The 72,089-nt window shown below is 44.0% G+C and overlaps 1 non-coding gene across 1 annotated transcript; it reads right to left on the reverse strand.

Moving 5' to 3' along the window:
* Nucleotides 1-39,115: 39,115 nt before the first annotated feature.
* On the reverse strand, nt 39,116-39,190 carry Trnat-ugu. The gene has a single exon. It is a non-coding gene; the product is annotated as a tRNA-Thr (tRNA).
* Nucleotides 39,191-72,089: the final 32,899 nt, after the last annotated feature.

The following is a 72,089-nucleotide window of genomic DNA, read 5'->3' on the forward strand; positions in this document are numbered from 1 at the left end:
TGTGCTCAGTACACTGTTTTCCTGGCTATTTTTGCTGACTTTCCAGAGTTTGGAGCAGCTACTTTTCAATCAAGTGGCTCCTTAATGGCCATCAAGAGGCTGAGTGCTTCTCGTACCAGTCCTCCCACAGAGGAAATACCCCTGGTAATATTGGGAATCGAACCTTGGTCCTCCACATAGCACTCTTCTATGCTGACCACTTAGCGGACACCATTTTAGAATATTTCTCCTTAATATTCCGGTGGTCTATCGAAGTCTACTTTTTCGCACATAGTGCACACAGCATCTAAATTGTGCCCCATTTGCATAAAATTATATTTTTATGTATATCCTTCAGAAAATAGCCAAGAAATTATCGATACCAGTTGTGTTTTCATAACAAACTAGACGCTACTGTTCGAAGAAAATTCTAATATTAAAAATAATCTTCCGTTATAAACGTTTTTAATTCCTGAAGTTGAGAAATTACATCACTAGGCTGGTGCCATCACTAGCTTCCGTGTCGATATTAAACCACTCTACCATCTATAAGGCGACCTAAAATTCGATTCTTGAGCTATGAAAGGCCCAGTACTTATTGAAAGATACTAGCATTTAATAAAAAGCCTTCTCAGAGTAAAATATAATGTTACGCGGCACTCACAGGTTGTCAAATGTTTCTTCGGACGCTATTCTGCCTAAGAATTCCCTAATGTGTAAGTAATCGACGTCGATTACGCGTAAGCCGAGATATGCAAGAACGTGCCCAACTCATTAACTTTGCAGAAGAAGAGGAAGGAGGGGAAGTGAGAAGATAGAGGCAACAAGGAGGAAGTTTTCTATTTGCACCTGACGTTCTTCGGAAAAACGTTAAGCTTCATTTGTTCTTTTACTGCAAAGTTGAATCTCGGCTCGATTTATATGCAGGCTACAAATTAGAAACGCCGAAACATATTAGGCGGCTTTTAAGCGGGGCGCTGCTCTTAGAGCGCTGTATTAATTTCCATTAATGGAGGCGCGCCCACCTGCTCCTTGCTGTAATGCCTCTGGGAGGGAGGGAGCAAAGCTGTAGCCGCCGAGACCCAGCACTCCTGCACTGTCGCTAATCGAGACCTGCTCCAGCTCGTCTCAGACGTCGCCCCGTCAACAGTCGCTTGCCCAACATTGCTACAACAAAAGTGTTCTGTTTATAGTAGTAGCAGTAGTAGGTTTTTTTCGTCCGTAAATCTCTTTTACAAGGAATAAATTCATGTATACAGATATTTACAGAGTTGCAGGTCAAAAATGGCAGGGATGCGAAAGGTACACTATTGGCCATAAAAATTGCTACACCAAGAAGAAATGCAGATCATAAACGGGTATTCATTGGACAAATATATTATACTGGAACTGTCATGTGATTACATTTTCATGTAATTTGGGTGCATAGATCCTGAGAGATCAGTACCCAGAACAACCTCCTCTGGCCGTAATAACGGCCTTGATACGCCTGGGCATTGACTGAAACAGAGCTTGGATGGCGTGTACAGGCACAGATGCCCCTGCAGCTTCAACAAGATACCACAGTTCATCAAGAGTAGCGACTGGCGTATTGCGACGAGTCAGTTGCTCGGCCACCATTAACCAGACGTTTTAATTGGCGAGAGATCTGGAGAATGTGCTGGCCACGGCAGCAGTCGAACATTTTCAGTATTCAGAAAGGCCCGTACAGGACCTGGGACATGCTGTCGTGCATTATCCTGCTGAAATAAAAAGGGTTTCGCAGGGATCGAATGAAGGGTAGAGCCACGGGTCGTAACACATCTGAAATGTAACGTCCAATGTTCAAAGTGCCGTCAATCCGAAGAAGAGGTGACCGAGACGTGTAACCAGTGGCACCACATACCATCACGCCGGGTGATAAGCCAGTATGGCGATGACGAATACACGCTTTCAAATGTGCGTTCACCGCGATGTCGCCAAACACGGATGCAATCGTCATGATGGTATAAAAAGAACCTGTTCATCCGAAAAAATGACGTTTTGCCATTCGTGCATCCAGCTTCGTCGGTGAGTACACCATCGCAGGCGCTCCTGTCTGTGATGCAGCGTCAAGGGTAACCGCAGCCATGGTCTCCAAGCTGATAGTCCATGCTGCTGCAAACGACGTCGAACTGTTCGTGCAGATGGTTGTTGTCTTGCAACCGTCCCTATCTGTTGCCTCAGGGATCGAGACGTGGCTGCACGATCCGTCACAGCCATGCGGATAAGATGCCTGTCATCTTGACTGCTAGTGTTACGAGGCCGTTGGGATCCAGCACGGCGTTCCGTATTACCGTCCTGAACCTACCGATTCCATATTCTGCTAACAGTCATTGGATCTCGACCAACGCGAGCAGCAATGTCGTGATACGATACACCGTAATCGCGACAGGCTACAATCCGACCTTTATCAAAGTCGGAAACGTGATGGTACGCATTCCTCCTCCTTACACGAGGCATCACAACAACGTTTCACCAGGCAACGCCGGTCAACTGCTGTTTGTGTATGAGAAATCGGTTGGAAACTTTCCTCCTGTCAGCACGTTGTAGGTGTCGCCTACGGCGCCAACCTTGTGTGAATGTCCTGAAAAGCTAATCATTTCACAGCATCTTCTTCCTGTCGGTTAAATTTGGCGTCTGTAGCACATCATCTTCATGGTGTAGCAATTTTAATGGCCAGGTGAGTAGTTGGCTGTGGCCTTATGGCAGGAGCCATTCCGGAAATTGTCGGAAATAATTTAGGGGAATCAAGGGAAACCTAAATCAGGATGGCCGGATGAAGAATGTAGCCTCCACCCTCCAGAATTTTACCCCTAGTGTACAATAGTGTTTTACAAATAGGTTATTTAATAATGATAAAAGAATAATGCCACACTGTTCATTCATTTCTCATTCCCTGTCACTGCACACACTGCACACACTATACGCACATTGTTTCAGAACACTATGCACACTATCACCCGATGTCAGGACCGTTTTGTGCACCACAATTTCCCATTTTATAGCATGAAAAACTGAGTCAGCAACTCTCTTTAAGGAGTGAGATGTTGAGCCCAGAAAGAGGATACGGTGTAAGTAATATACATTGCATAGCTTTGGTAGTACGTTTTCGCAGAAAAGGAAAAAAGAAAAAAGAATATAGCACGAAAGTGCTATCTGCAGTGTTAGGTGTTTTATTATCGTTATTATTATTACTATTTGTGCTACATTTTTTTCCAAGCTCCTGTTCTGCGTTCTCTAAGTAGTTACCAATGTTATTTTAGATGTATAAAACTATTTGGTGAATTTACTCATACAGTCCAGTTAAAATCCTCATAGTTTAGAACAGAGCTTCACAGTCAGCTCGACTAATACTTTTTGATATTATTATTATGGCCCTTTTCTGCAGTTTTAAAATTGTGTTCATATTTTGTGCATTTCATCCCCAGAAAAGAATGCTATTGCTAAGAATCATATGTACACTACTGGGCATTAAAACTGCTAGACCAAGAAGAAACGCAGATGATGAACGGGTATTCATTGGACAGATATATTATAGTAGAACTGACATGTGATTACATTTTCACGCAATTTGGGTGCATAGATGGTGAGAAATCAGTATCCCGAACAACCACCTCCGGCCGTAATAACGGCCTTGATACGCCTGGGCATTGAGTCAAACAGAGCTTGGATGGCGTGTACAGGTACAGCTGCCCATGCAGCTTCACCACGATACCACAGTTCACCAAAAGTAGTGACTGGGGTATTGTGACGAGCCAGTTGCTTGACCGCCATTGACCAAACGTTTTCAATTGGTGAGAGAAGGGGAGAATGTGCTGGCCAGAGCAGCAGTCGAACATTTTCTGTATCCAGAAAGGCCCGTACAGGACCTGCAACATGCGGTTGGGCATTATCCTGCTGAAATGTAGGGTTTCGCAGGGATCGAATGAAGGGTAGAGCCATGCGTCGTAACACATCTGAAATGTAACGTCCACTGTTCAAAGTGCCGTCAATCCGAAGAAGAGGTGACCGAGACGTGTAACCAATGGCACCCCATACCATCACGATGGCGTCAGTATGGCGATGACGAATACACGCTACCAATGTGCGTTCACCGCGATGTCGCCAAACACGGATGCGACCATCATGATGCTGTAAACAGAATCTGGATTTATCCGAAAAAATGACGTTTTGCCATTCGTGCACCCAGGATCGTCGTTGAGCACACCATCGCAGGCGCTCCTGTCTGTGATGCAGCGTCAAGGGTAACCGCAGCCATGGTCTCCAAGCTGCTAGTCCATGCTGCTGCAAACGTCGTTGAACTGTTGGTGCAGACGGTTGTTGTCTTGCAAACGTCCCCTTCTGTTGACTCAGGGATCGAGACGAGGCTACACGATCCGTTACAGCCACGCTGATAAGACGCCTCTCATCTCGACTGCTAGTGATACGAGGCCGTTGGGATCCAGCACGGCGTTCCGTATTACCCTCCTGAACCCACCGATTCCATATTCTGCTAACAGTCATTGGATCTCGACCAACGCGAGTAGCAATGTCGCGATACGATAAACCGCAATCGCGATAGGCTACAATTCGACCTTTATCAAAGTCGGAAACGTGATGGTACACATTTCTCCTCCTTATACGAGGCATCACAACAACGTTTCGCCAGGCAACGCCGGTCAAATGCTGTTTGTGTACGAGAAATCGGTTGGAAACTTTCCTCATGTCAGCACATTGTAAGTGTCGCCATCAGCGCCAACCTTGTGTGAATGCTCAGAAAAGCTAATCATTTGCGTATCACAGCATCTTCTTCCTGCCGGTTAAATTTGGCGTCTGTAGCACGTCATCTTCGTGGTGTAGCAATTTTAATGGCCAGTAGTGTATAAGTGTATAGTATGTAGCAGAAGACACTTGCTGTTACACACTGATGGCAGGACTCTACGGGTATAAGATGCTGATGACATTCTGGCTTCAAGTATCTTTCTGTGTTCACACCACTTCAACTGAGAATTCATACCTAGAATTTTTGGATTTGGTACACTGTCTATAAAGATACCCTTTACATATAATTTAGTAGTGTTATTGTCCCCTTTCAAACTGCAATTCATTGCATTTGTTTTATTTATGCTCAATGTCACTTTATTGGTTCTTGGCCATTTGTAAACTTCTATGACTGTTTCGTTTGCTTTTCTGCAAGGAGTTCTCTTGTTTCTTTAGTGACTATTGTATTGAGAATATATGAAAGGGATACATTGCTACTTACTGTGAAGATGACATGCTGAGTTGCTGATAGGCACAACGAAAAAGACTGTTACACATTGAGCTTTAGAGCAAAATCCTCTTCAGAATGGAAAACAACACACATTCACACAAGCAAGCACACCTCACGCACTCATGACGCTATCTCCAGCTTTTCCGACCACAATCAGTTTGAAAATTGTCTTCATACTTTGTGAATTTGGTCCCCAGAAAAGAATGTCTCAGCTAAGAACTGATTGTACATATAAATATTATGTAACTGAAGATACCGACTGTTGCACACTGATGACAGGATACTGGCCTTAGTAACCGGAGGCAACAGTCATGTGCGAATGAGGCGTGCATGCTTGTGTGAATGTATGTGTGTTTTCCTTTCTGATGAAGGCTTTGGCGAAATTCTCAGTGTGTAACAATCCTTTCGTTGTAACCTTCACGGTGAGTAGCAATCTATCCTTTTCATAATATTGTTGATATTTCAACCTGGACTGTCAATTGTTTGACTGTAATATTGTTGTCAGCAAAAACAATTTTTTTCTGCACCACTAACAATAGGGGGATAGTCATTGACGAATATCAGGAGCAGTGTTGGTCCTAAAATGCTATCCTGAAGAGCTCCTACGTTAACGCATTTTAGCTCTGGCAAGGGTTTAGCTAAAATCATAGACTTATTTGAGTGTGTATTATCTCTACTCTTTGTACTTTACCCTCTAGGTATGATTGGAACGGCACCAAAAGCCTCAGAGAGCGCTAAAAGTATGCCTGTAACACGCTCATCTTTGTCAAGAGCATCAATTGCTGCTTTTGTGAACTCAGCTCTGGCTGATTCCGCACTTCTACCACTTCGGTAACCAAACTGTGGTTCGCCTGAAAGGTTGTATTTATTCAAGTAAATCATCAAACTGTCTTTCATAATTGACTCTATTATTTTTGAGAATGGTGACACCAGGAAAATGGGCCAGTAATTTTCTGTGTCTTCAGCATTACCTTTCTTACGCAAAAGTTCAACTCTTCCCGATTTTAAATACTCAGGAAATTTACCTGATGTGAAAGATTCGTTAATTATTTTTGTTAAGGGTGTTTGTACACATTCTATGCATGGTTTCAGCACACACAGGGCTGGCCTTAGGCATGTGCAAATGGTGCAACATCACAGTGCACCACGCTTCTAGGCGTCCCGCACTTCTAGGACCCCCGCGCAAACGTTAGAAGGTAATTTGAAAACCATCACCTGTAATTTTGTTATTACAGATAAATTGAAAAAATAAAGTAAGGTGTCTCTGACACTACTTTTAATGTAATGTAATTCAATTCAATTATATACCCATTGTGACACGACTAAGGCCACTGGAGTATTTCTCAGAAAATTATGCCTGCATCGGGATCGAGGGAACCAGGGACTATGATACCCATGCGCTATAGTAATGTCTGTTATCAACACATGACTATTGCTCATGCGTAAATTAAGAGATACGAGATTCATTGTTTCTCAGCGCCTCTCCGCGCCCGTTCTGCTCATTGCTGTGGCTAACGATCGAGCATTACAATCTTCCGCCAGCAGATGTTTCCGAAAGAATAATTTGTTCATTGTCATCAGTTTAAACGCACGTTGCTTTTCCAGTTCACGTCATTTCACATGTTGCGTGTGCTCTCTGTGTGGAGATACAGTGCCTTTGCCTGTCCTGTGAAGTTCAAGTGCCAACAGGGAAATGTCTCGTGAAAAGGAAAGATTTAGAAAATACGATTCAAGTGCTCAAAAGATCAAGAAAAAGCTACAATATGAACAGTTTCTGAACTCACAAAAAGGCGCTTTCGAAAAATCTCTTCGACCAACGACTTCAGACTGTGAGATTACAGTGTGCTTAAAGGACGATGACATTAGCAGTTGCCTCTCATCATGTGGTGCTTTAGATACAAGTGAACATGAAGCACTGGAATGTGGTCCTCCTGCTATCCCAGGTTCAGGTTGGCATAGTTATAACAATTGTGCAGTAATCACAAATTCGGACCCAGGCACTTGACCTAATGCGTTAACGTCGTCCATTGTAAATAAAACTTTACAGAAAGGCTCCACTAAAATTCTTAATTCTGAGTATCCCTGAAATGAGAACAGAAGAAAATTTTCATTTTTGCTGAAGAACTATACCAAATGGAGGAAAACGGGATCGTAAATGGCTTGTGTATTCGAAATCTACCACCAAAGTTTATTTGTTGGTTTTGGATCCCCTTCAAACAAACTGTCAAGCGAGGGACTCTGTGGTGGGCTTCATTTAGGAATTCGGCTTCAAGAGAATGAACAACCATTTAACCACATAAACTGTACATAAAAGGATAGAATCTGAGATACGTTTGAAACAAAAAAGTGGTCTTGATTAAATTGACCTTGAGCTACTGGAAAAAGAGAAAAAAACATCGACGTCAGTTTCTAAAAGGAACTATTCTCACCGTCAGGTACCTAGTTCAACATAATATATCCTTAAGGGGAGCCAGCGACAATCTCTATCAAGAAAAAAATAGTAATTTTCTTGGTTTGACCCAAACGATAGCAGAATTTGACCCTATTTTGCAGGAACATTAAAGGCGCGCAAAACTCTAGAAATTCGTGACCGTTATTTGGGGAAAAACATTAAAAATGAACTCATAAATTTGCTTACCAACAAAGTGAAAATCAGCATTGTTAATTTTGTAATAGGAAGTAAATATTCTTCTGTCATACTTGATTGTACTCCTGGTACAAGCCACAATGAACAAATGACATTGATTGTTAGGTTTGTAAATTTATCAGAGGACGCAGTGACTCTAGAAGAACACTTCCTCGACTTTCTGAACGCCACTTCAACAACAGGGGAAAGTTTGACTGAAACCCTTCTGTCGGAACTAGATCAACTAGGACTCGACATCCATAACTGTAGAGGCCAAAATTACTATAATGGTGCCAATATGAAAGGTTATCTAAATGGTGTTCAAGCCAGTCTCTTAAAGCGCAATCCAAGATTATTTTATAGGCCATGTGCCAGCCACAGTCATAATCTTGTGTTACCAGATGCGGCAAAATCTACAGCAAAACCACTCAATTCAAAGAATATACATTGTTTTCGGTGCGACACTTAGAGATGGGAAATTTGATTGAACAGGGTACCAACTTCAACAGTGAAGAAGCTATCAGATACTCGATGGGAAAATAGGGCGGAGAGTGTCAAAGCTAGAAGATACCAGACAAGAGGAGTCAGAAATGCTCTTCTTGAGGTGAGAAACAGCACTGTTCAATCGAAAACAAATAGCGAAGCACAATCGCTTACTGTGCATGAATTAGAAAGCTTCGAGTTTATTGTAGGCGTTGTCATATGCTCTGACCTCTTTACCAAGTAAGGCACTTCAAGCAGAAAACATGGACGTGAAAGTAGCAACTAAATGCGTCGAAAGTCTAGAGAAGTTTATTGAGAATTTCCGTGAAGGAGGTTTTGTTAAAACTCAGATTTCTTGTAAATATAGAGCACAGTCAAGTGATGAAAACATTTAAGTGTGTACCCGGAACAATACTTGTGATCCTTATTTGATTTCGAATTTCATTAAATTGGGAGGATTCCCATACCTAAGTTAGCTTTTATTATTACCGTTTTAGTTATTACCATACCTATTATGATTCCTTCTCCGATTAGTTATTTTCCTATCACAACAGTATGTCTGCTAGAGTAACAGTATTTTGACATATTGGTAGTATATCAATGACGAAACTTAGAATTCTTTTGAACGTGACGAAGGTGTATAGCCTAGTTGGTGGAGGGGCGGGGAGGGGGCGTATGTGGGAGAGCCCGGCGTGGAAGTTTTACACATGGCCCCGTGCCAGCTAAGACCGACCCTCAGTACACACATTTTTGTTTCATCTAAGCCTACAGATTTTTTATGTTTTAGTTTTTGTACAGCGTCACTGACTTCATGATCTGTGGTTGGTAGCAACATCATTGTATTTAGAGCATAATTATTTACAGGGAATTTTCACTTTAATTTCTCAGCAATACTTGAAAATGCTCATTCACATTGTTTGCTAGGTTGTGTGTATTATTTATTCCTTAATTCCCTCCGCCCTTATCAGTATGCTGTTATACTTTTATTTGTACCTGCCTGTTTCCTTTTTTATGACATACCACACTACTTCGCTTTTATTCTCTGGATTGTTTGTTTTTTGTCAGTAAATGACTTTTTCTTAGCATTCAGCACCTTACTATTATTCTTTTTGTACCTATTCACGAACTCTGGCTCATTGCGACACTTTTTCATGGAACTGGCGTAAAAGGTTTGAGAGGATTATCTGCTGTTATCCATTTATTTTTGTGAGACATTGATACTATTGTGCTTACTGTTGGAAATGTCTTTCCAAAGTTCAATTTAAATAATGTTGAGAATTTAGAAAATATCACATTTACATTTGTTTCTCTATACACTTCATCCCAGCGTTGCTTTGCAAGTTCTGTTGAAAAATCTTATAATTTGATTTAAACAGATTTCTTTTGTAAGTTTACAGTTTAGGGAATTTTTACATATCCGATTTTACTGTTACTGTTTGGCAGAAATGATCTGATAATCCAGGATGTTTTACAGCTATATCACACTTTTCCCTGTCCATATTTGTGGCCACGTGCCTACCTATCGAATCGACTACATCACTGGACAAGATAAGATTCTGAGCTGGTCGTGGCAATGACATACAATGAGAACCAAAAACATAAAAATATCTTGGAGATAGTGTAGTTAAAACATTAAGTTTTCACATTAAGTTGAACAGTTCCGCTGGGTAACTTCAGATAAAACATAACCTCGTCAAGAAGCTTACGAGAACCTCATGGAGTGGAAACACCTGTACTTTGAAGTGTTGCAAACTGCTAACATTCACCAAAATGATATGCAGCTAATCGAGGCTATAAGGACAATCAGTGAAAGCATTCGATAAACTCCCATCAGTTCAGTACTCCAAAATATTTGCACAACATTCTTCTGCCATAAAATTCTGAACCGTAACGAGTGGGGTGGGAGGTTCAAATGGTTCAAATGGCTCTGAGCACTATGGGACTCAACTGCTGTGGTCATCAGTCCCCTAGAACTTAGAACTACTTAAACCTAACTAACCTAAGGACATCACACACATCCATGCCCGAGGCAGGATTCGAACCTGCGACCGTAGCAGTCGCACGGTTCCGGACTGCGCGCCTAGAACCGCGAGACCACCGCGGCCGGCTGGGGTGGGAGGATTATGAAGAATAAAGACATTCCCATATGTACAGACCTTCATTCTCTGCCACCAAAGAGAGTGAAGTTGAGGAGACTAGCAAATGAAAAAGGCATATTGTTACTGCAAGGTATATTTGAAGAGAGGATGTACTAGGTGTGAGAATGTAAAGTGGTTAAATTTCGTAATCATCGACTTGACCCAAATCCAACATCTGATCTGTTTGTATAAGGTTTGAGCATAACTACGTAGCGTTTTTGTTTTGCATGTTGGTATTTTGGCTACTATGGGTTTATTTATCGACTGTCGTTGTCTATTTGTAGTTCACAGTTTTCATTTGAGGCTTTGGACGTTAGGAAATGGACTGCCAAGTGGAGAAATCTGAAGATTTCTGACATACTCTTCTTTTCGAGTCCTATAGAGGAGTGAAAGCAGCAGAGGTAGCCAGAAAGATTTGCGCCATGTGTAGGGATAATGCCATTATACAGAGCACGGCGGGAAACTGGTTTTTTCTCTGACTCGTGATGACTGGGTGTTGTGTGACGTCCTTAGGTTAGTTAGGTTTAAGTAGTTCTAAGTTCTAGGGGAGTGATGACCATAGATGGTAAGTCCCATAGTGCTCAGAGCCATTTGAACCATTTTTGAAACTGGTTTTCTCGTTTCAAGGAAGATTGTTTTGACATTAGTGACTGTCCACGTTCAGGATGACCTGCAGGGTTTGATGATGATCATTTAAACTCATTAATCCACAATGATCCACGTCAGTATACTCGAGAACTGGCATATGTGATGAACTGTGATTATTCCACCATACCCCAGACATTTGAAAGCAATTGGGAAGGTTCAAAAGTCGGATGTATTGGTATCGCATGCTCTAAGTCAAAACCACAAAAAAATCAATGGGTGGCCAAATGTGCACTTTGCTTGCTAGTCGTCAATTTGCTCGTAAACAACACTGACAATTTCTGTCCTGTATCGTTACTAGTGACGAGAAATTGCGTCTTTATGCTAACACAAGGAAAAGAAATGAATGGCTGAGCGCAAAAAAAGCAGCAATTGCCCGTACAAAGACTTGCTCGCATCCACAAAAGATAATGCTATGCTTCTGGTGGAACAGAGACGGTTGGCGTACTACAATTTGCTTTCCCGAAATGTCTTGCAGAATCAATCCAAAAACAACGACCAGGGAGACTGCGTGAAATGACGCTACTTTGCAACGCCCGCCCGCATTCTGCTACACTGGAAAAAAAAAAGCAAGTAACACCATACAAGAGTTGATTTGGGAAGACATTCAGCACCCATGTTATTCACCTGATTTTGCACCCTGAGATTTTCACTTTTTTCTTTCTCTAATGATCAGCCTTCAGGGAACTTCCTATTCGGATGATTTCTACTCTCGCGAAATCGAAAAGTTACCTCATTGTTGAAAGTGTGAAGGAGAATATAATATTGATGACTAAACTCTCTATAATGTGTATCTGTTGTGCTTATTAAACTTAAGGAAAAACGCTACCAGTATGCGCCAACCCAGTACCATAGTTAATCCTCATTTATACTTATGATGCATACGATAATAGTAATAAAAAATATTACTGATTTTCTATTATCGTACGATTTTTTCGGTAGTATAGTTGTGTGCATGTCACTGGACTTCATTAGACATTCAGCTTCTTCAAATTTCCTACGGGTATGTAAGACATCTATTTCTTATGCAGTCACGGTCTATCAATAAGAGATTTCTGTATGAGTGTGCGCTTTCGCGGCTAGCGGCAAAAATTATTCAGTGTATGTGACTAAACCGAGTGAAATACTGTACAATTTCGCTCGTTATTGAAGACTGTATTACAACACCTATGTCAGAAATACAAATGGTATGTCCTGAGCTTATGGGATATCCAAAGAGACAACTCACAAAAAACGAAAACAAATGGCATGAAACTAATGGCAGGAAGGTCACACAGTCAATACACGTATGTAGTGTTTGCCAAACCATACCTGCAGTTCCAGTCGACAAACGTGCAAGGCTCAGTTGACGAATGGGACTGCACGATCACTTGAAAATACAGAACACCGAATGCAGAATTCTTCAGTGACGAAGTCATTAGCTTCAACAAAGACGAAGTCAACTTCATCTTCGGAGACTTCAACGGCCACGGGAGCCTGTGAGCATGCTCTGATGACAGCAGAGCTGAGGAGGGTGCAATTCAGTATACTCAAACGAACAATTTAGAGCTAATCTACGAATACAAACTAACTTTGTCCTTTAATATCAGGAGATCACTAAAAGGATACAAACCAAACTTTCTTTTAACTGGGAACGAAGGACAATGTACTGTTAAATTGCTAATACTTCTCACCCTATCAGAACAGATAACCTACGCAGGGTAACTACCAAGGGAAAATGAAGGAAGGCTACAGGGTTACAAGATATCCTAGTAGAAAAAATTAATCATTTGGAAGATAAAACAAAATAACGGCTATTAAAACTCAGTACATTCCAGCCGACCCCTCAGCCCTCAGTTCAGATCTAAAGGTCCCAGCCTCAGTACCCGATATGGCGGTTCTACCAGTATCTGCAGATTGATAAGATTTAGGTGCAGGGCAATGGTGTCACAATAGAAGAAGGCGTTACGCTAAATTTAAGGTACACAAGATGGCGCTGGCAGGAAATAGAAAAATTTTACCAGTCATATAAATGAAAGAGCTAATCACAGCCCATTACTTTACGGGGCAATAACACAAAACAGGTAATCAGTACTGCACCATGTTCAAAAATATCTGAATGATCTGAATTATTTATCAAAAATATATACAGTATATCGTCAGTCTGAGTTTGTGTACTGTTCATAAGTACCCGAATAATCTGACTTTCTTTGCTATGTTCAAAAGTATCTGAAGAACCTTAATTATTTACCAAAAACATACAAGGAAGCACACACGCACACACGCACGCACACACACACACACACACACACACACACACACACATATATGCACATATTTTGATTTCCTGATCACTACGGAGTATTTTACCAGCTATTAAAACGGAACAGCCAATCAGAGTGCAGCATTTTACTGGCCATTAAAACCAAACAGTGACTCAGTATGTAACTGCCATGTTCAAAAGTATTCGAACGATCTGACCTGCGTAAATTGAAGTCATATTCAGAAGTATAAATGATCTGAATTTTGCGTAAATTAGCGCCATGTGCAAAAGTATACGAACGACCTGAAATCAGCGTAAATTGGCGCCATGTTCGAAAGTATCTGAATGATCTGAATTTTGCTTAAATTGGCGTGATGTTCAAAAGCACCCGAATGGCCTGAATTGAGCAATAAAAACAGCCATCCCAAAGCCGCTGTTTTGCTCAAAAGCTGAATTGTGTATACGAAACAGCCAGCTAACGCTGTTGGGTGGAGGCAAGGAGAGCAGCGTGATGCTTAGTCAGCAGCTTTGTCAAGTCTGGGCTTATCTGACTTCACAGAAACCTAGCGTAATGTCTCCACGTGTTTGTCTGCATACAGGTCAGTCCTGACTCTGAAAGCTGTTGTGTGATATAATATAGGCAATGCGTGAAGGAGACAGAATATTCTGTCTGTTATACAAGTTCAAACGGGGCTCGACAGTTACAGATCACAAGAAAAACACTGAGATATCTACATCTGCATCTACGTGATTAGTCTGCAGTTCACAGTTAAATGCTTGGCAGAGAGTCATCGAACCACATTCAAGCTATTTCTCGAACAGCGCACGGGAAAAACGAATACTTCAATCTTTCCATGCGAGCTCCAATTTCTCTTATTTTATTATGATGGCCATTCCTCCTTACACAGGTAGGCGCCAACGAAATATTGTCACACTCTGAGGAGAAAGTTAGTGATCGATCCCGCACCATAGGAAAAAAGCCTTTGTCTGAATGACTGCTACCCAAAATTGCGGATCATACCCGTGGGACTCTCTCCCCTATTTCGCGTTAGTACAAAACGAGCTGCCCTTCTTTGAACTTTATCGATGTCCCCTATCTGAAGCGAATCGCACATCACACAGCAGTACTCCAGAAGAGGGTAAGCAGACTTTTTAAGTAGTCCTTTTGCATTTTGTAAGTGTTCTGCCAATGAATCACAATCTTTGGTTTGCCTTACCCACAACATTATCTATGTGATCATTCGAACTAAAGTTATCTCTAACTGTAATCCCTCAGTATTTAGTTGAATTTACAGCCTTTAGACTTGGGTGATTTGTCGTGTAACCGAAATTGAGCAGATTCCTTTTAGTACCCAGATGAAAAAATGGTTCAAATGGCTCTGAGCACTATGGGACTTAACATCTGAGGTCATCAGTCCCCTAGAACGTAGAACTACTTAAACCAAACTAACCTAAGGACATCACACACATCCATGCCCGAGGCAGGATTCGAACCTGCGACCGTAGCAGTCGCGTGGTTCCGGACTGCAGCGCCTAGAACCTAGTGGAGTACCCAGATGACTTCACACTTTTCATTACGTAGAGTCAATTGCCACTATAATGCTCTTGAGGTTGAAGCTTTTTGTCCGTGTTTGCTTTAACAATAGATATGTTTTTGGGTGGGGTCCGCCTTTAGATCCCTAACATGTTTCACCGCAGTTGCAGTATCATCAGTGAGATTTTATTTTATGGCTGTTAAACATAAAGAATGTTCTTTACTGTTTGTACACATGTAAATATTAGTTCTTAATATCGTAATTACAAACTTTTGAAGAACACATTACGCAATTTTATGTGTTCTACCACGTGGATTGGTAAAAAAATATGAATACATACCACATGATGTGGTAAAAGGATATGAACACATAATTTTATGTGTTCTTCGAAAAATTGTAATTACGATATTAAAAATTAATATTTACATATGTACAAACAGTGAAGAAGATTCCTTATGTTTAACAGCCATAAAACAGAAACCCATTGATGATACTGCAACTGCAGCGAAACATATTTGGGATAAAGAACAAAATTGTGTTTTCCTCAAGGCGGACTCCATCCAAAAACATATGTATTATCAATTGCCACTTTTCGCACCATACAGATATATTGTCTAAATAGTTTCGAAATTTGTTTTGATAATCCGATGACTTTATGAAACGGTCAATGAGAGCATCATCTGGAAACAGTCTAAGAGAACTGCTCAGATTGTCTCCTAAACCGTTTATGTCGATCAGGAACAGCAGAGAGCCTGTAACACTTCATTGGGGAACGCCAGTTATTACTTCTGTTTTACTCGATGACATTCCAGTCGCACAGGGAGACGATACTCCATAGACATGCAATTTGACTGGAAGTCTCTCGTGAGGAACGGTGTCAAAATATTTCTGGAAATGTAAAAACATGGGCTCAATTTGACATCCGCTGTCAGCAGCACTCATTACTATGTGAAAATAAAGAGCTGGTTGTGTTTCACAGGAAAGACGTTTTCTGAATCCGTGTTGGCTGTGTCAAAGAATCGTTTCCTTTGAGATGACTCATAAAATTAGAACACAGTATATGTTCCCAAATCCAGCTGCAAATCGACGTTGTGGGTCTGTAACCTAATGGATTCCTTGTATTTCCCGTCTTCTACTTTCCAGTCTTTAGGTACGGATATTACGACGAGCAAGCACTTGTATATGATTGATAAATATGGAGCTATTACTTTAGCATACTCTGAAAGGAACTTGACTGGTATACAATCTGGACAGAGGCCTTGCCTTTATTAAGGGATTTACGTTACTTTGCTGCCACAAGGATATCTACTTCTGAGTTACTCATGCTGGCAGTTGTTCTCGATTCGAATTCTGGAATATGTACTTCGTCTTCTTTGGTGAAAGAATTTCGGAAAACCGTATTTGGCAATGCTGCTTTTGTGGCGCTGTCATCGGAAACATCACAATGTCGCACAGTGAAGGTACTGACTGAGTCATTCCACTAGTGTACTTTACATATGAACATCTGCCAGATTTCGAAACAGAATGTTGTTTTGGAAAGTATTAAAAGCATCTCGCATTGAAATTTCGAGGTTCTGTAAAAATTTGCCAGTCTTGGAGTTATGGGTTCTTTTAAATTTGGCATACTTCTTTCGTTGCTTCTGCAACAGTGTTCTCTCCTGTTTTGCGTACATTGTGGGATTAGAACCATTTCATATCAGTTTATTTGTAGTATGTATCTCAATTGCATTAGATAATATTTCTCTTAATTTAAACCACATCTGATTTACACTTACACAATCAAAATGGAACGAGTGGAGACTATGTCTTAGGAACGTATCAAGCGAATTTTTATCTGCTTGTTTAAGTAGATGTATTCTGCGTTTACTTTTGGTGGGTTTGGATGTTACGGTATTCAGTCTCGCTACAACAACCCTGTGATCACTAATCCCCGTATCCATCATGATTTGCTGAGGATTATTTGTTGCTAAGAGGTCAAGTATGTTTTCGCAATCATTTCCACTTCGAATGGGATTCTGAAGTAATTGTTACAAATAATTTTCTTGCATTCAGAACGATTTCGGAAGACGTTTTATGCCTTCCACCGACTTCAAACATGTATTTTCGCTAACATATCGCGGGTAGATTGAAGTCACCACCTACTATAATTCTCTGAGTGTGGTACCTATTTGAAATGAGATTCAAGTTTTCTTTGAACTGTTCAGAAACTGTATCACCTGAGACGGGGATCGGCAAAAGGAACCAATTACTAATTTATTATGGTTGTAAAATATAACCTCTACCAATACTAACTCACAGGAACTATACACTCCAAACTACTTCTGACAGCAATAAGCACTCCACGACCGCCTGTTTTTAATCTAGGCTTTCTGAATACCTTTTGTAAAAATTTCAGATGAACTTATTTCCGGGTTTAGCCATCTTTCCATGTCCATAACGATTTGAGCTTAAGTGTTGTCTATTAGAGCTTGGAGCTCTGGCTTTTTTTTTCAGCACATCTACAACACTTTACAACTACAATACTGACTGTTGCTAGGTCTTCTTTCCTGTGTTTGTTCTGCATCCTTTTAGACTGACGCTCTTTCTGTAGTTTCCTGAGACCGTCTAACCTAAAAAATCATCCAGTTCCCTCCACACAGCCACCGCTACCCATGTATCCGCATTCTGTGTCTACTGGACCTCTGGCCTATTAAGTTGAACCCTGAAACCCATCACCCTATTGCGCAAGTCGAGGAATATGCAGCCTACACGGCCGCAGAACCATCTGAGCCTCTGATTCGGAGCCTCCACTCGGCTCTATGCTGAAGGACCACAGTAGGTTCCATCGACGATGCTACAAATAGTGAGCTCCGCTTTCATATCACAAGCTAGACTGGCAGTCTTTACCACTTCAGCTAGCTGCCCGAAACCAGAGAGAATCTCTTCAGATTCGAAGTGACACATGTCATTAGTTCCGACATGAGGCACCATGTGCTCTTCATGGTATCATGAAGCAGCCATTCCACGTCTGGAATGGGTTGTCCTAGCATACACACAGAGTGCAAACTGGATTCCTTCTCTCCTTTGGCAGCCATAAACCTAGGGGGGCCATTACGTGCCTAACCCTGGAGCTCCCACCTACCAGTAAACTCATCCTCTGTGAACACCCAGACCTTGCGAGCCGAGGGGATTCCTCTGGAACAAGGTGAGCGTCTGCATTTGGCTCGTTGACTTCGTCAGCTACAGATAGGGCCCGAATCCTGTTCGTCAGACGAACTGGGGAAGCCCTCTGATTGGCCCCCCAGAAAGTCATTCGCTTTCTGCCACTCCTTGGAGTGACGTACGACTCGACTACGGGTGACAGGTTAGGGTTGGCCGGTGCTGGGGATGGCCACAGCAGTGCACCGATCAGGTGCATCAGGTGCACGTTCCCCGGATCCCCACGTCTGGGCCCCCACAGTGACACCAATTGGCAATATCCTCAAGCTGTGTGACGAATAAAACCGCCTGGACCTGTGTCCGAAGGGTCACCAATGCAGCTCGCATCTGAACACAGCAATCACAGTCTCTATCCATACCAAAGACGGAAAAACTGTATACTACACAGTTATTAGAACACTAGATTATGCCTAGTGAGTACTAAAACAGGCAAGAAATTAAAAAAAAAACTGGACTAGTATCCACGCAGATTAGTGAAAGTAGCCGGCCGGTGTGACCGAGCGGTTCTAGGCGCTTCAGTCTGGTACCGAGCCACCGCTACGGTCGCATGTTCGAATCCTGCCTCGGGCGTGGATGTGTGTGATGTCCTTAGGTTAGTTAGGTTGAAGTAGTTCTAAGTTCTAGGGGACTGATGACATCAGATGTTAAGTCCCAAAGTGCTCAGAGCCATTTGAACCATTACTGAAAGTAAGTCGCTTCTGTTTGAAGCTCATAAATATAATTCTAAAACAAACGACGTATTCGCCTTATCTGCAGCAGCAACGGAAGGTCCCGCCTTTCTGACTACTGACTAACCGACACTGATATATAGCACATAATATGTCAATAAGAATAGTTAGATCTTTGTACCGAAGTAAACAATGTTATTCCCACATCTGAATTGTCTGCATTATTGGTCAAAAACTAGTCTTAGTTCAGTTAAAGCCGATATCAAGTCAGTCAAATATATCAGTGACTCATCTTGAGGTTGAAGCTCTTTTGTCTGTGCTTGCTTTAACAATAACATATGTTTTTGGGTGGGATCCACTTTTAGCAAAACACAATTTTGTTTGTGTTACGTTTTTACAGTGTCAGTTTTTCTTTACAGTTTGTCATCTGAAACTATATACAACTTGATGTAGGCTAAATATTTACGCAAAAATTACGTTTTCTGAACTGTTATGGCTATGCCTCAAGCTAATAAGATTGTGTGTGTGTGTGTGTGTGTGTGTGTGTGTGTGTGTGTGTGAAAAAGAGAGAGCGGAAGAGAGAGAGAGGGAGAGAGAGAGAGAGAGAGAGAAAGAGAGAAAGAGAGTAAGTTTTGTGGATTAGTCATTATTATTATAATTATATATGTTTATTTATTTATTTTTAGTTTTATGTTTGTGTATGTATGTATGTGTCTGTGTGTGTGTGGGTGGGGGGGGGGGGGGGAGGGGGAGCGGATGTTCTTTAGGTTGGTGTTATCTAATAATTCTTTGAGGGCAGAGAACAGAATTCCATTGCAGAGAGCTGTGTATTCATTTATTACTTGCTTTCCTTCAACTATGCCTTTTTGTATTTGATAATTTTCTTCAATTATTAGATTTTGTGGAGGGCTGTTGCTGCATTTGAGAATTTTCAATTCGGTGTTGATGTCTGTTGGGCTATGTTTATTGTCCATAAGGTGTTCGGCAATTGTGGAATAACAGCTGTTAATTTTTAATGCTCTTCTGTGTTCTGTGTACCTGATATTAAAGTTTCTGCTTGTCTGTCCTATCTAAACTGATCTGCAGTACTGACACGTTAGTTGGTAAATACCAGATGTGGTTAACGGGGCGTATCGGAATGTCCTCAATGTGGAGCTTTAGTAGGCTGCTCAGTGTGGGTGCTTGGGGAGGCACTCATTACGAGATCAGACAACGACAACACCATGATAATAACAAAACAGGATGAGTACAAAGACAAAACCTTAAAATTCCTGGAAGACAACAACATAAGAAAGCTAACGAGCGACTCAACACAAAGATATCAGAAAAACACACAAACGCTTCTAAAAAATATCTCACACATATTCACAAAACAGAAAGCGAAATGGCTGAAACAAAACAATCCCCAAGCTCCCACACTGAACAGCCTACTAAAGCTCCACAACGAGGGCATTCCGATACGCCCCGTTGTCAGTTTCAGAAGTGCACCCACATATCACTTAGCCAGAGAAATGCGCACATACTTACAGAAACATTACATATACACAAATAACAGAAGCATAGGCAACACCGAAGAGCTGATACAAAAAAACAAAGACATCAATGTACCCAAAACAGCCACACTCACGTCATTTGACATCACATCCATGTACACCAATATTCCCACCACAGAAACCATCAACATCATCAAACAACAATTAGAGGAACAGGCAGAAATTCCCAAACTCCGCATAAAAGAAATAGCTAGCATTCTAGAGCAAATCACAGAGCAAAACTATTTCTAATTTGACAATCAGTTCTACTCACAAGAAGATGGGCTTCCAATGGGGTCACCAGTCAGTGGGTTTATAGCCAGCATTTCTTAAACACATTGAAAATAAAATATTTGAGACAGTAGTATGACCCAAACAATACAATACTGGTATCGTTTTGTATATGACATCATATGCCTTCTAGGTGGAACACCCAGTCGCATCCAACAATTCCATAGCGATATGAGCAAAGTCCACCCAAAAATAAAATTCACCATAGAAATAGAAAACAACAAAATGTTAAATTTCCTTGATTTCACAATATACAGTCACAACAACCAACAACAATTCTCCATATTCAGAAAAGTAACCACCACCAGCACAGCCATTCACAAACATTCTAATCATGCAATTGTACACAAACTAGCCGGTTTCCAATATATGCTACACAGACTGAACAAAACTCCACTCACTATAACAGTGAATTACAGACAATCAGGCAAATAACTGTAGATAATGGATATGATACAAACACTATAGATAAACTGAACCACAAAATTTAAACAAAATTAAAAAAAACACCTAACACACAAAAACAAAAGCCTTCACACCAACTTACAAACACACAGACAAAACAAACGAGCACACATGAACAAGAAACACCCACAACAACAAACAAGTGGTTCGCTCTCACCTACAAAAACAAAGCAGCCCACAGAATTGACAACATACTCAACAAGAGCTAAAAGTAGCCTACAGGACAGAAAACTCAACACAGAGGATACTAAGGACAACCAACACAAGCACAGACAAACGCAACACATCTGGTATTCACCAACTAACGTGTCAGGACTGTAAATCACTTTATAAAGGAACTTTTATACCAGGTACACAGAACACGGATGAGCATTAAAAAGTAACAGCTGTTATTCCACGTTTGCTGAAGGCTTATGGACAATAAACATAGCCCAACAGACATCGACACTGATTTGAAAATTCTCAAATGCAGCAACTGCCCCTCACCAAAACTAATAACTGAAGAAAATTATCAAATACAAAAAGCCATGGTTGAAGGAAAGCAAGTAGTAAATGAAAGCACAGCTCTTTGCAATAGAACTCTGTTCTCTACCCTCAAAGAATTATTACAAGGTGTACAACTTTGCTTCCGCCGTTTGCCGATAGGTGGCGACAACGGTAAGTAGCGGTCGAAAGAAACAGATCGCAGACGTCAGGCAGTTAGCTTGGACCTCGGTCAGCATAACCTCATTCAAACATTAGTCGATTTTTGGCTGCATCATAAAGTTGTTCTTGATCGAAAATGTCAGTTTACAAGCCTAATTCTCGTCATTTTTGGGATGTGTTACTGTTTTGTTTCAGTATGAAGAAAACAGCGGTTGAGTCTCATCGAATGCTCTCAAGTATCTATGGTAAGGACGCTATTACTGAAAGAACGTATCGTGAGTGGTTTCAACGCTTCAAGAACGGTGATTTTAACGTCGTAGACCGGCATAGTGGTGGAAGAGAGAATGTTTTCGAAGATACAGAATTGGAGACATTGCTGAGTGAAGACTCGCGTCAAACTCAAGAAGAATTGGCACTATTAGTGGGAGTGAGACAGCAAGCCATTTCAAAACGTCTCAAGGCTATGGGCATGATTCAGAAAAAAGGAACTTGGGTCCCGTGTGAGCTGAAACCAAGAGACGTTGAACGGCGTTTGTGTGTTTGTGAACAGTTGCTTCAAAGGCAAAAACGGAAGGGATTTCTTCATCTCATTGTGACCGGAGACGAAAAATGGGTCATTACGATAACCGTAAACGCAAAAAATCATGGGGATATCCCGGCCATGCTTCCACGTCGACGGCCAAACCAAATATTCACGGCTCCAAGTTCATGCTCTGCATTTGGTGGGACCAGCTAGGTGTCGTGTACTATGAAGTGCTAAAACCAAGTGAAACAATCACAGGTGCTCGTTATCGAATGTAATTAATGCGTTTGAGCAGAGCATTAAAAGACAAACGGCCGCAATACGGCGAGAGGCACGATAAAGTGGTTTTGCAACGCGACAACGCTCGACCTCACGTTGCAAAAGAGGTTAAAACGTATTTGAAAACCTTAAAATGGCAAGTCCTACCCCCCACGCCGTATTCTCCCTCTGATTAACACCTGTTTAGATCAATGGCGGAATGCCAGGCTGTCCAACATTTCCGATCTCAAGAAGAAGTCACAAATTGGATCGATTCGTGGATCGTTTTAAAAGATGAACAATTTTTTCGACGCGGGATTCGTACACTGCCCGAAGATGCGAGAAAGTAGTGGCCAGCGTGGGAAAATATTTTGAATGATACATGTGTAACCAATTTGTTTCATTAAAGCCTCAAATGTTGGGGAAAAAACGGCGGAAGCAAACTTGTACACCTTGTGGATAACACCAAAGCCCCCCCCCCCCCCCCCCCCCCCCCACACACACAGACACGTACATACACATAAAACTAAAAATAAATAAATAAACATAATAATAATAATGATGATGATAAATCCTCAAACCTACTCTCTCTCTCTCTCTCTCTCTCTTTCTCTCTCTCTCTCTCTCTCCTCCCCCCCCCCCTCCATCTCTCTCTCTCTCTCTCACCCTCTCTCTCTGTTTTTTTTTTTCATACACACACACACACACACACACACACACACACACACACACACAACCATATTAGTTTCAGGCATAGCCATAACAGTTTAGAAATCACAATTTTTGCTTAATTATTTTGCCTACATTAAGTTATATATAGTTGCACATGACAAACTGTAAAGAAAAGCTGGCAGTGTAAAAACGTAACACAAACAAAATTGTGTTTTGCTAAAGGCGGACCCCACCCAAAAACATATGTTATAACAGTGGCTCTCGTGTCTGGGCATTAACTTCTTAATAAGCCACCAGTTTACTGAAATTCAGATCTTTCGCATACTTTCGAACGTGATGGAAAACTCAGATCGTGGGAGTACTATAAGTTACACCTTTAACATATTTTTGATAAATATTTCAGCTTGTTCGGATACTTTTGAATATGGTGCAATACTGGTTGACTTTTTCGTTTTAATACCCTGTGAAATAGTGGACATGATTTGCGTTTTCATTTTAGTAGCTAGTAAGATTTTTATAATTTCCGCCAGAGCCACCTTGCATTTCTGAAGTTACCACCATCTCGCATATCACCATCTTGGATTGTGACACCACAGCCTTGCCCTGTCATGGGGCTGGGACCTCTAGATCGAAACCCACGGCTGAGGGGTGGGTTGGAATGTCCATAACCACTTTACTGAACTCTTCAGCCATTGCTGAACAACAGGTCAGCTCCTTAGCATTGGGAGGAAAACCAAGGTTATTAAGATTTTAAAACTGGGGAAAATCCCTTAAAAATCCTCTCCGTCTGTAAAACCTATGATACGATTCTACAACACCGCCTTCTTCACACTGTGTTCGGCCATGGTTCACCCATTCCCTGCCAGCATCGTTGGATGATGGCAACGCTCCTACTCAAATTTCGAACGATTTATCGATTACTCCAACCTGCTTATTTTACCCCAACTGCACGTCCTCTGTCAGATGCTGAGATCTGCGTATATTGTTTACGCTGTCTGCGTGGCATAGTTACTGTCCAATTCAGTACACGGGATGAAATTAGAAAGATTTTATGCCCTGGTATCGACATCCCCCTGTTTATTATCGTCACCTGCTGCTGAGTGAAACTGCGCTGCAGCGTCATACATTCATCTTTCGGCCACCAGAGTTTGCAGTTTCCTATGTTCCATCGAGAGCTGTATGAATATCAGTTTGAGACCAATTTGCATTACTCCTTCATGGTACGTCGTCATTTTTTGTCTTCTAGTGTACATTCATTCTTCAAGAAGAATGAAATAATTCTAATTCCAAAAAAAGGAAGATACTAACAGGTGTGATTGTTACGAAACTATCAGTTCAATAACTCATGGGTATGAAATACTGACACAAATTACTTGCAGAAGAATGGAATAACTGGTGGAGGCCACCTCGCAGAAGATCAGTCTGGTTTCCAGAGACATGTAGGAATACGTGAGATGATGCTAACCCTACGACTTATTTTAGAAGGTAGGCTGAAGTAAATCTATGTTTATTTCATTTGCACACCTAGAGAAAGGTATTGGCAGTGTTACTCTCTGAAATTCTTAAGGTAACAGAACCATATACAGGAAGTGAAAGGTTATTCACGACTTGTACAGAAACCGTACTGAAGTTATACTAGTCAAAAGACATGAAAAGGAAGCTGTAGTTGCGAAGGGAGTCCGATAGGGTTGCTGTCTATTCCCGACATTATTCAATTTATAGTTTGAGCAAGTACTAAAGCAAGTCAAGGAGAAATTTCGATAGGGGATTTAAGTTCAGGTAGCAGAAATAAGAACGTCTACTACTACTACTACTACTACTACTACGTTTGCCGACGACACTGTAATTCTGTCGGAGACGCAAAGGACTTGGAAGAGCAGTTGAACAGAATGGATAATGTATTGAGCAAAGGTTATAAAATGAACATAAAAAAGTAATACAAGGGTAATGGAACGAAAAAAAATCGAATAACTAGATGCTGAGGGAATCAGACGAAGAAATGAGATACTAAAAACGGTAGACGTACTGATTATGGCCGAAATAGAGAGATAGAAAATACAGTTTGGAAACTACAAGAAAATATTTCTGAAAAAGACGAATTTGTTAAGTGTTAGGATATCTTTTCTGAAGGCTTTTGTCAGGAATGTATCCCTGTACGGAAGTGAAACGTGGACGATAAACAGTTCAGACAAGAAGAGAATAAATGATTTTGAAATGTAGTACCACAGAAGAATGCTGAACATTAGATGGGTATACTGAACCACTAATGAGGAGATACTGTATCTAAATGGGAGAGGGGGGAAGAAGTTTATGGCAAAACTTGACTTAAAGACGGGATCGGCTGATAGGACACATCCTGACGCATCAAGGAATCGTCAGTTTGTAATGGTGGGAAGTGTTCGAGGGAAAATTTTTAGAAAGAGACCAAGGCTCGAATACAGTGAGTGGATGTAGGATGCAGTAGTTACAGAGATAAAGAGGCTTGCACAGGATAGACTAGAGTGAGGAGCTGCATCAAACAAGTCTTTGGACTGAAGACCTCAACAACAACATTGTTTCTGCCAGTGATATTCATTTTGGTGTTGAATAATGCTGCTTATGCAGGGTGAAAAGTATTTAAACCGACAAGGGGACATCAAAACAAATATTTTTCCCTAATGTCATTTTTTCCTATGAGGAGTATTTAAACCGGTAGAGGAAGATTTCTATGGCGGCAAATTAATTAAACCAACAAACACTTTTCCATTTTTTATGACCAAGAGACAACACATTAACACAATCCAATTTCAATTACCGTAGATTTTCAAAAATGCCTCCATTGACACGTAAACAAAGGTTACACCGTCGGATCATGTTCTGCCTGACACGGGCAAAAACCCTGCTGCTGCTACTATCCGGGGAGCTAGATCCTCTTCTGATGCAACAGGGGTTGCGTAAACAAGGTTGCGCATCTCTCCCCACACAAAAAAGTCCGGAGGGGACATATCTGGGGATCGAGCAGGCCATGGTATAGGACCACCAGTGCCAATCCACGTTTGTGGGAACTGTCGGTCCAGGAATCGACCCCCACGACGACTGAAATGTGCCCCGTCATGTTGGAACCACTTGCGTTGTCTTGTAGGGAGCGGGACGTCTTCCAGCAATTCTGGCAATGCTCTGGCGAGAAAATTGTAATAGTGCCTGCCATTTAATGGCCTAGGTAGCAGATACAGCCCAATTAAACAGTCCTCAACAATACCGACCCACAAATTAACGATGAACCCCACTTGATGAGCGCTAGTAACTCTGGCATGAGGGTTATCCTCACTCCAAACATGCGAATTGTGCATGTTGAAGACACCATCACGCCCGAACGTTGCTTCATCGGTAAACAACACAGAGGATAGAAATGTAGGATGCATTTCACACTGTTCCAGGTATCACTGAGAAAACTGTGCTCTGGGTGGATAATCAACTGGTTCCAGGTTGTCGACACGCTGTAAGTGAAATGGACGTAACAATTGCTCTCGAAGTACTGTTCTTACATTCGTCTGATTCGTCCCCATGTTACGTGCAATTGTACGAGTGCTGATTGAAGGATCCCGCTCCACATGCTGCAAGACAGCTTCCTCAAATTGCAGCTCGTCCGTTGTGGTGCGCTACGTAGTACGCACCAACCATATCAGTGTACTCACCCCAGGTGTGTAGTTCCATTAGTAAACAGAGACAATGCACTACTACCCTGGTGGACAGCAGTTGCCTACAACTGAAGAGCGTAATACGGCCTCTAACAACTGAAGAGCGTAATACGGCCTCCACCGGTTTAAATAATCCTCATAGGAAAAAATGACATTAGGAAAAAATATTTGTTTTGATGTCACCTACAACCTCCCAGAGTTTGTCTGTTTAAATACTTTTCATCCTGTATACGAGCGTTATTAGGGAAGTAAGGTCCGATCGGTTGTGAAATGGAAACCACAGTGAAAAATCAAATATGATTTATTTGCAATAGTTAGCTACAACTTCCAACGACTTCTCTACATGTTTACCGCTCCGATTTAGACATTTGTCGTAGCGTTGTACCAACTTTCTAGTACCCTAGCCAATTCTCTACGCTATTCTGCAGATCTTTGTCTGTGCCAAATGTTGTCTTTACAGCCAGCTGTTCATGAGAGCAGACAGCATGAGATCAGAAGGAACCGAGCCCGGGGTGTATGGTGGGTGATCAAACATTTCCCATCGGAAACGCTGCAGGAGCGTCTTCATTGCCCCTGCAGTGTGCGGCCGGGAATATTGCCACGAAGAAGGAAATGCATGACAATCTCTCAGCACTTGGTGGGAGACACCGGAGACACTATTGTTCTAGACATTTTTACATGCTCACTGTGCACTAGTAACGGAATAGAGCGACCTGATGCAGTCGACGGGCGTGGTAGAGCCACTAACCAACACAACTGTGGAAAGATTCTTCGGATTTTCACTGTGGTTTCTATGTCGTGACCGATCGAATAACCCTCGTACAAGCCCAACCGAAGATAACATTTGTAGTAGAGATTTACTGCAGGACAGGAGTCGGCCAGTGGTTCTCTGCCGAAAGTTGGCGATGGAGCGGGCGAAGAAGGCAGCCAATCAGCTTTTATGATAAACACGAACCGACATGGTTCACCACATCTTAAACAGACAGAATGCAGACGAGGGGAGGTGTTCCAGCTCTCTGGTTCTGGCGTGCCGACGCAGGCTTTTCACGTGGATGAGAGCGGCGGCCCGGCTACCACATCATCCTGGCGGACGGCGGCTGACGGCTCTGTGTTGGCGGTGTAGCAGCGAGGCGACGTCCCTGTGCTGGGGCTGGATACTCAGGCAGGGGTCGTTGGTTCGCCGCCCGGCGGATGCAGTGTCATACGTCGGCGACCGATTGACACAGTCTCTGCGTCATCGGACGGCCCAGATGTAACAACTTGCTGATGCACTGTTCCTGCTGGTTTAAATAATGCTTCCACGTGCTGACAGTTGCGAAAGGCCGCCTGCATCGAGGCCGCGTCGAAACATCTGGAGCGTGGTCGATGGCCTGGTGTGGCGTAATAGCTAGGTCGATCGCTCGTGCGACGGGAGTCCGCGTGACATTCCTAACGCGGAAGCGCAAGTTGCTGAAACCGTGTCTGCTGTTGCTGCTGAGCTGGCAGGGTATCGCGATCTCTAACTGCAGCCTGGTTGCTGGGCATCGGTCACGGTTGTCTATATTTGAGACGTTACACAGTTACTTATTTGAAGTAAGGGCAATGCTGCAACAGCTTTCCTTTGTATGGAATCTGGAACGTAGATGAAAGGTGCAAACTTGGGTTTTTGTGTGAAAGTTGATTCCAGACACATTATTGTTCGATCTACCAGGGAATGAATGTTCCCTTTCGGCACGAAGGCTGCTGAATCGACGTGTGACCGCTAAATTGCTTGCTCTTGGTTGTGCAGGAAAGTGCCCGCACACGGTTGGACTCTGTTCAAGTCCAAAGGTTCTGCTTCTGAGACCAGTGGTTATCCAAATAAAGGCAGTGGCTAATCAATATCTCTAGGTGGCACACGCTTGTGGAAAGAAAGGTCACGTACAATCCGTATGTTTGTAAGGGAACAAACGTATGAATTCTGCCCACTCACAAAAATCTAGTCTGAAGACCCATGTAATTAATGCAGTGTATTCAAGGATTGCTGCAGACATTAACAAAACTACCAAACGAACTGTTTCTTCAGTGTTATGCCACTCCAACAAACGTTTTGTTCATTTGGATATTAGTGAAATTTCAGTTGGACACTGGTGTCTCTGTTACATTGCTGAATCGTAGCACATATGAACTATTAGGCTCCCTTACGCCTGTCTAAAACTAGCACACACCTGATGGCTTATTATGGACAAGACATTCCCGTTCCCAGAAAATGTACTTTGCCTGCCATGTTGAAGTGTGTGTGAAATCTTATGGGACTTAACTGCTAAGGTCATCAGTCCCTAAGCTGACACACTACTTAACCTAATTTATCCTAAGGACAAACACACACACCCATGCCCGAGGGAGGACTCGAACCTCCACCGGGACCAGCCGTCCAGTCCATGACTGCAGCGCCATAGACCGCTCGGCTAATCCCGCGCGGCTGCCTGCCATGTATCACTCGCATATGTGAACTATAACTTTCACTGTGCTACAATCATATTTGGCCTTGATTCGTTAGATTTGTTTGGCTTTCAAGTTCAGGACAATGTGTTGTCAGTGACTGCTTTCAATGCTAAAGACAGTGTAGCTAACTTGCTGAAAGAATTCCCTGAACTCTTTTCTGAAGCTTAGGGCAAGACTAAAAATTTTGTTGCACATATTACTTTGAAAGGCAATGCTCAGCCGAAATTTTGCTGTGCCAGAACTGTTCCCATTGCATTATGGGACAAAGTCGCTGCTGAACTTAAAGAATTGCAAGATAGCGGAGCTATTGCACACATACAAGCTAGTCCATGGGCAAGTCCAATGGTTTTGCTCCCCAAACCTTCAGGTCGTATTCGCCTCTGTGTTGACTTTAAGTCTACACTCAGCCCACAAACTGTGATTGATAGTTATCCATTGACACACACAAAGGATCTTATGGACAGATTAGGCGCTGGTCGTTATTTTTCAAAAACTGATTTGCGCGATGCATGTCTTCCAATACCACTAGATGAAGAATTTCATAACATGTGTGTTGTGAACACTCATATGGGCTTTTTTCAAATATTTGCGTTTGCCTTTTGGCAGTGCTTCTGCACCCACCATTTTTAACGATATTTGGAACAGCTGCCTGCGCAGGTACCAAACTGTTCAAACTATTTTGACGATACTGCAAATCTGCGTGCTTTGTTTCGTGTGTTATCTGATGGAGAAATAAAGTGTAGACCGGAAAAGTGTGATTTTTTAAAACCTGAGTTGCAGTACCTTGGTCATGTAATAAACACTCAAGGTGTACATCCTCTTCAGTCACATTCGTTAACCATACGAGACTTGCCAGTTCCTCGCAATATCACAGAACTGCAGTCAGTTTTAGGGAAAATGAACTATTATATTCGATTCATACCGAATGCTGCACAAACTGCAGCTTCATTGCATCGTTTGCATCGCAAGAGTGTCCTTTCTGTCTGGACAGATGAGTGCCAAGCAGCTTTTCAGAAACTTAAAGGTACGTTGCTCAGTGATCGATGCTTGGCCCACTTTGATCCATACAAACTAGTTGTGTTGCACGTTGATGCTTCCTCTTAAGGAATAAGTGCAGTGCTTTCATACAGATTTGATGATAAAGACAGGCCTATCACTTTCGCATCAAAAGTGTTGTCCAAAACTCGGTGTAACTATTTGCAAATAGAAAAAGAGGCATTGGCTATTGTTTACGGTGTCACCAAAGTCCACCACTATTTGTATGGCAGAAAATTCTATTTAGTAACGGATCACAAACCATTGCAGTCCTTGTTTCAACCGATGAAGCCGGTTTCGTTACGAACTGCCCAAATATTGCAAAGATGGGTTTTGTTGCACGAGATTGTGTATCGTCCGACAGCTCAACATGGTAATGCGGACGCACTTTCACGTCTTCCAATTGGCCCTGTTACAGACTTTGACGCTTCTGCTGCATCTTTTTATCACATCGGTGTTCAGGATTCTCAATTGCTTCAATCCTTTCCTCTGAACTGCAGGAAAATTAGGCCACGGAAACTGATTTAGGTTTGAACATTTTGTTAAAATGCATTCGCACATCTTGGCCTCACTCATTGCATAGCATAAAGAACTCTGTAGTGCGCCGATACTTTGCACGTCGGCAAAGCCTCGCTCTACAGAAAGGTGTGATTCTTGTTCAAAATGACAGTTGACAGTCACATGTGTTGATTCCCAACGCTTTGCAAAAAGAAGTGTTGCACTTACTTCACCAAGGACAGTGGGAGATTGTTCGTACGAAACAGTTAGCCCGTCGACATTATATTTGGCAAGGTATGGACACCCACATAGAACAGATGACGCCACAGTGTCATGCATGTGCGGAAAATCAGTCCGCTCCGCCACAAAAATACTCTGCTTGGCCTAAATCGCAATCACCATGCCAACGTGTGCACATAGACTTTGTGGGGCCTTTTTGGAACACTCGTTGGTTAGTTGTGGTTGACTCCTGTAGCAAGTTTCCTTTTGCTGTGTCAATGAACTCGACAGCGTCACGTAGCACAGTCCAGGCGTTGTCCTCTACTTTCTGCCTCGCAGATTCGCCTGAAGTCACAGTGTCGGATAACGGCTCTCAGTTCACGTCAAATGAATTTGAAACATTCTGTGAATGCAGTGGCATACAACATTTAACTAGTGCACCGTTCCATCCATAGTCAAACGGTGAAGCGGAACATTTTGTCACAACCTTCAAGCAGTAGATGGCCAAACTTCGCACCGCACACATCAGGGATCAAGCATTGCAATTGTTTCTCGTATCCACGAGATGGACCATCGCAGGCGGAATTGCTTCACCTCCTTAGCATCCGGCGCCGAAAGATGGCCGCAAGTATCGCTTCCCGCCGTATGGTGTTGTATTTTGCAGGGTTTTTAGCGGGAGCAGACGGTGGGCGCGAGGCGAGATCCTTCATCGACTTGGCGCAAGCATGTATCACATTTCAGGCTCCGACGTATTGCAGCGCCGACACCGCAATCAAATTCGCCACTGTCATGCGCACGGTGATCCTTCTGTACCTCCTTACCCAGATTTACGGATCCCGAGGACAGCGCGGCCACAGCAGCCGCTAGAGGGTGTCATCACGACACCGTGAGACGACGCCATGGTGACGAAGCCTTCGCCTCCTCTGCCCCCTCTCGTCCCACCGATGGAGCTGGAACCGCTCACGCCGCAGCAGCCGACCCCTTAGAAAGCCTTTGTTTTGGGCCTCAGGAGGTGGACGCGTACCCTTTTGGTCGTTTCCTGGGGGACGTTCCAGCCAGAGCGAAGGCCAGATGGCGGGGTACGACTGGAGGTCTGCCGTCCCCAGCATCCACGTTCCTGCCTGCCCCGCCATTGTCCTGCTCCCTATACGACGACAGTTCCTCGCTTTGGGGGAGGAGGAATGTTACGGCGTAAAGTCAAGCGCCGGCACGTCAGTCGGGAACGAGAGAGCAGAGACGGCTGTGAAGAAGACGGCAGCCAATCGAACGCTGACCGTCCCCTGACCGTCGCTGACCCACAACGCGACAGCACCGGCCTCTATGCGAAGAGGACATAAGCGCCGCGCCAGACTGGTCGCGCCCAGTTCTACGAGAAGCGTCAAAGCTCATTACTTTACTCGTACATTCTATGTAGCTCAAACTTGGAACTGATATACTGAAGAAACTCGATTATTTTGTCTGTTACCTTTTTCTTGGGACACATCTATGTAATTCTCAAAGTAAAGTATGTCATTTCTTTTTCGTAATAAAACTCATTAATACGATTTGTTTGAATGTTGTCTAGCGATCCGAGAAAACAGATTTCCTAGCCTCTCCATATTAGACGACTAGGCAGGATTCAACATTTTTGAATAAAACCACAAGAAAAGACTGAAAAAACTGTTGATAAACAACAACAAATCACATAAATTAATTTGTTATATCTTTGTTTTTATGTCGTCACCTGCTACAGAACAACTAATCTATAGAGAAATTTTTTTTGTTAGTAATAATTTGTTTATAATAAGACTGATCCTCTCCATATGGTGCACAGAAATCAAGTGATGCACCCATGCAATGCCCCTAGTTACAGAGAGGATGACGAGGTGTTACTCGCCATTTTAATGTGCTCCCTTTGGTCGAGAGAGATTGGGGTAGACGAGAATTTTCCCGCCATTTTAATGTGCTGCAGTTGGATGAGATACACAGGTTGGTGGGAGGGGTTTCCCGCTAGTATTTACTCGCACATGTGCCCGACGACCACGTGACCGGTGCTGGTTACGTCGTGACCTTGTGTGTACCACGTACAAAGGTACCATCTAGGAAAATTCACTGTGCTTAAATTAAGTTTTGCTTGTATCGTGCTCACAGATCCTTAATCATTATAAGGTGATCCTTGGAAAAATACAGTACTGATACTAATCTATTAGCATAACTAGTTCGTACAAACTTCGCAATTTTAATAATATCAGCGCTTCTTACCATAATCAATTAACTTGAGTTGTTTCTATGTTGTATTGTAATGAAGCGGTTTAGCTTACTTGGTTTCCTGTGTCTGACTGAAAAGACGCAGTGCACTGCCTTTGGGTGGATACAAGTCTTGGTCATAATCATGGGATGTGTTATTTAAATGATTCTCTGTGTACGTGCATGAATGTGATTCCTGAGTGCCTTTACGCGTGTGTGACTGGCGGTGTTTTTTTCAACTTAATGCTCTGAAATGACAAAATTCGGGCAAGTTGTGAGGTTATATGTTGTTTTAAATATTGGTGAGTAATTTAAGAAATGGATAAAGTGACAATAACAATCATCAGAATAGGTATTTCTTATTTTTGGAAGAATATCAGTTCACTGCATACTCCTGGTAACGACGTAGCATAATGTGCGTCGAACACTAGGAGAATGTATTGTACTGAAAGTCTTAACGAAGATACACGGAGAATGAGAACGCTTTTCTCGGGAGTGCAGACAGGGAATTGCAGAGATTGCAATTTGCAGCCGGCCAAGTTGAGAAGTGGGGAGCCGTCGGCTGTCGATAGCCGTCACGTTAATTGCGGGCGGCTCGTTTATCCTCGTCAGGCGACCGCAAGAATTCAATAACGGACGCCCAAGGCGCCCGGACAACTTCCTCCCGCCACTCTCCCTTACACCCTCTTTCTCACCGCCGCACATCTTTTTCAAAAACCACTTACCGCTTACTTTCTCCCTGCTCTCTGTCGCGGCATTCTTTACGTTCTATTTTAAAGGCTGCCCTCAGTCAATTTTTCAACAGGTTCCAGGTCCCGCAATTATTTCCCAGCCGTCAGGTCCTTTCTTCCACCGAGACAGCTCCAAATCTACGCTAAAATACTCATTTATCAGAAGGCGGTGAGCTACTGTCTGGAGCTCCTTTGTCAGCACAGTAACAAGTGTGTTTTAATCTGCATCGTAAATTAAGCTCACAAAATCCTTAAAATTTCGACGTCGTTGCGTGTCTGGACGTGAAACTTTATTTTCTCCAGTAGTCTGACGGTAGGTAAGAGCACACGGTTCTTCAACATATTCGTATATGCTGAGCGATTTTCATGCTCTTGGAGCATCAGCAGTTCCATTTTACGAGAAAAGTGTTACTTTCTCTGCCATTGGCCTCTCCTTGTATTATAAATATAAGAGATGTTTTATCTTGTTTAGGTAAAACGCATAATTTCACCGATATAATAGCAGCTATTAACTCAGGCAGCAGTTGTCAAGATGCTCACTCAAAGTGAGGCGTAGGGAAATTTCCAAAGATGTCCTCTCTCAACATTGGGCATCACACAACGTATGATCACATGGTATTAGGTAATATGGGAAGCAGAAAGGATGTTCTAAAGTGCGCGTCATTTATGTTGGCGGCCGAGTTTAGGTTCGTTCTGCGCATCTGACGTCACAAAACACAGTGAGCCAATGAACAGAGAACGACGTTGCCAGATCTCGACTGCAGTGCAGAGCATGGACGAGTGTCTTCAGTTTTAGAAACGTTCAGTCATAAATAAAGTCATAGAACAAAAGCAATGTCTTGATAGCAGACATTCTTTTATAGAAAGTTTGAAAAAAGCATTCTTTATACCAATTGCTTCATATTCTATTAATTAATTAAACCAAACAAGAAATAAGACTCCTAATTCAGGCGATAGCAAGAAAAGGTGTTTGTATCAATCACACGAATCGCTTTTTCACAATAAAAAACAGCGGTAATTGTTTATTTCCTATTGTACTTCGACGAAGCGTGAGTAATTCATAGTCATACCAACAGTGTTTATCAGTATTTTGCGTGACGTGTTAGAGTCTTTATGGAATACTTTAGACAGACGAGTTGCGATAGCGTAACGGTTAAGGTGGTGGGCTTCTATGTGAAAGGTTGTGAGTTCAAACCTTGTGTGGAATGTAATATTTTCATTATTTAAAAACAATATCGAAGTGCGTTACTTCACGAATTATATTCGTTTGAATGCAATTTTTTGAAATTTCTAGTGCTTTTATAGCGAAAGACGGAATATTTCTCAATAATACATATGACACCTATGTGGTACTTAAACGAGATATTGTTATAGAGTAAATTTTATATGAAATTTAGGTATCTTGTCCACATTTCATTCTCAAGTCCGGAAAGTATGCTCTACGGACTTTTACCTCTGCAAACTCTTCAAAATTTCGTGCAATGGTTTACTATATTTAATGCTGCATAATAACTGCGTTGAACATCGAAACAAAATTAAGTCATTTATGAGGGGAAGGTATCAGTCAAGAAGATGTGTGAAAATCTAATTTTTGGGCCAAATAGTTTTTGTGGAATGGAATGATAAGACTGTCAAAGCAGTCGGTACACGATGTGTCTGCACAGGCGAGCAGTGCAGTGATGACAAAATTGCGCACAGCGCGGAATGCGGGGAGCACGTCTCTGTAGCAGCGAAAGGGTTAATGAAGCCGTGGTGGCTTTACTTCATGAACTGCGCGCTCTCCCCTAAACGTAAGTCTGCGAACTATACTATACTATGGTGCTGCTTCTATTGGCGCGTGCGTCGCGTGCAACTGGCAACGCAGCAATCTCCCGCGTCGGGGCGGGCATGCGCGAGCCGCCAAGATAAAAGAATTGAACTATAGCAACCTGAAACTTTTAGTTGAAGCTTGAGCCATTACTGGATAGCTTAGTCCGAGCGTTGCATATGTAATGTACGAAATCTGCCAAGATACTTAGTTCAATTAATATAAGAATAATAACAGGGTAATAATGATAAGTTGGAAGTGAAATTTTTAGTGAAAGTCCTGTATACCACCAAGAAAAGAATTTTGTGTTCATTTATTGTGAGCTACAGCAATGTAATGGCATACCATCAGGAAGCTGATTATTTCCGTGTGTCGCAAAGATGCGAGATGCTTGATTAGTTGTGTAGTGTGCCTGAGAGTAGATATAAGTAGGGCAGTTGCACCACCGTCTACGTAGAGGATGGTTCAGCTGTCCCTAGTGATCTATAATGGAACCGGCAGTGAACAAGACGTTTTTGTATGAAATCTAATATAGTTAAATATTACACTGGAACATGTTTTCGCTACAGGCCTTAGTTTTCGATTTATTCAAGAAAAACTTACAAAAGTGAGCTTCAGACACACTCCCACTTACTCTCTCAGCCTTCACCGGTCTAGTACATTGTTCATGGCACACCTTCCATCCACTGAATAAAAATTTGTGACAGCACAAATTATTTCCCACATTCGATCTTTTTGGTTTTCATTGACTGGCCTTACTACGCCACCAGCTTAGTGGTGTACTTATAAATTGTAAAACTGATGTTTGTGTAAATTTAAATTGTACCTAACGGTTTTGTGGATTTAGCAGCATAAAATGAACTACTGTGCTTGTAAGGGTTAAGTTTTAATCGACGTGTCAAAGTAGTTAGTTGTAGCTGTACGTTTACAAAAGTCGATTTGCTTTAATTATCCTCACGGGTACGTTTAAATTAATAACGTTAACAAAATAGCCGACTATGCTGGTGGCGTAATAGTCCAATCAATAATGAGCATAAAAGGTCGTATATCGGGAATAATTCGTAAATTTTTGAACAGTGGTAGGAGACAGTTCCATGAAAAACATACTACAAATCCTGACTGATGATGGAGAATGAGCGGGGGGGGGGGGGGGGGGGGTGTTGAGTGAATCGAAAACAGTAGTCTCCAGGGAAATTGTGACTCAGTGCAAAGTTTAACAACATTATCTTTCCTACAAAAAGATCGTCTTAATTTTTTCTGTAGGACTATTAATTTGCGCGTAGCGAGCGAGAAAAAGTGAAAATCTCGCGCGTGGTTTTTGAAGGCCAGATGGACATTGGGGGTTGCATAAAACGACATATGTAGGGGCATCTGAATCACCCCGTACATGGTACTGGTCGTCGGACATGACAGTTCATTTACAGAGAGCTCGCAATAAAACGAGAAACATTGACACTACTCCAAACCATGTTCGAAGACCGTGGCGTGTCGCATTATTATATTTGGATACAGAAAGGCTTTATTTGTGTCTATGAAAAATCTGTAAGGCTCTTTTTAGACAGTGAAGCATCACCTTTTCCATTATACCTGCAGCTGAAGGGTCTTACTTTGGATACTCACCCTCTTTTGCGAAAATTGTACCATAAAGAAGGATTTATGGGCTGAAAATACCTTTATATCTGTTAGTATAGGTTATCTGTCTTGAGCTGACTGCAATGTAATTAAAAAGAATTACACCAGACGCGTTTCGCTTTTATTTGCAAAGCATCTTCCGTGGTATTCTGTAAATTGGATACACACGTTTGTACATTTGTTTATTTATTTTGATTCTTTTAGGTTGAAAACAGCGTTTTCTTTATGAAGTTGGTCTGTAAGCTACTTACGGTGTTTCTTTACATAGTCTGCACCTTCCCCTCGTGATAGCAGTGGTTGATGCCAACAGCCTTCATTTGACATCTGCAGTTTTTGGCATTTTGCGTTATTTCCTGCGCTGCACTATTTATAATTGACTTCCTTAACTGTTTTTCACTCATCACTGCAACAATGTTTATGCCTATTCGTTTGTTTTCGTTCGCGTTGTGAGTGTTGCCAACCTATGAAACTATTGTGTGTGTGTGTGTGAGAGAGAGAGAGAGAGAGAGAGTTGGTGAAATTGTCTTGTATGTAGGTAGAGACGTGAGAGGGGTGGTGCTTTTTTCTCCAAGGGGGGGGGGGGGGGGGAGGAACGACAGGGATAGCCTGGACAGTGATGAGCCTATGGTTATTTTTGTACCTTTAATGTTATAAGAAATGGAAATGAGCGTATGGTATCATTGGCCGGGAGGCACCATCCGGGAAAGTTCGGCCGCGAAGTGCAAGTCTTATTTCAGTCGACGCCACACATATTGGGCGACTTGCGCGTCGGTTATGAGGATGTAATGATGATGAGGACAACACAACACCCAGTCCCCGAGCGGAGAAAATCTCCTACCCGGTCGGGAATCGAACCCGGGCCCGCTTGCATGGGAGGCGAGCACGTTACCGCTCAGCTAATCAGGAGGACTTTTAATGTTATATTAAGTGGTCAATCAGTTTAAAGAGTGTGTGGTTTGTCAAGTTGATCTGATCATTTATAAGTTGTTTCTTGGAATGAACAGGACTGATTTTCTTCCATGTCCTTGCCGAATCCAAACCAGTGCCTTCACTGCCTTGTCTCTAATGAACTCGCAAAACAATTTTTGACATAAAACCTAGTATCCGGCGTGCAGCCCAAGAGACCAAGTCCGAATCATTCACTGAATGCAATGATAAGATGGGCTGTCCCTCAGAATATTAATTACGACTATCTAGACGAACTGGAGAAACTGTAGGAATTGAAGTTTCTACAGGAAGAGTTGTTTCGAGCTCGAGCTGCTCTACTGATTTATCTGCTCACGGTCAAGTGGTAAACAGTTCTCAGTGTAAACGTAAAACGGAGAGTTCGAAACCACTCATTCTTTTCCTTTTCTTCCCGCTAAAAGTATGTCTACCGGACTCTCAAAGATAAATTACTTATCTAAATCACCAGTGATAAGGAAACTGCCATAAATATTTCCGCGAAAGAGCTCGTGGCTTTCTGTCCAGACCAGAACAATTTCTGCCACTGTGGCTGTCCAAGTGATAGCGACGCTTCCTGTCTTGCGCCTATGATCTGTAGCGAACGTTTCTGTACTCTCATTGACAAGTATGAAATTGAAATGATAATTAAATGGACACCCTAGCTGCAAACAGGCGTTGATGTACTTCATTGGGAACATGTTGAAAATGTGTGCCCCGACCGGGACTCGAACCCGGGATCTCCTGCTTACATGGCAGATGCTCTATCCATCTGAGCCACCGCGGGCACAGAGGATAGTGCGTCTGCAGGGACTTCTCCCTTGCACGCTCCCCGTGAGATCCACATTCCCAACATTCCCATTCGAGTCCCGGTCGGGGCACACGAGTAATGAGTATGATGGGCAAACATCTATTAGGCGCACTGCGAATGTAGTAGTGTGGACATGTTGGGAATGTGGATCTCACGGGGAGCGTGCAAGGGATAAGTCCCTGCAGACGCACTATCCTCTGTGCCGGCGGTGGCTCAGATGGACGCAGTCTACCTTCGGCAGTGACAGTGCGGACCGTGTTGCCTGCCGGCCGCGCTGTGGTGCGCGCGCCTGTTTGTTTACGCCGGAGCAGCTACGCGTGTGCGGTGTTGTGAGTCTAGAACGAGATGGCACACTCGTACAGAAAAACGACTTTGAAGTTCAGTTTTGCGAACGACTATACACGACCAAAGGCACACGAGATTGAACGTTTCTTCAGAGAAGAGGTAAAAATCGATCCACAGGAAATTGTGGGAATCAATTTATCGCTCGTTTCAAGCGTCGTCTATGTCAAGCTTGTTGACGAGGCTGCTTGCGAAAGACTTCTACAACGATCACCGAACGGGTATCGTTTCTGTCATGCCGACGGAAATGTTGGTGCGGTTACAGTCGATCACTCGGGAATGGGGATCCGCACTATACGAGTCTTCGAACTTCCGTTTGAGGTCCCGTCTGAACTTGTTACCGACGCCTTTCGACCATACGGTACAGTTCTATCCCATGTGGCCGAAAAATGGACGAGTTTTACCATGTACCCCGTTTAAAATGGGGCGAGACAAATACGGATAGAACTGCGCAAGCACGTCCCCTCTTATTTGTACATAGGAGGTTGTCGAGCGATTATAATCTATGATGGGCAACCTCGCACTTGCTCGGGGTGCGGGAAAGAAGGTCACGTCGGCTCGGAATGCCTCCAGCGACGTTTAGTGCAAACTCCACGGGATGACGTTCAGGCGCCACAACCGACGACTGTCTTACCGTTGACCTTTGTGTAAGCCCTGAGAGGCGACGTGAGGGAGACTTCCGATGGGCACCAGCAGCTGCCCCCTATAGAGAACATGGACACCAACGGACTGGAACTCCGACCACCGGTTCCACCACAGCAGACACAGGACACCGCACAAGAGATGCAGCTGACGGCCGCTCCAGGTTCATCCGTGGTGGCTGCCAGTGCTTCCACCGAGAGCGTGATAGGCCAGGCCCAAGACGGAGGATAGGCAACCCCAACAGCCGATGCGGAAGCAAGGCAACGGAAACAGCGTTCGCCGAAGAGAAGAAAGAAACGTCGACTGACTTCTGCTGACGATAGCCATAGTCCCGAGGGGACAGTGGACGACAACGACAGTATCGACCTGAGACCAGTGGATTCAACAGATACCGAGATGACGATGCAGGAACTACACAGCGACGATAACTTGAACTCTCCTTCTGGTGACCAGAAGGCGGAAGTGGAGATGACAACTGACCAACATCAGAGCGATGACAACGTTACCTCCCATCCTTCGACCAGTTCCGGAAATATGCTGGGGGACTGGGCGCAAGAAATGGACCAACAGGAACAGGATGAAAATACGAACGCGACGATTGCGGACTGTCCTGCCCAGAGGCCGGGAGGGGTCGGGAAATGTTGACCAACTTAGTATGTTGAGGAGCGCCGGGGGTGCAGATGGACGCTTAATGACACCGCCCTACAACTGATGAACACAAGCCAGGCGTACCGCATTGCCACGATAAACATTAATGGCATACGGACACCGCTTCAAACTCAAATGCTGAAAGATATCTACATCTACATCTACATCTATACTCCGCGAGCCACCTTACGGTGTGTGGCGGAGGGTACTTATTGTACCACTATCTGATCCCCCCTTCCCTGTTCCATTCACGAATTGTGCGTGGGAAGAACGACTGCTTGTAAGTCTCCGTATTTGCTCTAATTTCTCGGATCTTTTCGTTGTGATCATTACGCGAGATATATGTGGGCGGTAGTAATATGTTGCCCATCTCTTCCCGGAATGTGCTCTCTCGTAATTTCGATAATAAACCTCTCCGTATTGCGTAACGCCTTTCTTGAAGTGTCCGCCACTGGAGCTTGTTCAGCATCTCCGTAACGCTCTCGCGCTGACTAAATGTCCCCATGACGAATCGCGCTGCTTTTCGCTGGATCATGTCTATCTCTTCTATTAATCCAACCTGGTAAGGGTCCCATACTGATGAGCAATACTCAAGAATCGGACGAACAAGCGTTTTGTAAGCTACTTCTTTCGTCGATGAGTCACATTTTCTTAGAATTCTTCCTATGAATCTCAACCTGGCGCCTGCTTTTCCCACTATTTGTTTTATGTGATCATTCCACTTCAGATCGCTCCGGATAGTAACTCCTAAGTATTTTACGGTCGTTACCGCTTCCAATGATTTACCACCTATGGCATAATCGTACTGGAATGGATTTCTGCCCCTATGTATGCGCATTATATTACATTTATCTACGTTTAGGGAAAGCTGCCAGCTGTCGCACCATGCATTAATCCTCTGCAGGTCCTCCTGGAGTACGTACGAGTCTTCTGATGTTGCTACTTTCTTGTAGACAACCGTGTCTGCGGACGTGGATATTGTACTCCTACAAGAAGTGCGTTTCACATCGCCGCCAGAGTTCTACGGTTACGAGGCACATTATTCAGTGCACGATGAAAGTGGATGCGGTGTGGCGATTCTCACCAGGGAAGGAATAGGAGTGGAGGACGTCATGTCTCTCCCTTCGGCACGCGGCATAGCAATCACTGTCGACGCCGTTCGTTTCATCAATTTATACGCACCATCTGGCTCCACAAAACGAAGAGAAAGGGCGACTTTTTACACCGAAGAGATAGCACCGTTGTTCGCTGGACGCTTTGATAACTATATAGTGGGCGGCGACTTTAATTGTGTCGTCGACAAAAAGGACCAAGTACCTCATTATGTGCCATGCATGGAACTGCGTGCGTTGATTACCGAAATGGCGCTTCTGGATACCTGGGAACTGCAGCATGGTGACAGACCGGGTTATACGTTTGTCACGGGACACTCGGCGAGTAGACTTGATAGAGTGTACGTGACACGAGCTCTACGGACGACGATACTGGATGCCGAAATCTGGCCAGCAGCTTTTACGGATCATATGGCGTACGTCTGTACGATTTCACTAACGCGTCAGAAGATATGGCGGAGTAAAGGTCACTGGAAAATGAATTGTGCACTTTTACGTGACACTGAATGTCACCGGTCGATAGAGGCGGCCTGGGAGACCTGCGTTCGCTGCCAACGAGCATACACCTCGGTTCTCCAGTGGTGGATTAAATGCGCAAAACCAACGTTACAGAGAACGTTGATACGATACGGGCAGGACAAATCGCAGTGGAACTGCACAACGGCTGATTTTTATTTTACAGCCCTGAGGGAGCTGATGACCCAACAACCATCGCCGGAAAGGCACACGGCCATGCGCAAGCCAAGTTATTACAGCTGAGACTAAGAATGGAAGGTATAATGGTCCGGGCGAGATTGGCGGACACAGTTGCTGCCGAAACCCCCTCCATGCACCACGTGGTACGTGAACGCCAACGACGACGCAGGACATTGATCAGGGAACTAATCTCTGAAACTGGCCAGCAAGTTGTGCACCAGCGTGATATTGCGCATGTGTTTACCGGCTATTTCCGCCAGTTATATGGACCTGTACATGTGAACCACGAGACACTACATGATGTCATCTCGGAAATGCCAGATAGAGGACCACCACTGGATGCAGAGACTTTCATCACAGCGATAACAGAGGACGAGCTGACAGACGCAATTGCCAGGGGGGCTCCGAACAAGTCCCCAGGACAGGACGGCTTCCCAATTGAATTTTACCGTGCCTTTGCATACCTCATGGGACGGACCTGGATTCAGATGTACAACGAACCCCTGTTACCGCAGACTGAGATACCTGCCGAATTCACGGAGGGTATCATCATCCCAATACCCAAACCACGCGGTGGCAGAAATCCAGGAGATTATAGACCACTCACTCTCTTGAACTGCGACTATAAGATTTTCGCGCGCATCCTTGGGGCTCGCCTGCGGTCTTCACTTTCTGATAGACTCCTCATAGATCAAACTTGCCTCGGCGGTAAGAGCAACGTACATACGGCGCTCAGTGACTACCGAGATATCATGGCATTAGCAGCGGCATGCCGAGTGCGTGGGGCACTCGTCGCTATTGACTTCGATCATGCGTTCGACAGAGTGGCTCATACCTTTTTGCATGCGGTGATGTCCAGATTGGGAATCCCACAGGCCTTCATCCTAGTGATCATGCGACTGTTACACGGCGTACGATCAAAGGTCTCGGTGAATGGGCGGGGCACTGACTACATTGTTATTTCAAGGTCAGTTCGTCAAGGTTGCCCCCTTTCGATATTTTTGTATGCAATGGCTTTGAAACCCTGTCTATATGGTCTCCGAAGACGGTTGGAGGGAGTGCCGTTGCCACAACTGACCTTTCATTGCCGCGCTTATGCTGACGATGTGATGCTGGTGGCACGGACAGGCGAAGAAGTACGTACGGCGTTGGCATGGATACAGCGATACGGGATGGCGGCAGGAAGCGTGCTTAATCTACAAAAATCACGCTGCATGAATGTCGGTCGAGGATTACAACCGGGGGAGGAAGGCCCGCTCATCTTAGCTAAGACCATAAAATGCCTAGGTATTACGTTCCACACGGATGTGCAGCGGACAGCAGCGGATAACTACCGACGCATATTGAAGCTGATGCGGACAATGGTGCTGTTACAGAAATTAAGAGCGTTGGATATGATTCAGAGGGTGATCTATGTTAACGTATACCTAGCACCGAGACTCACTCACGTAGCGCATGTCCTGCCTTTAACGCGCACAATGGCATCACGGATACAAGCAACTTTCGGAACCTACGTGAGTGTGGGACACCTGTTTTAGGATCCGATACACAACGCTTACGCTACCACCTGGAAAGGGTGGACTTGGTCTAGTGAACGTATATGAAAAGGCACGGGCGTTATTCGACAGTACGATTTTCCGACAGTGGCGCGGTCAATTTCGCAATATCTCGGGTGCGTTGGCCGATGTACTAGCGCCCACTTCAATGCTGCCCCCAGTCAATGTGGGCCATATTTCACCGAAGCTGTCACATTTCAAGTCTTTTTTTTTGGAGCTTAGCTATGTCAGAGATTCCTTCCCAACAACACGACTACCGACGACGCGAGACGTGTACCAACTCTTACTGCGCCGGTGCCCCAGGAATACCCTGGAAATGAAGTACCCAGACAAGAACTGGCGACAGATATGGCGCGTTATACGGAACGTTTACCTCCCAACGTCGGTACGCTCAACATGGTATGTGGTGATAAATAGGAAGTTCGCAACGAATCAACGGCGGCACGCGATTCATTTGGCAGACACTCCACTATGTTTAGGCTGCGCAACAGTGGACACTGATGAACATCGTTTAGCATATAGTGGGACGGCTCCAGTGTGGCACTTGGCACAACAGATATTGGCGTTCCTGTTACGCTCCGCCCCTCACACAATTTCATTAGACACACTTTTTTCCCCCCAAGAATCTTATTTCCCGGTCCAAAAAACCAATGCAGTGACATGGGTGCGGGGAATGGTGGTGGGCTACGTGTATAACGAATCGGAAAAGGACAAAATTGATTTTTGGCATTTTCTCCTGGATGGACACACGAAGCTGCAACAGCATAAAAAATATAGGCAAGACTTCGCTAATTACTTGCGACTTACATTTACCGACCCGCCGGCCAGATGGGGTGTGACGGGTGAGAGATGAGATAGACGAAGAAGCCGAGATAGACATCGATCACACTTACGGACCCTTAGTTAATTTCGAGAAGACGACCCAGTCTTACACCAACGTCTGGAGAACGAGTCGATAGATAGCTCTCTTGCTCTATCGAACGTCGGGTCGTGAGCAGGTGTCGTCCCCGACACGAATTTCATTTCATTGCTACAGGAGCATGTTTCTTTTGTATTTGTACTATCCGCAATGTCTTCATGTCTTTCATTTGGGCATTTTCAGTTTTATTCATTTCCTTCATTAATTAATTTTCTAATTAGCCACTATTTGTCAACATATGGACTTTGTAGACACTATTTATGCGATAGTACAACAACATGTATGTCAGCAAAGGTGGTAAGCCTGACATTGGATACAAACAAAAAAAGAAAAAAACAAAAAAAAAAAACAACAAAAAACAAACAAAAAACAAAAAAAGTTGGTAGAGCATTTTAAAAAAAAGTCGGATGGAGCGTCTGCCGTAAAAAAAAAATGGATAGAGCGTCTGCCATGTAAGCAGGAGATCCCGGTTTCGAGTCCTGGTCGGGGCACACATTTTCAACATGTCCCCAATGAAGTACATCAACGCCTCTTTGCAGCTAGGGTGTCCATTTAATTATCATTTCATTTCTAGCAAAGCTGCATGGTCATCCACGGTAACTGTTCTTTCGGGAACAGATACTACCGTCATATATAAGGATAAAATTACTTATTATAGTATTGTGAAATATATTCGATAAATCGTCTGAACGCCCTGCAGTAACAACAGAATTATGATCATTGCTCATGCAGCAAATGAGGTGATTCATGTTGAATTATTAGTTTTGCGGGAAAAATGGACTTGAAAATGTAGGTTGGTGCATAAGTTCATGGGGTTTTTCTTTGGTTGCCATAAATGTATTTATAAGTTGTCATTTATATTCTAGGTTCTACTGTGGTTAGAGATACTACGTGCTCGAATTCAAAGCAACAAAAATGAAAGTGGTGGTTAGATCTGCAATTTTGCTTTAACGTCTTCAGTCGCTCACCGAACATTCATATCCATTGTCTCTAATGCAGACGATATATATGTCTTTATGTAAACTACATAAAAATATATTAATTGATGAACCCGTAATTGGTAGCACAAACAGGCTGTTGTGTACTATTAAAGGGTTTCCAGGTACTTCTGCGTCCTACACTGTTAACAGCTGAGGCAAATATCTGGACGTGTGATTCTGAGAGATGGCCAGTTTGATTGCCGTCTTAAGTTTTAAGCCACATCTCTTCCAAATTTCTTCGGATTACGATGAAAAATGTAATCCTGAAACATGCCCTGAATGAAAGCTCTCTTCTACATGAAGTTTGAAAGTAAGGAATTAGTTATGCTATCTGACTGCAATTTTAAAATAAAAGGAACATATTGAAGAGTAGATACAACTTAATTTGAACAACGAAAGTATAGCTGGCCTAACTGAACGTCTAAATAAATAATGTGATCATATTCACTTATAATAAGTTCATAATCTGATTTTAAGCACGTGTATGTAACCCACCTTGTAGGCAAATTACTTATAATTATCATGCATTGCTCAGTCTGTTAATCTATTCTTTTCTATTTAGAAACCTGAAATCTAAAGACCCAATAACAATTTTGTACATGAGGTGATGTACCGGCAGATCCCTCTGGATGTCCGGAAGATAATTCACCTTCTGACCTGAAATACATGCAAACAAGTGGTAGAAACATTCTGCTGATTGTAGTTTTGGAGAAACGTATATATTGCTTATAATAGTGGCTCACTATGACTGGTATGGCTGCTGAAGCCAGATCGTCTGTAAAGTTGCGTGGCGTATTCCTTGAAGTTTTCTCGGTGGAACCAATATTCCATCATTTTTAGGGAGTGCATTCGGGACATTTTTAATTCGTGTTCCGATATTTCTGCTGACAATCGTTCAGGCATTTTCAAGGTGAGTCGTTTGCTTTGTTTTACTCTTAGACGCAGGAAGTTTAATGTGTGATCGACGCTTTTGTTACCAACAGTGGTATTTAATTCACAGTGTTCGAAGTAATTTAATAACTTGCAAGCGACTCACCCTGAGAATGGCTGAAAAGTTGCCAGCCGCTATATCGGAACATAAATTAAAAATATCCTGGATGGACGCCCGAAAAATTATGGAATTACGTGTTGTTGCTCGATTCGGGTTGCAAAGAGCACACAGTATCATGAAAATAAAACAGTTTTTAAACATATATTTAACAGTAGCACAGTATCATGAATGAACCTCGTAAACTTTGATTCTAGTGGTTATTATTTCATCTAAAGCATAGTTATTGCTAAAATTAGGCATAAAATTGTGCATGCATTAAGCACGTGGTATAATGGATCACTATAAAGGAAGAATTGAACAAAAAGAGTTTCATACGTATTAGAAAATGCTGAATACATTTTACTAGACGAGGGTGTGATGAATTGAAGTGCCCTAGTATGCGGATGGACTAATGGAAACCAGATTCTGTACCATGCCTCGAAAACTGATAACTTCATAGAACAACAAACGATAGGTTTGAACATGGAGAAATGCGCACTGCAGATAAAGTTACGCCGAGCTGTGCGAAGTGAGTCATCATCTCAACATATACACTCCTGGAAATTGAAATAAGAACACCGTGAATTCATTGTCCCAGGAAGGGGAAACTTTATTGACACATTCCTGGGGTCAGATACATCACATGATCACACTGACAGAACCACAGGCACATAGACACAGGCAACAGAGCATGCACAATGTCGGCACTAGTACAGTGTATATCCACCTTTCGCAGCAATGCAGGCTGCTATTCTCCCATGGAGACGATCGTAGAGATGCTGGATGTAGTCCTGTGGAACGGCTTGCCATGCCATTTCCACCTGGCGCCTCAGTTGGACCAGCGTTCGTGCTGGACGTGCAGACCGCGTGAGACGACGCTTCATCCAGTCCCAAACATGCTCAATGGGGGACAGATCCGGAGATCTTGCTGGCCAGGGTAGTTGACTTACACCTTCTAGAGCACGTTGGGTGGCACGGGATACATGCGGACGTGCATTGTCCTGTTGGAACAGCAAGTTCCCTTGCCGGTCTAGGAATGGTAGAACGATGGGTTCGATGACGGTTTGGATGTACCGTGCACTATTCAGTGTCCCCTCGACGATCACCAGTGGTGTACGGCCAGTGTAGGAGATCGCTCCCCACACCATGATGCTGGGTGTTGGCCCTGTGTGCCTCGGTCGTATGCAGTCCTGATTGTGGCGCTCACCTGCACGGCGCCAAACACGCATACGACCATCATTGGCACCAAGGCAGAAGCGACTCTCATCGCTGAAGACGACACGTCTCCATTCGTCCCTCCATTCACGCCTGTCGCGACACCACTGGAGGCGGACTGCACGATGTTGGGGCGTGAGCGGAAGACGGCCTAACGGTGTGCGGGACCGTAGCCCAGCTTCATGGAGACGGTTGCGAATGGTCCTCGCCGATACCCCAGGAGCAACAGTGTCCCTAATTTGCTGGGAAGTGGCGGTGCGGTCCCCTACGGCACTGCGTAGGATCCTACGGTCTTGGCGTGCATCCGTGCGTCGCTGCGGTCCGGTCCCAGGTCGACGGGCACGTGCACCTTCCGCCGACCACTGGCGACAACATCGATGTACTGTGGAGACCTCACGCCCCACGTGTTGAGCAATTCGGCGGTACGTCCACCCGGCCTCCCGCATGCCCACTACACGCCCTCGCTCAAAGTCCGTCAACTGCACATACGGTTCACGTCCACGCTGTCGCGGCATGCTACCAGTGTTAAAGACTGCGATGGAGCTCCGTATGCCACGGCAAACTGGCTGACACTGACGGCGGCGGTGCACAAATGCTGCGCAGCTAGCGCCATTCGACGGCCAACACCGCGGTTCCTGGTGTGTCCGCTGTGCCGTGCGTGTGATCATTGCTTGTACAGCCCTCTCGCAGTGTCCGGAGCAAGTATGGTGGGTCTGACACACCGGTGTCAATGTGTTCTTTTTTCCATTTCCAGGAGTGTATTTGTTACACGTAATCTGAGACAGATCAAACAGAAGAGACTTCAAAGCAACTTAATACATTACTTATCCATAAGTGCCGCTGCACACGGAAAACGCCTACAGAAAGATCGAGACAAGACTAGGCTAGATTACAAATGTGCTGTTTAAATGCTCAGAATGGCTAACCGAAGAGCTCGCCAAAGTGTTTCACTTGAGACATTCCTTCCAAGTCCACCAAAGACTGTGACACTTGCAGTGATCGATTGCTTCGTACAGAAACATCTTTGAGCTTTATCTGCGATTTAGAAAATAGGAAAGAATGAACAGTTCTGAAAGATGTCATTGTGACAGACAACTTTCAAAGTGAATGACTTGAAGTTAGTTTCTGCTGCCATCGGTCGGCGACCAAATTTTCTGCCAAAGACTGTACATATTTGTGATTCTTCCTTTGGACCTGGGCTTTGGAGTGGCGCTGGCGGAATCAAAAATATATATTTCTCTTTATTAGTGTGTGTTGACTTAAAAATAGTTGTATATTCTTACTTTTCATATGAAAGTTAGACTTATTTTACTCAAAAAGGAGAATACTTGTTGATATATCTAGATTCTGCAAAGGAATTTTGAGCTGTGCTCAACAATAAAAAAAATGATTTTCCATATTATACGCTGGGTAGTCTTGTCACTACTTTTCATGAGTAATTATTGATATTGAGATTTATTTTATACAGGGTGGAGAAAAACTGTGCCACAAAATTTTAACTCTGGATAGCTAGTTCCTGTAGGAACCAAAATTACCAATATTGTGTGGGTCGACAACGCAAAATTTTTAAACTATGGAAGCTTGGCGGCACGCTCTCAGATTGGCCGCGGGACTGCCCTGTTGCCGGATGCTCTGGACAACGCATGACCGCGAATGCTTTGCCTGCTGGAGATCACGATGTATCCAAGACGGCCCGCACTCTCGGTGGTAGAGCGCCAGCCTTCCACTCTGGGGGCGAATCCGTCGGGGTCCCGTCACATCCATTGTAGTTTCATGATGCGGCCCTTTTTTGTAGCTAGGACATTGTTTACTTAAAGCAGGTGCTCGAACTGGCGGGTCGCGACACAAGCTTGGTAACGTCGAACGGTGTTTTGCCGAATTCTTTCCAAGATTCCTGGCATTTCGCTGATGTGATTGGCGGCATGTTGAATGCTATCCATTAATTCCTCTTCGTTTCTAGGTGGTTCGCGTCCGGATGGGTGAACTAGAACCTTGAAGAATCCACACAGAAAAAGTCCGGTGGCGTGAGGTCTTGGTGATCGCGGGGGCCATGTCCTACGAACACCTTTGCCAATTACTCGGCCGACGAAGAGTTCATTTAAATATCCGCGCACAGTACGACTGTTATGTGCGGGCACCCCATCATGCTGCAATCATATGCGTAGCCATATGTCTAGGGGAAGAACTTCTAACAGGCTGGGTAGAGTATCTTGCAAAAATTTAAAGTAATTTGCCCCGGTAAGTCCAGGAGGTAGACGGGCCGGCCCAATCAGATGGCCACCCACAATGCCTGCTCAAATGTTGACCGAAAATCGTTCCTGGTGTCCGTGGACGCACGTGAAGAGAGGATTTCCCCTTACCCAGTAATGAACGTTTCGAGTATTGTAAATACCATCCCGATGGAAGGTGCACTAGTCGGTCAACAACACAATGGTGAGGAAGTCAGGATCTCGTGCAACACGTCACAGAAACCACCGGCAAAACCATAGCCTGTGTTCATAGTCCGCCACAGGATTTAGGTCTTGGGCAGGATGGAAAATAAATGGATGATGGCCGTCCTCCCTCAGAACCTCCCAGACTATCCGATGAGTGTTCCCCCTGTCGTGTCCAACCGGTCGAGTACTTGTCGTAGGTGCTCACTCGAAGCGCTCGCGAACAGTCTCTTCAAATGCAGCAGCCCGTCTTGTTCGAGGTCTTCCAGCATCACCATGATATCCCCCTAACGATCCTGTTTCGCCAAGTCGCCAGTGAATTGCTGTAAACGTTTGCATGTGTGGGTGGCGTCTTGCTGGGTACCGTTTCTCATACAACCGTCGAGCTTCATGTGTATCACCGTCGGCTAGTCCATAATCGAAAACCATATCTCGTTGTTCTTCAAACGAATACTGTGCCGCCATGCTTACTGTATGACCAAATCGTTAGTGACATGTGTGTGCTCCGAAGCGAAGCTTAAATTTGAATGCCTCTGACGTGAGGTGTAGACAAACAGCAAAACCTATTCAACACGTGTGCGTCATCACACTCTGGCAGTGACGGCGCGAGGGACGTTTGTATGTGTGAACCGACAACTATAGCGCTGCCCGTCAACCGACGAACGGCAACAGGACAATGCCACGGCCAATCGGAGCACGTGGCGCCAAGTTTCCGTAGTTTAAAAATGGTGCGTTGGCGACCTACACAAAATTAGTAATTTTTGTCCCTACTGGCATCAGCTACCCAGTTTTAAAATTTCGTGACACGATTTTTCTCCAAACTGTGTATGCCATCACGCTATTCTTTGACCTGTTGTAGTTACAATTGCATTACTTGTTTTCATTATCGATCGTCAGTCTAGAGCCAGAAGAAAAAAATAGCTGGCCAACGGCCTTGCCGCAGTGGTAACAACGGTTCCCGTTACATTACCGAAGTTAAGCTCTGTCGGGCTTGGGTAGCACTTGCATAGGTGACAGTCCGGTCCACCGAGTGCTCTTGGCAAACGGGGTGCACTCAGCCCTTGTGAGAGCAATTGACGGGCTACTTGGTAGGAAGGTAGCGGCTCCTGCCAGCAAAGCTGACAACGGCCTGGTGAGCAGTGGGCTAACCACATGCCCCTCCATATCCGCATCCAGTGACGCCCGTGGTCTGAGGATGACACGGCGGTCGGTCGGTCCCGTCGTGCCTTCAAGGCTTGTTAGGACGGAGTTTTTTATGATCGTAACTGTTTCAAGTAAGGTCTGTTTTTATGTTATTTCACTCAGAACAGACGTTCAGAAAACGAGGACATGAAAGAAGGAAGGAATAAAATCTCTGATTGACTGGATTACGTTTTATAATTCTAAATTGATGATTCTGAACAGTTTAAAAATTTTGTTTTGTACGGTACAGTTCGAGTCAGGGCTCAAAGCACAATCCACAAGAAACTAGTCCAACAATTCCTCCTCTGACATATGCGGTTGTTTCGGCATTATAAACATTTTCAAATGGATGTTTTTATTGAAGCAGCTGCACACAGCAAGTTCAGTACCGTCCAAATAGCAAAATTTTCAGCAGAGGGAGACTGCCCTACACAATGATTAACGACAAACGGTCGCACAGCAGGAAGTGGTGGAGATGACATTACACCGTTTGTATACAAGCAAGTGCTATCGGGCCGTCCTTTGTGGCCGAGCGGTTCTAGGCGCTTTAGTCCGGAACCGCGCGACTGCTACGGTTCTATGGTTCAAATGGCTCTGAGCACTATGGGAAAATGGTTCAAATGGCTCTGAGCACTATGGGACTTAACAGCTGTGGTCATCAGTACCCTAGAACTTAGAACTACTTAAACCTAACTAACCTAAGGACATCACACACATCCATGCCCGAGGCAGGATTCGAACCTGCGACCGTAGCAGTCACGCGGTTCCGGTCGCAGGTTCGAATCCTGCCTCGGGCATGGATGTGTGTGATGTCCTTAGGTTAGTTAGAATTAAGTTGTTCTAAGTTCTAGGGGACTGATGACCTCAGATGTTAAGTCCCATAGTGCTCAGAGCCATTTGAATCATTTTTGAAGTGTTATCGGGACCGTCATACGACGGTCGTAATAGTGAGGGCACGCTTCCTTTTGCCCATCATATGGCGCGTAGGAACGGGGCCAGCCCCCTTTGGTCACTCGTACAATGGGTTTCGTGATTGCAGGGTTTAACCCCGATTCCTCTTTCTTACTAAAAGTAATGGTATGAATCGAAGATATGCAGATATGCTACCTCAATACTCCACACGGTTTGTATGCGTGTCTGTAAAGCCACGTGTTGAACAAGTTCATGACAAATCAGATGCGAGACATACTCGATGGGTAACCTGCCAGGTGATCGTGCAGGGACTTATTACAGGCATAACAATGCAACAAGACATTATTTATTTTTTCAGTTGAACCTACATCATCGAGTATACAACGCACAGATCGTCACATGTAATCAATATCATCGGTGTATCCTAAATGTTAACAAAATTCAACAATACACGTCGAGTCTTCAAGAAGGCATATTACTTATCGCATGTAGTGGCATATTATCCAGTTGATATGTTTCATGTGGAGTTGTCTGAAGGCGGGGAATTTCCTTGGTCTATAAATGAACTACGACGTAGCGGCTACTGTTCAGACTGCCCTCCATGAACTTGCATGGAGATCATGTGTTTTGACCGAGCGAGGTGGCGCAGTGGTTAGACAGTGGACTCGCATTCGGGAGGACGACGGTTCAATCCCGCGTCCGGCCATACTGATTTAGGTTTTCCGTGATTTCCCTAAATCGCTCCAGGCAAATGCCGGGATGGTTCCTTTCAAAGGGCACGGCCGACTTCCTTCCCCGTCCTCCCTAATCCGATGAGACCGATGACCTCTCTGTCTGGTCTCCTTCCCCAAAACAACCCAACCCTCATGTGTTTTGTGCCATGGCTCCGCACTATTACGCTTAAGCTTTTACGCTGAGTCGCTCATAAATCCAGGCTGCCAGAATAAGGTCACGTGGTAACTACTACCATGTATACATACATCACCGTAGAGCACGTCGAGACGGTCATATTGCAAAAATTGCATTTTCCCTCATCTGGATAAGCCCAGTGAAATATGATGTAGAACGTGCAAGCCTGCTTAAAAAGTAAAAGGTTACTATGCTTCACCTGGTTGCGGCGGGGCGGGTTCAATTTTCGTACTGAAATGTCACTGACTTTCGTCGTACTGTTCAATGCAAAAGTTCCACCTACCTCCGTACGGCGTCAGATCACCAGCCCGTTTCTCTGCATATGTATGGACTGCGCTGACGACGCAAAAACAGCGTTGAAGAAAACGCCATCAATACTTATGTTGCAAAGTCCAGGTAAACTCTGGCAGCAAACTATCCTGTGAATTCTTATAATACTTTTGAGGCGGAAAGTAGTTGCTTCTTTCTCTCAGTAAAATGTCAAAATTCTGAAACGAGTCTTTTATTCCATTTCAGTTGAAAATAAATACCTGCCATCAGCCCACATGTAATTAGCGAACATCACTGTCCTCAGTTCACAGTTCATGCAACTCAGTACACACGTAAGGCAACCAGAAATGTACTTAAGTCTAACCCGAAGAATTACGCGATTTCACAGTCAATACTCCGCTACTATATCTGAGTTTTACATTCAGCCCTTTTCAGTGGATTTCTATTAAAGAAATTGCTCGCCAAATATTCCATGATACGACTGCTTCCCAGGGCTAGCATAGCGACAGGTGCGAATGAGAGTCATTGCTAAGGCACAACTGGCTGTCTCCTTCACAGCCAACGGCTCCAATGCTACGGGCTGTTCTGCAAAGTAGCTTACGGCAATAAAGTTATCTAGTACTAACTCACGACGTTACATGGTCTGCACAACAGTTTCAGGGGTGAATATTTGTTTAGTGTTTGGACACTCACAAATTCCGGTACACTATCTGATCAAAAGTATCCGGACATCGTTATGTAATGAGAACGTGATCACTAGATGTCACGAAAGATGGTCCAGCCAGTATAAAAGGAGGCGGAGAGTATTGCGTTGTCAGTGGAGAAGCAGTTACAGCAGAGCGTGGACTAGACATAGGATGTATGGGGTACAATGGTCGACCATCTCTTCATAAGCCACACATTTCTTACGTGAATGTTAAGCGACGCTTAAGTAGTGTAAAGAGCGATGCTACTGGACAATGGATGACGTGAAATGGGTAATCTGGAGTGATGAATCGCCGTATACCCTGTGGCAATCCTCCAGAAGGGTTTGGCCTAGAGAACGTTACCTGCCATCACGTGCAATGCCAACAGTGAAGGAGAGAGGATATGGTGGTACATCTGGGGATGGTTTTCGTAGTTAGGGTGTGGTCTCCTTATTGCGCTTAAGAAAACGCTAAATGCAGAAGGATATGAATAAATTTTAAAGTATTGTATGCTGCGGAAAGTAGAGGAACAGTTCGGAGACGTTGATTGATTGTATCACCATGACAGTGCACCCTCATAGAGCAGCATCTGGGACACAATGGTTTGTGGACAATAATATACCTGAAATGGACTGGTCTGCACGGAGTCTTGACTTGAACTAATGGTACGCCTTTAGGATGAGTCAGAACTTCGACTTCGTTCAGACCCTTTGCTGCGCTTCTCCAGCTTAGTTGATGAGATATCAGTGGGGTTATTGAAGCCTGGTGGATTACGTCGGTTATAGGGGTATACTTATTCTCCCGCATTCTTGTCCATAATCGACAAATAGCTGTCGGCCGCGGTGACCGAGCGGTTCTAGGCGCTTCATGCCGGAAACGCGCGACTGCTACTGTCGCAGGTTCGAATGCTGCCTCGGGCATGGATGTGTGTGATGTCCTTAGGTTGGTTAGGTTTAAGTAGTTCTAAGTTCTAGGGGACTGATGACCTCAGATGTCAAGTCCCATAGTGCTCAGAGGCATTTGAACCATTTATTTGTTTGTTTGACAAATAGCTTATTATGTGAGGTGGAGTGAAATTGTTTAGCACCAGGAGCCACCAAACGGATGTAGGCAGTAGTGTACCTGACAAAATGCGTATGACTTGTCGAAGCTGAAGATCCACTATGTGTAATCTAATATGATCGTTTTGAAGTATACAGCAAACTATCCACTAGCTTCACACACACTGCTGCGTTCCACTGTAAGATCAGCTCTACATTCCGTTACGTACTTGTAGAAAAGATGGCGCAGATCCCCTGCTGTGGTCACATTGTACGGTCCAGCACTTAGAAATATATTGTTCTGTTATGAAACACCCTTTACTCCTTGTTGTGTACATAGTTCCGCGTAGTCAGCGCGTACACAACTTTCCCACTACAGCGCGCCCCACTAAGCACAACAGCGCAGGCGCAGCGCTCGTCCGTCTCCGCACTACGAGATGGCGCTGTCTTAGAGACGGACCAAATTCTGCTTCCGCCCATCCACGTATTAATATGTAACGCATCCAATGAGATTGCTGCTAACGTAAAACCTTTTCTCGTCGCGGATCACATTCGCGCAGTGATACCTGAACACACGAGGTATTATAACGAGTGTACAGACCTCCGATTAGTCAGTCTGCATTTGTCTGTAGTGAAGTTTCAGTCTGCGCCTAATAAGATTATCATATTCTTGTACATAGCCATGAAGAGAAATGTATAGACACTTTGTCAAGTATCAGAGATGTGAGAATAAGATTAACGTACCAAGACCAAAAGGAACTTCAGATTGTCAATTGTAAATAGCATCCAGAACCAAGATAAGCTATTTTTATGCTTGTTATTATTTTAATAAATGTGTGTGAAAATTAATCAAGTTCTGTTTAAAGTTGGTCGCCGTCAATCTGCTACTCTAAGCGTGCAAGTGGCATTTCTATCGTCTGACCTAACAGCAGAAGATAAACATGCCACGATAAGACCACGAGACATATTGCTGACACTCGCTTACTTCGTTAGAGCGACAAGTCAAATAATCTGATGGTGTGTGTACCGATGGTCTTACAGTACGCACACCACATTGGCGACGAGGTACTACGGATACAGATGATTTCAGCACAATTACGGATGACCACGTGTGAGCCTGAAATAAAATAGAATTACCGTGGACTTCGGGAAGCTACATACCTGACTGTTAACCCGCTCTCTTGCAGCTAAAATATCATTATTGCAGTAATCTAGTCGCACTTGGAATTTTCAGATAACCATGGACCTCACGGCGCAGATCGTAAATCTCATGGCACAAATACAACAGACGCAACAGGCGTTGCTTTCAAGAGTGGAACGTTTGGAGTCGCAGCCTGCCGTAGCGTCTCCGCTACAAATTAAACTTCCGCCACCACCTTTCGCAGTTTACAACAGCAAGGAAGAAGCGTGGCCGGACTATGCAGCACGCCTGGAACAGCACTTCCTCACACACCAGGTATCAGGTGATGTAGAAAAAAGATCTTATTTTTTGGCAAATTTCGGCGCAGCTGTATACAACCTTCTCTTAAAACTGAGTCCGACTTGTGAACCGACAAATTTGTCATTCCCAGCTATTAAAGACTTGCTCGAAATATACTTCGACAAGCAAACGCATGTCGCTGCTGCAAGGCATAAATTTTACTTATGCAAGAAAAAGGCACAGCAGACATACACAGAATGGATTACACAGTTGCAAGGATTAACTAGGACCTGCCAATTTATTTGTGAAAACGAAAGGTGTAAAAAGTCCTATGCAGATTCTTTAATACGTAATATGCTCGTAATGCATTCACCAGACGAGAAATTAAGGAAAGAGCTCCTCAGTTTAATCAATGCGTCCTTGCAAGATTGTTTACCAATCATTCGAGCACACGAACAAAGCCAAGCTTCTGTGAGTGTGGTACAAGACGACGGCTGTGACGTGTTCGCGACACAGGCACGCGACACTGGGCAACGCGGCCCGCGTACCCAAGGCCGTAAACAGGACAGCAAGGCTAGACTCACGCGATCTAAGAACGGATCACACACCCAAACTCAAAGACTAAAGTGGAAATCATGTCGTAAATGTGAAATCAATCATCACACAGACAATTGTTACTATCGTAACGCACATTGTGACTTTTGCAAACGAAAGGGGCACAAATCAGAAGTGTGTAATAAGAAAAGTGTACAGTCTAGAAATAAGTTTAGCAATAAGAAAGTGCTTAATTTTAAGACGTATACCTCCAATGCGTGTGACGATATGAAGAGGCAAGACTATATACAGGTTTCAAAACTTAGCCGGCCGCGGTGGTCTCGCGGTTCTCGGCGCTACAGCCTGGAGCCGCGCAACCGCTACGGTCGCAGGTTCGAATCCTGCCTCGGGCATGGATGTGTGTGATGTCCTTAGGTTAGTTAGGTTTAAGTAGTTCTAAGTTCTAGGGGACTGATGACCACAGCTGTTAAGTCCCATAGTGGTCAGAGCCATTTGAACCATTTTTTTTCAAAAGTTAAACATAAAGTTAATGCTATTGTGCAAAACAGGAACAAGTCTTTGTATGTCACATTACTGGTGAACAAAATACCTATCAAATTCCAGACTGACAGAGGATCGTCGATCTCTATCATAAATCTGCACGCGCATAAACGACTAGGTTCTCCGAAATTGCAGCATTTTGAAAGTTCACTGTACAGCTACAGTAATTAACAAATTCCAGTCAAAGGTGCACTGACGACGGAAGTAACTTACAAGCAGTTTACCAAGACAGCTACTTTAGCAGTAGTTAACAACCGTAAGGCATCATACTTGCTGGGTCTGGATCTCTTTAACGAATTAGGCTTCACAGTCCATGAAGCGAAACAGGTCACACATGAAGTTCCGAAAGGCAAATTACAAACAGTGTTGCAGAAGTACGAAGATATTTTTTCCTCAATGCAGTGCCGAAGTTTTGCAAAGCTAGAACTGTCCCTTACGCAATGAAAGAAGGCGTAAAACTAGAACTTGGCCGTTTAGAAGGCAATGGTATTATCGAACCAGTCACATGTATCGCCTGGGCAACACCAATCATTGTCATAGAAAAGCCAAATAGATCATTACGTATCTGTGGAGATTTCAAGAATGCTGTCAATTCACAGTGCATTATAGATACATACCCGATTCCGAAACCGGAAGAACTGATGTATAAATTAGCAGGGGGTGTGTGTTTCGCCAAACTGGATTTAAAGGAAGCATATCTGCAGATCCCTTTAGACAAAGATACACAAAAGTTTATGGTAATAAATACTCCATTTGCATTGCACAGATACAAACGCTTACCATTTGGTATCGCAAGTGCACCAAGCATCTTTCAACGTTACTTGGAACAATTAATTAGAAACTGTCCTAACGCAGTTAACTATCTCGATGACATAATCGTCTCGGGAAAAACTCCACAAGATTTACTAGATAACCTGGAAGAACTGTTCAAGGTTCTCAGAAAGGCCAATCTCAGGTGCAACAAGGACAAATCTATATTTTTGTCAAGAAAATTCAGTATTTAGGACATACAGGGTGTTTCAAAAATGACCGGTATATTTGAAACGGCAATAAAACCTAAACGAGCAGCGATAGAAATACACCGTTTGTTGCAATATGCTTGGGACAACAGTACATTTTCAGGCGGACAAACTTTCGAAATTAGAGTAGCTACAATTTTCAACAACAGATGGCGCTGCAAGTGATGTGAAAGATATAGAAGACAACGCAGTCTGTGGGTGCGCCATTCTGTACGTCGTCTTTCTGCTGTAAGCGTGTGCTGTTCACAACGTGCAAGTGTGCTGTAGACAACATGGTTTATTCCTTAGAACAGAGGATTTTTCTGGTGTTGGAATTCCACCGCCTAGAACACAGTGTTGTTGCAACAAGACGAAGTTTTCAACGGAGGTTTAATGTAACCAAAGGACCGAAAAGCGATACAATAAAGGATCTGTTTGAAAAATTTCAACGGACTGGGAACGTGACGGATGAACGTGCTGGAAAGGTAGGACGACCGCGTACGGCAACCACAGAGGGCAACACGCAGCTAGTGCAGCAGGTGATCCAACAGCGGCCTTGGGTTTCCGTTCGCCGTGTTGCAGCTGCGGTCCAAATGACGCCAACGTCCACGTATCGTCTCATGCGCCAGAGTTTACACCTCTATCCATACAAAATTCAAACGCGGCAACCCCTCAGCGCCGCTACCATTGCTGCACGAGAGACATTCGCTAACGATATAGTGCACAGGATTGATGACGGCGATATGCATGTGGGCAGCATTTGGTTTACTGACGAAGCTTATTTTTACCTGGACGGCTTCGTCAATAAACAGAACTGGCGCATATGGGGAACCGAAAAGCTCCATGTTGCAGTCCCATCGTCCCTGCATCCTCAAAAAGTACTGGTCTGGGCCGCCATTTCTTGCAAAGGAACAAAGGTACAAACTGCCTTAGACGACACTGCGACCACCTCGTGGTTTATGCAAGATGGTGCCCGGCCACATCGCACGGCCGATGTCTTTAATTTCCTGAATGAATATTTCGATGATCGTGTGATTGCTTTGGGCTATCCGAAACATACAGGAGGCGGCGTGGATTGGCCTCCCTATTCGCCAGACATGAACCCCTGTGACTTCTTTCTGTGGGGACACTTGAAAGACCAGGTGTACCGCCAGAATCCAGAAACAATTGAACAGCTGAAGCAGTACATCTCATCTGCATGTGAAGCCATTCCGCCAGACACGTTGTCAAAGGTTTCGGGTAATTTCATTCAGAGAGTACGCCATATTATTGCTACGAATAGTGGATATGTGGAAAATATCGTACTATAGAGTTTCCCAGACCGCAGCGCCATCTGTTGTTGAAAATTGTAACTACTGTAATTTCGAAAGTTTGTCTGCCGGAAAATGTACTGTTGTCCCAAGCATATTGCAACAAACGGTGTATTTCTATCGCTGCTCGTTTAGTTTTTATTGCCGTTTCAAATATACCGGTCATTTTTGAAACACCCTGTATATTGTCAAATAACGGAATCAGTCCGACACCACAGCATATAGAAGCAATACAGAAATTGACAGCTCCGAAAGACTTAAAGCAACTAAGACCTTTATTAGGCCAAATTAATTATTACCGGAAATTCATACCGAAAACAGCTGAAATTTCCGAACCGTTGCACAGATTGCTTCGCAAAGGAGTCGCGTGGAATTGGTGCAAAGAATGCCAGCGCGAATTCAACAAACTGACGCAAAGTTTAGTAGACGCAAAATGTCTTACGACATATGACCCGCAAAAGTTGATCACTATTGCGGCGGACTCGTCAGATTACGGGATCGGTGCAGTCATGTCCCATAAACATCAAGGAATTGAATGACCGATTGCATACTCCTCGAAAACATTAAACTCAAGTCAACGAAAATATAGTCAAGTAGAAAAAGAGGCACTAGCAATTATCTTTGCAGTGAAAAATTTTCATGACTACATATACGGACGAAAATTTATTCTGCTCACAGACCATAAGCCATTGGTGACAATATTCGGACCACATACTAGTGTATCCACTAAGACAGCACAGCGTTTACGACGTTGGGCATTGCTACTGTCCAATTACAACTACGAGATCTTACATAGATCGACGGCAAAACATGTCAACGCCGATGTACTTTCACGTCTACCGGCGGGTCAAGATGAACATTTTGAGAAATCAAAGGACGTATGTTTCCAGATAGACGAAATCAGTGAGGACGTCGTGGAAAATTTCCCCGTCAGTGCCACCTTAATAGCTAAGTTGGTGCCCAAAGAGACAGTGTTATCAAAGATAAAGCAGTATATTCTTACGGAATGGCCAACCGATAAGAACATGTTAGCTCAGCCAGAGGTGAAATCTTATTGGAACATGAGACATGCCCTCACAGTGCACAAAGGCGTCATATTAGCTCACAGTAAAACGGGAAAAACAAGAGTAGTTATACCCAAAGCTCTCAGGAATAAAGTGTTAAAAATGTTACACCAATGTCATTGGGGCATAGTAAGCACGAAACGCATGGCCAGAGAACATTGCTACTGGAACAACATTGATAAAGATATTGAAACAATGCGTTCTAACTGTAAATTATGTCAGACGCATCAATCAGCTCCGCCAAGACAATATTTTCCGTGGCCACAGGCAACAGAACCTTGCTCAAGATTGAATATTGACTATGCAGGTCCTTTTCTTGGAACTCATTGGTTAATTGTCATTGATGCATTTTCAAAATTCCCTTTTGTACTACAAATGCGTACAACTTCTTCCGCGACGACGATTCAAGCGTTGACAAAGATCGTTTCCATTGAAGGATTGCGTCAAATGGCTGGCGGCTACACGGGTAGCGGAGGCTGTGTGGCGTGGACTGGGCGGTTTTTTAGGTTGGAAGGCCTCGGGAAAGTACGGGGTGGGCTGCAATCTCAAAGGGTGCATGGCAAATACAGGATGTGCTTGGATCAAGGAACAGTCGGAATTGTAGTTGTAAACTGTTGTAGTTGTGCTGGGAAAGTCCCTGAGCTACAAGCGCTAATAGAAAGCACAGAAGCTGAAATCTTTATAGGTACAGAAAGCTGGCTAAAGTCTGAAATAAGTTCTGCAGAAATTTTTACGAAGTCTCAGACGGTGTTCAGGAAAGATAGATTAGGCAGAATTGGTGGTGGAGTGTTTGTGTCTGTCAGCAGTGGTTTATTTTGTACTGAAGTCGAAGTAGATACTCCGTGCGAATTGGTATGAGTGGAGGTTATACTTAACAGCCGAACTAAGTTAATAACTGGCTCCTTCTACCGACCCCCAGACACCGATGATATAGTTGCTGAACAGTTCAGAGAAAATTTGAAACTCGTAACAAATAAATACCCCACTCATACGGTTGTAGTTGGTGGGGACTTCAACCTTCCCTCGATATGTTGGCAAAAATACTTGTTCAAAACCGGTGGTAGGCAGAAAACATCTTCCGAGATTGTCCTAAATGCTTTCTCCGAAAATTATTTCGAGCAGTTAGTCCACGAACCCACGCGAATTGTAAATTGTTGCGAAAACACACTTGACCTCTTAGCCACAAACAATCCAGAGGTAATAGAGAGCATCATGACTGATACAGGGATTAGTGATCACAAGTCGTTGTAGCTAGGCTCAATACCGTTTCTTCCAAATTCACCAGAAACAAACGCAAAATAATTTTATTTAAAAAAGCGGATAAAGTGTCACTAGAAGCCTTCCTAAGAGACAATCTCCATTCCTTCCGAACTGACTATGCAAATGTAGACGAGATGTGGCTCAAATTCAAAGATATAGTAGCAACAGCAATTGAGAGATTCATACCTCATAAATTGGTAAGAGATGGAACTGATCCCCCATGGTACACAAAACAGGTCAGAACGCTGTTGCAGAGGCAACGGAAACAGCATGCGAAGTTCAGAAGAACGTGAAATCCCGAAGATTGGCTAAAATTCACAGACGCGCGAAATTTGGCACGGACTTCAATGCGAGCTGCCTTTAATAGGTTCCACAACGAAACATTGTCTCGAAATTTGGTAGAAAATCCGCAGAAATTCTGGTCGTATGTAACGTACACAAGCGGCAAGACACAGTCAATACCTTCGCTGCGCAGTGCCGATGGTACTGTTACCGACGACTGTGCCGCTAAAGCGGAGTTATTGAACGCAGTTTTCCGAAATTACTTCACCAGGGAAGACGAATGGAATATTCCAGAATTTGAAACACGAACAGCTGCTAGCATGGGTTTCTTAGAGGTAGATACCTTAGGGGTTGCGAAGCAACTCAAATCGCTTGATACGGGCAAGTCTTCAGGTCCAGATTGTATACCGATTAGGTTCCTTCCATGTTACGCTGATACAATAGCTCCCTACTTAGCAATCATATACAACCGCTCGCTCACCGATAGATCTGTACCTACAGATTGGAAAATTGCGCAGGTCGCACCAGTGTTTAAGAAGGATAGTAGGAGTAATCCATCGAACTACAGACCTATATCATTGACGTCAGTTTGCAGTAGGGTTTTGGAGCATATACTGTATTCAAACATTATGAATCACCTCGAAGGGAACGATCTATTGATACGTAATCAGCATGGTTTCAGAAAACCTCGTACTTGTGAAACGCAGCTAGCTCTTTATTCGCACGAAGTCTTCAGGTCCAGATTGTATACCAATTAAGTTCCTTTCAGCTTACGCTGATACAATAGCTCCCTACTTAGCAATCGTATACAACCGCTCGCTGACCGACAGATCTGTACCTACAGATTGGAAAATTGCGCAGGTCGAACTACAGACCTATATCATTGACGTCGGTTTGAAGTAGGGTTTTGGAGCATATACTGTATTCAAACATTATGAATCACCTCGAAGGGAACGATCTATTGATACGTAATCAGCATGGTTTCAGAAAACATCGTTCTTGTGCAACGCACGAAGTAATAGCCGCTATCGACAGGGGATCGTAGGTTGATTCCGTATTTCTGGATTTCCGGAAAGCTTTTGACACCGTTCCTCACAAGCGACTTCTAATCAAGCTGCGGGCCTATGGGGTATCGTCTCAGTTGTGCGACTGGATTCGTGATTTCCTGTCAGGAAGGTCGCAGTTCGTAGTAATAGACGGCAAATCATCGAGTAAAACTGAAGTGATATCAGGCGTTCCCCAGGGAAGCGTCCTGGGACCTCTGCTGTTCCTGATCTATATAAATGACCTGGGTGAGAATCTCAGCAGTTCTCTTAGGTTGTTCGCAGATGTTGCTGTATTTACCGTCTAGTAAGGTCATCCGAAGACCAGTATCAGTTGCAAAGTGATTTAGAAAAGATTGCTGTATGGTGTGGCAGGTGGCAGTTGACGCTAAATAACGAAAAGTGTGAGGTGATCCACATGAGTTCCAAAAGAAATCCGTTGGAATTCGATTACTCGATAAATAGAACAATTCTCAAGGCTGTCAATTCAGCTAAGTACCTGGCTGTTAAAATCACGAACAACTTTAGTTGGAAAGACCACATAGATAATATTGTGGGGAAGGCGAGCCAAAGGTTGCGTTTCATTGGCAGGACACTTAGAAGATGCAACAAGTCCACTAAAGAGACAGCTTACACTCCACTCGTTCGTCCTCTGTTATAATATTGCTGCGCGGTGTGGGATCCTTACCAGGTGGGATTGACGGAGGACATCGAGATGGTGCAAAAAAGGGCAGCTCGTTTTGTATTATCACGTAATAGGGGAGAGAGTGTGGCAGATATGATACGCGAGTTGGGATGGAAGTCATTAAAGCAAAGACGTTTTTCGTCGCGGCGAGATCTATTTATGAAATTTCAGTCACCAATTTTCTCTTCCGAATGCGAAAATATTTTGTTGAACCCAACCTACATAGGTAGGAATGATCATCAAAATAAAATAAGAGAAATCAGAGTTCGAACAGAAAGGTTTAGGTGTTCGTTTTTCCTGCGGGCTGTTCGGTAGTGGAATCGTAGAGAGATAGTATGATTGTGGTTCGATGAACCCTCTGCCAAGCACTTAAATGTGAATTACAGAGTAGTCATGTAGATGTAGATGTAGAAACCATAGTGACCGATAACGGCACACAGTTTACGTCGCAAGAATTCCAGTTATTCTGTCAGATGAACGGAATTGCACATTACAGGACGGCACCATTTCACCCTGAGGCTAATGGACTCGCCGAACGATTCGTACGAACGTTCATGGCACACATGACGAAGTTGGTGCAACAGTACAACAAAGAGACTTCCATATTAATTTTTCTGTCACAATACAGAGCTACTCCGCACGAGGCACAGTCACCAGCAGGAAAACTGCATGGGCGACAACACAGGACTTTGATGTCTATCCTAAAACCCACAATGCATCCAGAAAATGATCAACGAACGTCGAATGGACGACGATTCAACGTAAACGACAAAGCCCTCGTAAATGTCTACAGTCGAGGAAAGCCTACTTGGACACAAGGAATCATTGTAGAAGGCATTGGAAATGTCATGTATTGAATAAGAACGCAAAGCGGCATAGTTATTCGCAATACTAATCAATCATGGCAGCAAAGACAGCAGTCACATATGGGGAGAACTCCTAGGCTGTTTCATTTTGCAGACTCAGAAGCAGATGTCAACCCCGAGCAGCTCGCAGGCTTCCAGACGCCGTCACTGGCAGCCGACGCCGCCGCCGCCGCCGCCGCCGCCGCAGCCGACGCCGACGCAGCACCTTCATGGCAAGCCGACTACACCAGCCGTCCACAGCCGTCATCCCCAGGGAAGACGGACGTCGAAGAATTAGATTTAAGCTATGGCCAATGTACCGATGTTGAAATGCAAAATTACGTAGCAAAATTTTTACTTCTCCGGTTCCCTGTTCCGAAGGTTTTGAGTGGGTTTTCCTAGCGGACCGTGGGGGAATGCCACGGGGAGCAACATGTGTGCACCCACAGACATACGCACGCCGGAAAGCAAGGAAGCAGAAAAAAAGGCTTTTCAAGCAAACTTCGAAAGCTTTTTTTTCTTCCCCCAGAAGGGAGGGATGTTGTGTACATAGTTCCGCGTAGTCAGCGTGTACACAACTTTCCCACTAGAGTGCGCCCCGCTAAGCACAATAGCGCAGGCGCAGCGCTCGTCCGTCTCCGCACTACGAGATGGCGCTGTCTTAGAGACGGACCAAATTCTGCTTCCGCCGATCCGCGTATTAATATGTAACGCAGCCAATGAGATTACTGCTAACGTAAAGCCTTTTCTCCTCGCAGATCACACTCGCGCAGTGATACCTGAGCGCGCGAGGTATTATAACGAGTGTACAGACCTCCGATTAGTCAGTCTGCATTAGTCTGCATTTGTCTGTAGTCAAGTTTCAGTCTGCGCCTAATAATATTATCATATTCTTGCACATAGCCATGAAGAGAAATGTATAGACACTTTGTCAAGTATCAGAGATGTGAGAATAAGATTAACGTACCAAGACCAAAAGGAACTTCAGATTGTCAATTGTAAATAGCATCCAGAACCAAGATAAGCTATTTTTATGCTTGTTATTATTTTAATAAATGTGTGTGAAAATTAATCAAGTTCTGCTTAAAGTTGGTCACCGTCAATCTGCTACTCTAAGCATGCAAGTGGCATTTCTATCGTCTGACCTAACAGCAGAAGATAAACACGCCACGATAAGACCACGAGACATATTGCTGACACTCGCTTACTTCGTTAGAGCGACAAGTCAAATAATCTGATGGTGTGTGTGTACCGACGGTCTTACAGTACGCACACCACACTCTTTTTCCTTCTATACCAGTCGCCAGGTTCCTTCTTAAATTATATATCGTTAGTTTTTCTAGGTATCTGTGATATGTCTAGCGGCCTGAAAACAATATTTCACTCTGCTGTCGTTTCTTAAACTGAAGCGTAATGTTTCTTTGTTCATTGGACCCTTAAGTCTGTTAATTATTGTTCCTCGTATATCGTAAAATTCTCTGAACCGTAAATCTGTACGTTTTCTTAGCAGGTATGAAACGTTCTAAGTTAATTTCTAGTTTTAGGGAGAATTTTGCTAACTTGTTTTCACTGGGGATTCTAAAGCGGTAAATTTGGCATGATTTTGGTATTATTCCGCAGAATACAATGAATTCAATTTTTAATCTCTTCCCTTGTCCATTGTATGTTTAACTTTTTGTTGAATGTTGTGTTCATAATCTCTTCCTGCTTGAGAAATCCAGTGGTGTATTTCCTCTGTCATTTTTAATGTAAAGTCCCGGCTTGTTACAGAAGACTTAACTTCATATAGACGAAACAATATTTCAGTACTCATTTATACTCTAAGACGAAAAATCAAACGTCACACCACTAACGAATTATCCGAATGGGACGGTAAAATTTCAGAAAAGTTGGATGGTTTATATATGAGAAAGAGCTTTACAATTTAGCAAGTCAACCTCTGGACCTTATGCAACCAGTTATTGCGCTTGATATTGATTGGTACAGTTGTTGGATGACATCCTGAGGAATATTGTGACACGGTATGTAGAACTTGGGGCAACGGCCTTGCCGCAGTGGATACACTGGTTCCCGTCAGATCACTGAAGTTAAGCGCTGTCGGGCGTGGCCTGCGTTTGGATGGGTGACCATCCAGGCCGCCATGTGCTGTTGCCATTTTTCGGGGTGCACTCAGCCTCGTGATGCCAATTGAGGAGCTACTCGACCGAATAGTAGCGGCTCCGGTAAAAGAAAACCATCATAACGACCGGGAGAGCGGTGTGCTGACCACACGACCCTCCTATCCGCATCCTCATCTGAGGATGATATGGCCGTCCGATGGTCCCGATGGGCAACTTCAACTTGTGGCCTGAAGACGGAGTGCTTTATGTAGAACTTGCACATTAGATCGTCAAAATCCCCACCTGGTTTGAGGGCCCTGCCTATAATGCTTCAAATGGTCTCAGTTGGGTAGAGAACCTCCGACCTTGCTGTCCACGGTATAGGCAAGCACGAAGACAAGCAGTAGGAACACTCCACGGGTGCGGGCGAGCATTGTCTTTCTGAAAAATAAGCTCAGGATGGCTTGCCATTCTGGGCAACAAAACGAGGCGTAGCATATCGTCGACGAACAGCTATGCTGTAAGGGTGCCGCAATTGACAACCAAAGGCGTGCTGGTATGAAAAGAAATGGCACCCCAAGTCAACACTCATTGTTGTCAGGCCAGATGGCGGGCGACAGACAGGTTGACATCATCGGCCTGGGCCGTCCAACTCGACCAGGATTTTGTCGGTGTAACGCATCGATTAGACAGAACTTGGCACTAAAGGTGCGTTCCATAAACAAGGCGAGCAAATTCATAAAAAAATCATTTATTGAATATATTCGTACAAATAATCAAAGATTTTCAAAATAGCACCCTCTTGCGTCGATACACTTCTGGATGCTGTGTTCCCATGCCTGGAAGGCATCCTGGAATGCCTTTTCCGGAATGTCGTTTACAGCTGATGTAACATGCGCCTGGATGCTTTCAATCGTGTCCCAATGTTTTCCTTTCACGACTCCTTTTAACCGAGGAAACGAATGGTTCTGAGCGCTATGGGACTTAACATCTGTGGTTATCAGTCCCCTAGAACTTAGAACTACTTAAACCTAACTAACCAAAGGACATCACTAACATCCATGCCCGAGGCAGGATTCGAACCTGCGACCGTAGCAGTCGCGCGGTTCCGGACTGAGCGCCTAGAACCACGAGACCACCGCGGCCGGCTGAGGAAACAAAGAAAAGTCAGCAGGAGCCAGGTCAGGACTGTAGGGAGGCTGGGGAACCAATGTGGTCTTGGTCCTGGCCACGAAGTCGTTGACAGTGAAGGCGCTGTGACTCGGCACGTTGTCGTGGTGAATTTTCCACGTGTCCTTGATGTCGCTTCGGCAGCGCGCGACCCTCCTTTTCAGTCTTTTGAGCGCTTCCAAGTAGAAAGCTGAGTTCACTGTAGTCTCGGTAGGTACGAATTCGTGGTGGACAATGTTTCTGACGTCAATGAGCATGGTTTTGATCCTGGACTTGCTCATACGTGCCTTCTTGGGATGGGGCGACGATGGCTTTTGCCACTCTGAACTCTGCCTTTTTGTCTGAGGGTCGTACTCAAAAATCCACGACTCATCACCAGTGATAATTGAGTTTAAAAAATGAGGATCATTTTCACACATCTCGAACATTTCTCGGCACCGAAGCACTCGCATATGCTTGTGTTCGTCGGTCAACACTTTTGGGACGAGTTTGGCACACACCTTTCTCATGTTCAAATCTTCGGTCACAATGCGGAAAACGGTTGTTTTTGACATGTTTAAAGTTTGTGCTATCAATTGAGGACTCAGCCGTCTGTCAGAGCTCAAACAATCGCGCACACGCATCACATTTTCATCGACTCGTGCGGTTGATGGCAATCCACTGCGAGGTTCGTCGGTGATCTCTTCTCAGCCCTCCATGAATGACTTGTGCCATCGGAAAACTTGTGATTTGGACAAGCAATGAGTCCCAAAGGCATGCTGAGGTAATGGAAACGTTTCGGTCGCGGACTTCCCAAGTTTAACGCAAAATTTGATAGCGTACCGTTGCTCTACAGAATGATCAATTGTGCCATGTTACATAAACTCAAAACAGGGTTGACGGAAACGCACGTCTTGACTCTCCAGCAGCTCGCAGCCGAATGAGACAAAGAGCGTTTTGAAGCTAACACCCCCCTCCACCTAGCCCAGCGGGTTACAACACGCTGTACCGTTGCGTCAGAAAAAAATTGGCCGCATTACTTATGGAACGCACTATGTATCCCTCAGGAGGACATCCAACAGCTCTATCAATTTGTGTCAAGCCGAATAACTGCTTGCATAAGTATCAGAGGTGGAACAACGTGCTATTGACTTGCTCAGCTCGTGAAGCTCTTTCTGTTCAATAAATCATCCAATCTTTTTCAAAATGTGATCATTTGTTTTCTGTACATGTACACCACATCTACCGATTTCCGTCCCATCCGCACAATTCTTTCGTGGTGCGTCTTCTTTGTCTCAGAGTGTATAATAAGCACACTGGACAAAAAATTAGTCGCCTTCAAGAGATATCTGGCTAACACCGTGTAATACCGCCTCTAGCCTTGGTAATGACCTCGGTTCGGCAAGGAAGGAAGCTCGCCACTTTCTTCATGTATGAGATATCCAGCTGAAGCCATTCATTGATGATTATATCCCGTAGAGCTACCATACTTCGAGGATGTTGAGCGCTGCGTTTCACTACTGATGCAAACGGCCCCACATGCTTTTGCCAGGACAGTGATTTAGCGGGCCAGTCGTGGTGTGGTAGGGACATACGCGTGTAGCTCTATGAACATGAGTGTTGTCACCTTGGAAGGTGGAATTGTACAAACCATACTCATCGTGAAGATGCGGAAGTAAAGGCCACATTTGGTCACCGAGAATATTTAAATGAACAACCTAGATCACGTTCATGGTAACCTGAATGAATAGAATGAAGGCCTTGTACGGAAAGCACCCCCAAAAAGTCACAGAACCACCTCTTGCCAGGACTACACTGAAGCGCCATAGAAGCCGATACAGGCCTGCGTATTCAAATACAAAGATATGTAAACAGGCAGAATACGGCGCTGCGGTTGGCAACGCCTATATAAGACAACAAGTGTCTGGTGCAGTTGTTAGATCGGTTACTGCTGCTTCAATGGTAGGTTATCAAGATTTAAGTGAGTTTGAACATGGTGTGCACGAGCGATGGGTCACAGCATCTCCGAGGTAACGATGAAGTGAGGATTTTTCCGTACGACCATTTCACGAGTGTACTGTGAATATCAGAAATACGGTAAAACATCAAGTCTCCGACATCGCTGCTACTGGAGAAAGATCCTGCAAGAACGGGACCAACGACAAGTGAGGAGAATCGTTCAACGTGACAAGTGCAACCCTTCCGCAAATTGCCGCAGATTTCAGTGCTGGGCCATAAATGTCATTGTGCGAACCATTCAACGAAACATCATTGACATGGGCTTTCAGAGCCGAAGGCCCACTCGTGTAGCCTTGATGACTGCACTACACAAAGCTATACGGGCCGCCTTTGCCCGTCAACACCGACATTGGACTGTTGATGACTGGAAACATGATGTCTGGACGGACGAGTCTCATTTCACATCGTATCGAGTGGATGGACGTGTACGGGTATGGAGACAACCTCATGAATTCGTAGACCCTGCATGTCATTATGGGGCTGTTCAAGCTGGTGGAGGCTCTGCAAGGGTGCGAGGCACGTGGAGTGATTGGGACCCTTGATACGACTAGATACGACTCTTGACAGGTGACACGTACATAAGCATCCTGTCTGAAAATCTGCATCCATTCATGTCCACTGTGCATTCCGACTGACTTGGGCAATTCCAGCATGACAATGTGACACCCCACAGGTCTAGAATTGCTACAGAGTGGCTCCAGGAACACTCTTCTGAGTTTAAACACTTCCGCTGGCCACCAGTCTCCGCAGACATGAACGTTTTTGAGCATATCTGGGATGCCTTGCAGACGTGCTCTTCAGAAGGGATCTCCATCCCCTCTTATGGTGTCAATTCCCTCCAGCACTACTTCAGACGTTAGTTGAGTCTATGCCACGTCGTGTTGCAGCAGTTCTGCGTGCTCGCGTCACCCATACACGATATTAGGCGGGTGTACCAGTTTCTTTGGCTCTTCAGTGTAGATCCTCCAAATAAAGGGAGGTTATATATACACTCTCCTTACTTGAGCCAGTGTGGACGGAAAACTATTTACCCTAC

Source organism: Schistocerca americana, chromosome X (genome assembly GCF_021461395.2).
Source record: "Schistocerca americana isolate TAMUIC-IGC-003095 chromosome X, iqSchAmer2.1, whole genome shotgun sequence".
NCBI lineage: Eukaryota > Metazoa > Arthropoda > Insecta > Orthoptera > Acrididae > Schistocerca > Schistocerca americana.